We start from the raw sequence: 72089 nt of genomic DNA on the forward strand, positions 1-72089 counted from the left end.
TCAGTATTCGCAGGTTGAAGGAACTGATTGAGAAGGTCAGTATTCGCAGGTAAAAGGAAATGATTGAGAAGGTTTGTATTCGCAGGTTGAAGGAACTGATTGAGAAGGTCAGTATTCGCAGGTTGAAGGAACTGATTGAGAAGGTCAGTATTCGCAGGTAAAAGGAACTGATTGAGAAGGTTAGTATTCGCAGGTTGAAGGAACTGATTGAGAAGGTCAGTATTCGCAGGTTAAAGGAACTGATTGAGAAGGTCAGTATTCGCAGGTAAAAGGAAATGATTGAGAAGGTCAGTATTCGCAGGTTGAAGGAACTGATTGAGAAGGTCAGTATTCGCAGGTAAAAGGAAATGATTGAGAAGGTTTGTATTCGCAGGTAAAAGGAAATGATTGAGAAGGTCAGTATTCGCAGGTTGAAGGAACTGATTGAGAAGGTCAGTATTCGCAGGTAAAAGGAAATGATTGAGAAGGTTTGTATTCGCAGGTAAAAGGAAATGATTGAGAAGGTCAGTATTCGCAGGTTGAAGGAACTGATTGAGAAGGTCAGTATTCGCAGGTAAAAGGAAATGATTGAGAAGGTTTGTATTCGCAGGTTGAAGGAACTGATTGAGAAGGTCAGTATTCGCAGGTTGAAGGAACTGATTGAGAAGGTCAGTATTCGCAGGTAAAAGGAACTGATTGAGAAGGTTAGTATTCGCAGGTTGAAGGAACTGATTGAGAAGGTCAGTATTCGCAGGTAAAAGGAACTGATTGAGAAGGTCAGTATTCGCAGGTAAAAGGAAATGAGTGAGAAGGTCAGTATTCGCAGGGAAAAGAAGCTGATTGAGAAGGTCAGTATTCGCAGGGAAGAGAAGATGATTAAGATTTAGAAATAGGATTCTACGATGATCTTAATAATGGTAACTCTTCAAAACTTAATGGGACGCAATTTCAGGTGCTTCTCCATAATTGCGCAACAATAATCAAATTACATGGTTAATAATGGAGTCATATTTGGAGCACTGCTGTTATTTGTCATGCTTGCATAGAGGGCAGACTATTTCCTTTCACCGTATGCTAGGCATGAGAACAGTTAAGTGTTTCATAGTTTATAAGTAGTTGAAATTCACTTGAGGGTAGGGCAAGTCCTGCATTTTCCACGGAGAAAAGATCGAACTAATTAATACACTAGCTTATTGACCTCGTCTCCAGCTTACCTGTGTTTTATTCTTAAGGTAATACAGAACATCAAACACAGTGGAATCTCTTCATATTTCAGTTAAATGCAGTAATTTTGCACTGTTTTGCTAGTGATTTGTTTTTCAGTTACTTTATCGTATCAATTATATATTATCTACTCATGGACAAATATTAATCCCTTAATTTTATGCATCATTTATAAGGGTATATGTGTGTGTGTCTGTCTGTTTCTGTGTGTTAGATTTTTAACGTAGCTTTAACAATTTTAGTCACATATTGGAGAACTGTATACTTTGTGAGTAAATACGGCATATATTCCTTAAGCCTAGCTAAACACTAATTGTGGTTGGATAATGTATAGTTTAATACGTTTTAGGCTTCAGTGATTTGATTCATGCCAGCTAGCCCTTGTTCTGCCATAAGAGTACTGGAAAATTCTTTTGGAAAAATGCCGCAGGCCCACAAGTGAAGGTCATATGCTTTACATCAGACCTTTTCTATTATCGGCAATCGGATATCGTGATCCATAACATCGAAAATATCTTATAACCTTTTTGGTTACCATCATGTCATGCACAAGATCTACATGACACCAGCATGACACTAAGGCAAATGGAGATGATGGAATGCTACAGTGATTGTATCGGAATAATCTTTCGTAGTGCGGGTCTTGCCGTCCAAATGTCATCTCTGGCTCAGTTGCACCAGCCCAACGTTTATACATTTTTTTTGATCGCACAAAGTATTTGATATATTTCTGTTTTGTGTGCTGACATTAATAGATGATATAATGGTTGTCATATTTACAGACATATTTTCACCTCAGGCAAAAATCGAAACGCAGACCTTTCAATCTGTAATCGCGAGCGATACAGGTAAACCCAGTGGTCCAATTACTAATACTAAGAAAAATTAGTCATATAAGTTTTATGTGAGTACTAAAATGTGATATTCTCTGCGCACTGGTTTAAGTCAAGCAACCACACAACTAATTGTACATTCTGTGCATGTATTATGGCTGATCACTCGCTTTGATAAATCAGGTTTTGATGACTTTCAATTCCACGTTGTAGCATTTCATCATCTCCATCTACTGTAGCAAAAGTTCATATAACATGATAGTAAGTATGTACCAGCAAATATTGGTATTTGTAATACCCCTCGTCTTATTACATCAGCAAATATAGATCTGGGCAAATTAAAATACCCGTGTCTTACAGGCCAGTAAATATAAATTTATATTTTTTTTGTTGTATGCCTATTCCAGTGGGTTGGTGTGTTACGTTTGTGGGCTCGAGTTGTCGGTAAATTGAGAATACCAGTATTTATAGTTCTCTCAGTTTCTAAATGTATTTATTTATTTGCATCTGGGCAAAGCCACGCGAGAAAAGATCACACTATTGTAAATTGCGATATAAACCAGCAAGCTCCTTAAACCTGCTATTTAGGCAATGTCCGTGCATACAGTGCATACATTCTCATAACAAGCTTTGAACATAAATTCATCAGTTAAATTAGACTGGTTCCTGTATGAATGGCCAAATCATAACAGCGCTACAGACTGATTATTTGGTGAATACCTGTGAATTCCAATCGATAACGTGTCTTTTTGCGAGCGCGGTTTAAAATGACACTACAGAATGTTATTACCGGTAAGAAATTATCAAGTCCAACCCAGTGTTTTGATTCCACATTATTGATTAGTTCAACGTCTTACCCCACTGCACTGAAGAAAAAAATACAGAATTAAAAATTTTCTATAAATAAACAGTTGCACACGCTATATATATATATATATATATATATATATATATATATATATATATATATATATATATAGTGTGCAACTGTATATTTTAGTTTCTGCAGTCTGATTAAAATCAGATCTCCACTGTCCTATGCGAAGATTTTGACAGAAACAGCTTAGGGGTCATGTTCTGGTGACCCATATTATTATCATGATTTCGAATGTTATCAGCCAATCCAATGAAGTCTTATATCTTCGCGTTTGGGAGACTTAACATTATAGCTGAAGAACATCAGTGTGTACCTATCCTTTTGATTCACTTTCTAATTTCTGAAAGCTGCATTTCCAATGGCTAACACAAGGGTCACCAGATCATGACCCCTAAGCGGTCGCCGTCAGATCTTCACCCAGGACAGTGGAGATCTGATTTGACTCAGATTGACAGTTTGTGTTTCAAAAGGCACCGAGACTCAGTCGTTGCTAAGCAAGGTAGTTGCATCAGAGCTTATAATCGATTGCAAGAATATTTAAGGTCAATGATTGCCATTCTAAATCATAGTATTCTTGATATTTTTGTATCAGTAGATATTATCGAATCTAATACAGTCAGCATCAATCTTTGAGCCATGCAGTCTTCGCGGAATACTGGTGAAATTACTTATACTGGAAATTTATATAATTTAGCATTATATATTTGACTTTCAAAAATTTATGTTTTTGGAAATTTAGGTTCATCACTCCTTCATCCAGAAAATCTAAGTCACCTCGGTTCTTTGCGATATTATTTGCCATGAAAACTTTATTCATCCCTCTTTTTCTGTACATCCAGATTTAAGGATCGAAGAAAATAATCTCTCCAAAGAAATGAGTTAAATTTATACCATTGTCACGTAGAGATTTTAGAAAGTATAGAAAGGTTTAAAACGAACAAAGAAAACAACGAGCATCACGTCACTTGTATCGGTGTATCATTACAAGCTTAAGTTCATCCAGTAAGCAGGCGGCAAAACTGGTGTTAGATATCAGGCAGGTATGGAGCTAGCGCGGTGCACTAAGAAGTCGAGAAACAACTAAACACCATTTCGTCAAAATCGAGCAAACAATTCGCCAACATAGTTTTCTGTATGGCTACTTTGTGATCTAAAAAAAAAACAGCACAGACACGTACAAGTTGTGCGAGCAAAGAATTCAGTAAACAAACAGTCAGTTCTATAATGCCGACATACACGAGCAAAGAGTATTTTAAGATTTAGGGTTCTTCATATTAGGGTTAAATATCTTTCTTTTATTACCGATTTTTGCATATTAGTTGAATCATCTCATTTCCAGGCATCACACCACCAGACCAGTTTGCTGTTGATTAGTTTTTAACGGCATTTTCAAGATATTAGTAAGCAGAGAAAATATGGAGTTTGTGCTTTTCCCAAGGACTAACAGAGGCAGCCGATCTGGGCTGGCTGGTCTAGGCGAACGTAGAATTCGCTGTATTTGGAGCCTTGGCGTTTTGTTTTACATACAAGAAGAAATTTGACAGATTTAATTCTTCAATTTCGGGAAAGAACATCCTCGGAAAAAAACCCACCGGTTTTTATTATATAAAAAATATTAATTACAGAGCAGGCAACGTAACATTTGTCTAGTTTTTGTCGCGAAATGTTTCTGTTTTCGAATGTATATGTTTAATTGGAAATGGTAATTCGATTCTACCACACCATCTAAATCTGCCACTGATTTAATCAATGAAAATGTCCTGTTAGTGGTGAAATATCGCAAACATATTAGATAAATAAAAAATAAAATAAAATACTTTGCTTTAAAGCAGCACTTTCCGCGACAATTTCTAAACTGTTGCTTCCTCCCTAATACATATTCCTTTCTCATCGGGAGTCGAGGTAACTCAGTTGGTAGAGCCTCAGATCTGTAATCCAAGGGTCGCGGATTGGACATCCGCCCAGGCCAGCCCGGGTCGGATGCTTCAGTTTGCCTTTGAGAAAGGCACCTAGTTCTCAACACTGTGTTGAAAGCGTCGTTGAAACCAACCAATCAACCTTTCTCATCAAGGAAATAGGAGAAAAATCGAGATATTTCACCATACAGACAAAGAAAATTTGAAACAATTTTTAAAAAAATATAAAAGTCGGCTGGAATTTTCCGTAAGCGTGTTATACTTTCGCTATCATCTGGACATAACCTATATGGAATTAATCTTGCCAGAGTTGCATGCAATGACTTTGTGGTATACGGCTTGATCCAGGTCAGTAAATCCCCAGTCTAGAGAAATTTAAACTAAATCAACGGAACTAATCAGATAACTGAAGTAAGCGTTAACTAGACTCTGGGCACTATCAGGGATTTTTTTTTAAAATCAAGGTAGTTATGAACGGTTAATTGTAACGGTAGTTTTGGCATTTCCCTGTCTTTCCATCAAACACGTAATCAGGATAGTCTATCCGTAACATGCTGCTACCACATATCAAGGCATCGGAGATGATTCATTTTTTATATATATAAAGTTTTGCTTTTGTTTAGTGAATTTTAAACGGAACTTAACTTCCGGCAGTATTTCAACCGGGGGAGCCACTTGCTAATGAGTGAAAGATATATCATGGCATAGCTACTACACTCTCATCATTCTGTTTAATTTTCGATTTATATACGGTACAGTTATTTTCGGTTTTTAAATTTACGTATATCTAGTTACCAAGGCAAGAACCAGCTCAATACAGCTCTAAATGCAGACTAATTAAAATTAAGCAAGAACTAGCTTTCTTGGCATCTTCAATTTAATTAATTTATAATTTGACTGAGAAAGAGTTAAATCAATGGAAAACCATCATCGCCAAAATTATAAAATCAAAACAAAAAAATGTACATAAAGTAAGTAGAAGGAAATCAGATTGGGTAGTCAATTTAAATCAGAATTAGTCTGGTAATTCTTGCGCAGGTGTGAGAATTTGCTTTAGAAAGACACGTTATTAATGTCAAGAGGAAGATAGCGTGACCGAACTGTTATGATCAAGCAATCAATGGTAAATATTTTAGACTCACGTGCATGTACAGTGTCGACCGTCATAACATTCGAAATTTCCTCATTTTATACAGCCATGATAGGACCTCACTTTATACAGCCATGGTAAGACATTGCTTTATACAACCATGTTAAGGCCTCATTTTATACTGCCATTGTACTGCCTCGTTTTATACAGCCATGGTAAGACATCACTTTATACAGCCATAGTAAGACCTCGCTTTATGCAACCATGGTAAGGCCTCATTTTATACCGCCGTTACAATGCCTCGTTTTATACAGCCATGGCAAGGCCTAACTTTACACAACCATGGTAAGACATCGCTTTATACAACCATTGTAATGCCTCGTTTTATACAGCCATGATAAGACCTCACTTTATACAGCCATGGTAAGACCTCGCTTTATACAACCATGGTAAGGCCTGATTTTATACTGTCGTTGTAATTCCTCGTTTTATACAGCCAACCATGGTAAGGCCTAACTTTATACAACCATGGTAAGACATCACTTTATACAGTCATGGTAAGTCTCTCTCTCTCTCTCTCTCCAATACAACAAGAAAACAGTTTAAAAGTAAAAATCAACCGAAAATTAGTTATAACCATGCTGGAGGATGCCATTTAGAAGGTATGTTCAGACACCCTCTACACCTGTTACAGTGATATGTGTATTGTTATTATGATGTTCCAACCATATGCTGCCTGAATGTCATACAGTTATTCTGTATTATTATCAACAATGAAACAATCACATTTATCTTTGTTAACATCTGCTGTTATGTCAAACAGCGTAAAATCGATGGAAGCGGCGGGATATTCACTGTTTATACCGTAGTCGTTCTCTTGGCCTTCCAGATATAATAAAATAAATAACATATTCTGGTGATAATGCCAATATGAAGACAGTTCTTCACAAGCTACTGTAAGATTCGGGGTAACAATACAACAGTAATCGCTTATAGCTGTTTATTAAGACTCATGGATATAAACATAAGTGAACTGGCTTGCAATCAAGAGAGTCGAACTTGATTCCTCTAAGTACATTAAAGATCAGCTAATATATATTTTTTAAACCCTGAACTAACTAACAAAAACAACGCAAAACAAGAAAGAGAAAACATAAAGTGACAATAATTTATACCACTAAAACAATATCGACCAAGAGAACTAATTAATGATCTAAATAACAACATTACTTTAGAGGCTTTTACCTCTTGAATCTTTCCTTTGATCAAACCTCTCTCTCTCTCTCTCTGTTGTATACGCACCGTTTGAAATCTCGGTTCTTTTGGCATGTGGCTGACAAGTAATACACACACAAAAAAGAGTGTAATCGAGATATCCGGCAGTACACATACGATACTCTCTTTATGTTATGCTCCAAATGTAATAATATGTATACACTCTGGTTTGTAATTGATATCAGTTACCAGATCTTTTAACATTAATAGGAATGAAAGGCTGTTACACTGAAATAAATTTGCTGTTTAATAAATGTGATGCATAGTTTCACTTACTACGTCATTGAACGATACGAAATAGTTATATGTCGTCAGAAAATAATAAGTTGGGCGGAATCATTAATGTCATGAACGCAATTATCGATGACGTATACTTCTTGACAACGACTAGCGACCTTTGTATTTATACAAACTGGTTAACTGAACACTGAATAACCGGATAACTGGTTAACCGTTAAAACTTTCATCAGATTAACTAGGAGAGATAAATGAGAATAAAGGTGAGACCACAATTATCACTATTGCCTGAAAAATTAAAAGTAGTTCAGATAATGGGCATTTGCTGTATTTACAATGAAAATCTCCGTCCCACATAATGGTCAACATCCGATTTGTCTGGCCCGCTTGTTTCCACTGCACGTTGCATAAATCTTATCGAAATATATTAGCATATTAACATGATCGATAGGAAGATAACGGTGTTTCTTATGAACGATATTTCCACAAAGAAAGATTATCCTTCCCGATAGAACTGAAGTTTCCGGGACAGACGGACATTTTGTTGTAGTTTCTGATAGCTGTTGGATAACTGTCCAATTTGTCGTGGAGGAATTGATTCCGATCGATTGTTCTTATTAGTCTCCTCTTTGCTGCAATTCAGTTGACGACGTTAGATTCTCCGGGAAGCAAATACACCATAGTACAAGAACAAATTGTGGGTGATTTGTCCATAAGGGAGTATGGAGGGGAATAGTTTTACCTTAAAAATATTAGGGATAATTACTTAAAGGCATAACGTTCAGTGAGATGAATGAAAACACAACGGTTAATTGGTTAACAAAGTGTTAAACGTGTCTTTGGTATTTGCAAGTTTTCCTCGTGGTATATTAAAAAAATATATGTGTGGAAATAATGAAGCTTACGGCCGAAACAGTTAATATACCCTTAAACGTGTAATAGAATAAGAACGTTTTCATGAATGTTTTTCAAAACATGTTTATTTGTAAACATTTTATTGTCATGTTATTAAAAAAAAGTAGTGTACACCAGCATACATACATACATACATACATACATACATTGAGAAAGTTTGCCAGTAGCTTCTCGTGGGTCGGTGGTTCTTTCTGGGGTTTTCCCGAGTTCTTCCTCCAATATCAATACTGGCCGCCAGGTATAGATTATCGTGTGCTGAAAAATGGCGTTAAACCCTACAACAACATACACACACACACACACACACACACACACGCACGCATACATACATACATACATACATACACACACACACACACATACATGCATGCATACATACATACATACATACATACATACATACATGCATGCATGCACACATACGTACGTACGTACATACATGCGTTGGGGCCCCGAGTGGCCGAGTGGTCTAAAGAGCTCTTCGTTACGGATCACTGCCATCCCACCTCTGTGTGCGTGGGTTTGAATCTCGGATTCGCTAATGTGGGTATGTGAGAAAGCTTGCCAGTAGCTTCTCGTGGGTCGGTGGTTCTTTCCGGGGTTTTCCAGGGTTCTTCCTCCACCATTAATACTGGCCGCCATGTATAGCATATCGTGTGCTGAAAAATGGCATTAAACCCTACAACAACAACAACATACATGCGTTCATACATACATACATACATACATACATACTTGTTAAGTCCTTACTGTCTGCATATTCAGAATACTTTTTTCTTTACATAATCACAAATCTGATACACTATTTCTCCTTCATCTGTGAATTTTAGTGTTTATTTCTTTTCTGTTGTCATAAATGGTATCTTATGTTACGTAGTTCTATTTAGGAAGTTAGGTATGTAGAAATTTATCATTATTAACACAGACGTACTTAAGGATAGATCTTTATTGCTTCTCCGTTGATCGGACATCCCCACTCCGACTCGCACTGTACAATGTGCAGTGTGTTAGTGTCATTGTGTTGTAGCACCGAACCAGAAAACACTAAAAATGTATTTGCATTTGACCTTGTAGCAATATCTACGATGGCCGATAGCGCTTGGCAGAACTAAATTCCCAACAAAGGTAAAATTTGTACATGTACACATTTTTCTATACATAAATACACAAACAAATAAAATAGAAAAAGGTTTAAGTGCTGTAGAAAGAGCCATGTCAAGTTTTGCAAACACAACTGTTTTTCTGTTTAATTTGTTTGTCTTGTCTATGTTTTGTATTTGCCTTTGAAAAAGATTCATTAAGAGTCGAACGCGCTCAGCTAGTTAGATACAAGCTTTTGCACTGTTCGTTGTCAATTTATTGCACACACACACACACACACACACACACACATATATATATATATATATATATATATATATATATATATATATATATATATATATATTAAAATCAATCAATATAAGTCAAAGTTCTGTGGTGTACAACATAAGTAATATTTGTTTTAGAGGGGGGAGGTGTGCTCACTATTTTGCTTCAAACAGTTCTGATCTTCTATGTTTTGATACAAGAGCCACACATATTTTTTCCCTCTTTCTTTCATAATGTGTTCGTGTAAAACTAAGAGTGTCTTGTTGCTTCAGGCCAAGCCATAAACACTAGATGCTTATCCGTATCAAACAGTGCCAATGTTCTTTCTTATTCATTATTGTGAAAGGGAAGATAATTAGTTTAAACTGCGGCTAATTTAACTATGAACCCAGTAGCAGTCAAAGTAAGAAAAACAACAAACTTAGCTAAAGTGTGTGTGTGTGTGTGTGTGTGTGTGTGTGTGTGTGTGTGCATATTTGTCTTACTTTGTAGTTGTAGACCGTCTCGAACACATCTAACTCTAATTTCGACAGCATACACATAACATATTAACAGAGTAATGCATTTGATTAACGCTAAAAACCACACACACACACACACACACACACACACATACATACATACATACATACATACATGCATAATAATTCCAGATGAAAGGAATTTACAAATATTGAAGTTAAACAGTATACGAAGCCAGTTGATTGTACCCACAGCAAAGGGCACAGGATGTCACAAAAGTAAAGTACAAAGTGTCGTTGATTCTTAAAGGTTTATCTTCATCATACCTTCATCATGTATAGTGTAAAGTGATTCATAGAACCTTATTAATAACGAGAAGCGTCTCAACAAACAATGTCATTTCTTTCCCTGAGTTACAACTGTCGTGCAGCCGCATAACATAACAGCTTGTTATGAACCATAATGTCCATTTATCAACAGCATCGCCAGTAAACCTAAATATGCCATCTCCAACCAATGATTGATTTACATATTAAAGACACGAGTAATAGAAAATAAACATGTATCAGCTAACCAATGACTGATTTGCATATTAAAGACACGTTACAGGGGGAACAAAATAAACATATAATCACCAGCCAACAACTGACATTAAAGGCACGAGTAATGAATAATAAACATGATATCAGCTAATATTAATGACACATATAATCAACAATAAACATAATATCAGCTAATAATTATGACACGTGTAATTAAAATAAACATAATATGAGCTAATGTTATTGACACATGTAATGAAAAACAAACATAATATCAGCTAATATTAATGACACATGTAATGAAAAATAAACATATAATCAGATAATATTAATTTACATATTCGAAACAGGTGTAATTAAAAAAAACACGTCTAATGGGAAAAAAAACATAATATCACTAACATTAATGACACATTTAATGAAAAATAAACATAATATCAGCTAATATTAATGGTAAATGTAATAGAAAAAAAAACATAATCACCAAAAATTAATTTACATATGAAACACTTGTAATAAAAAACCCAAGTGTAATAGAAAATGAACATATAACCTCCAACCAATGATTGACATACAACCTCTAAAAAATGTTTGCTTTTCATAATATAAACAGGTTTTAAAGGCACAAAAACATATCCTCCAACCAATGACTGATTTTCATAATAGAGACAGATTTTAAAGGAACAAAAAAGATACAACCTCCAACCAATGACTTATTTTCATAATAGAGACAGATTTTAAAGGAACAAAAAAATACAAACTTTAACCAATGATTGATTTTCATAATAGAGACAGGTGTTAAAGGAACAAAAAACATACAACCTCTAAAAGATGTTTGATTTTCATAATATAGACAGGTTTTAAAGGCACAAAAACATAACCTCCAACCAATGACTGATTTTCATAATAGAGACAGATTTTAAAGGAACAAAAAAGATACAGCCTCTAACCAATGATTGATTTTCATAATACAAACAGGTTTTAAAGGAACAAAAAACATATAACATCCAACCAATGATTGATTTTCATAATAGAGACAGGTTTTAAACGAACAAAAAACATATAACCTCTAAACAATGATTGCTTTTCATAATAGAGACAGGTTCTAAAGAGAGGAGAAACAAAAACATCCAACCAATGATTGATTTTCATAATAGAGACAGGTTTCAAAGGAACAAAAATGATATGACCTCCAACCAGTGATTGATTTTATAACAGAGACAGGTTTTAAAAAATTATATAACCTGTAACTAATGATTGATTTTCAAAATAGAGACAGGTTTTAAAGAAACAAAATATAACCTCTAATCAATGATTGCTTTTCATAAGAGAGACATGTTTTAAAGGAAGACAAATATACAACTTCCAACAATGATCAATTTACATAATAGAGACATGTTTTAAAGGAAGACAAATATACGACTTCCAACCATGATCAATTTACATAATAGAGACATGTTGCAAAGGAAAACCATATATAACCTCCATCCAACGTTTGATTTCCATAACAGAGATATGTTTTAAAGAACCTCCAACTATTGACTGATTTTCATAATAGAGACAGAATTCAAGGGAGAAAATATGACATCCAACCATTGATTCATTTTCATAATAGAGACAGGTTTTAAGGAGAGAAAAAACAACGTCCAACTAATGATTGATTTTCATAATAGAGACAGGTTTTAAAGGAACAAAAAGCATACAAACTCTAACCAATGCTTGATTTTCATAATAGAGACAGGTTTTAAAGGAACAAAAAACATACAAACTCTAACCAATGCTTGATTTTTCATGATAGAGACAGGTTTTAAAGGAAAAAAAAACATACTACCTCTAACCAATGATTGATTTTCATAATAGAGGCAGGTTTTAAAGGAACAAAAAACATAACCTCCAACCAATGATTGATTTTCATGATAGACACAGTTTGTATAGGCACAAAAAAAATACAAACTCTAACCAATGATTGATTTTCATAGTAGAGACAGGTCTTAAAGAAGAAAATGACATACAATCTCTAACCAATGATTGATTTTCATAATAGCGACAGGATTTTAAGGACAAAGTACATGCAACCTCTAGCCAATGATTGATTTTCATAATAAAGACAGGTTTTAAAGGAACGACACACATACAACCTCTAACAATGAATGATTTTCATAATAGAGACAGGTTTTAATGGAACAAAAAAACATACAACCTCTAACAAACGATTGATGTTCATAATAGAGACAGGTTTGAAAGGAACAAAACACATACAACCTCTAACAATGATTGATTTTCATAATAGAGACAGGTTTTAACGGAACAAAAAACATACAACCTCTAACAAACGATTGATGTCGAAACTAATAATTGATTTTCGTAATAGAGACAGGATTCAAAGGGAAAAAATATGACCTCCAACCATTGATTGATTTTCATAAAAAGACAGGTTTTGAAGAATACAAAAGATATAACCTCCAACCAGTGATTAAGTTTCATAATAGAGACAGGTTTCAAAGGAAAAACATATAACCCCCGAGCAATGATTGATTTTCATAATAGAGACATATTTTAAAGAACAAAAAATATAACAACCAACCAGTTATTGATTTTCATAATATAGACAGGTTTTAAAGAAGAAAAAACCTCCAATCAATGATTGATTTTCATAACAGAGACAGGTTTCAAAGGAAAAAATATGACCTCCAACCATTGATTGATTTTCATAATAGAGACATGCTTTAAAGACAAAAGAAAACACCATATAAACTACATCCAATGATTGATTTTGATAACAGAGACAGGTTTTAAAGAAAAATATCATATAACCACCGACCAGTGATTGCTTTTCATAATAAAAACAGATTTGAAAGAAAAAATATAACATCTAACTAATGATTGATGTTAATAATAGAAACAGTTTTTAAAGGGGAAAAAAGACATATAACCTCCAACCATTGATTGATTTTCATAAAAGAGACAGGTTTCAAAGAGAGAGAAAACAAGCTCCAATCAATGATTGATTTTCATAATACAGACAAGAGAGAAAACAAGCTCCAATCAATGATTAATTTTCATAATACAGACAGTTTTTAAAGGAACAAAAAACATATAACCTCTAACCATTGATTGATTTTTGCATAGAGACAGGTCTTAAAGAAGAAAAAGACATACAACCTCTAAACAATGATTGATTTTCATAATAAAGACAGGTTTAAAAGAAAAAAATAAAACATAAAACCTCGAGCCAATGATTGATTTTCGTAATAGAGATAGGTTTGAAAGGAACAAAAAACATATAAAATATAAAAAATGATTGATTTTCATAATTGAGACACGGTTTAAAGAGACAAATACAACCCCCAACCAATGACTGATGTTCAGAATAGAGACAGGTTTAAAGAAAAATAACATATAGCCTCCGTGGAATGACAGGTTTTAAGGAAAGAAATAAAAAAGAACCTCCAACCAATGATTGATTGTCATAATAGAGACAGGTTTTAAAGGAACAAAAATCATATAGCGTCCAGCCAGTGATTGCCTTTCATAATAGAGACAGGTTTTAAAAGAAAAAATCTATAACCTCTTACCAATGATTGATTTTGATACTAAAGACATGTTCTAAAGGAACAACAAACATATAACCTCCAACAGTGATTTATATTCATAATAGAGACAGATTTTAAAGGAAAAAACATACAATCTCCAACCAATGATTGATTTACATAATAGAGAGAGGTTATAATAAAAAACAATAAAACCTGCAACTAAAGATTGATTTTCATAATAGAGAGAGGTTGTAATAAAAAAACAATAAAACCTCCAACTAAAGACTGATTTTCATAATAGAGACAGGATTCAAAGGAGAAAATATGACCTCGAACCAGTTATTGATTTTCATAATAGAGACAAAAGAAGTAGAAGAAAAAAAAAACATATAACCCCAGACCAGTGATTGATATTCATATGTTTGAAACAGAAAAAATACAACCTCCAACCAATGATTGATTGTCATAATAGAGACAGATTTTAAAGGAACAAAAATCACACAACTTCCAACCACCGCTTCGGTGGCCTAGTGGTTAGAGCATCCGCTTCGGATGCGGGAGGACGTGGGTTCGATCCCCGACCGAGTCAAACCAAAGACCTACAAAAATGGTACTAACAGCTACCTCGCTTTGCGCTCAGCATTAATAGGTTAGTGTTAGGACTGGTTAGTCTGGTGTCAGAACAATGTGACTGGGTGAGACATCATGCTATAAGTCTGCGGCATGATGCCCCAGTGCTAGACATCACTATAAACTGCCACATTGCAGACATTGTAGCGATATGACTGAAAAATTGTTAAAGCTACGTTAAAAATCCAAACATCACATCACAACACATAACCTTCAACCAATGACTGATTCTCAAAATACAGATAGACTTCAAAGAAGAAACAAAGATTATATAACCTCTGACCAATGACTGGTTTTCATAATAGAGACATGTTTTAAAGAGAAAAAATACAACCTTCAACCAATGATTGATTTCCTTAAAAGAGACAGGCTTTAAAGAAAAAAAAATCGTGTAACCTCCAACCAGTGATCGATTTTCATAATAGAGACAGGTTTTAAAGAGAAAAAACATATAACCTCCAACCAATGATTGATTTTCAAAATAGAGACAGGTTACAAAGAAGAAAACAAACAAATCCAATCAGTGATTGATTTTCATAACAGAGACAGGATTCAAAGGAAAGAACATATGACCTCCAACCATTGATTGGTTTTCGTAATAGAGACAGGTTTTAACGAGAGAGAAAAAAAACATATCACCTCCGACCAATGATTGGTTTTCATAATAGAGACATGTTTTAAAGAGAAAAAATACAACCTTCAACCAATGATTGATTTACTTGAAAGAGACAGGTTTTAAAGGAACAAAAGTCATATAACCTCCAACCAATGATTGATTTTCAAAATGGAGACAGGTTACAAAGAAGAAAACAAACAAATCCAATCAGTGATTGATTTTCATAACAGAGACAGGATTCAAAGGAAAGAACATATGACCTCCAACCTTTGATTGATTTTCATAATAGAGACAGATTTTAAAGAGAGAAAAAAAAACATATCACCTCCGACCAATGATTGGTTTTCATAATAGAGACATGTTTTAAAGAGAAAAATACAACCTTCAACCAATGATTGATTTCCTTGAAAGAGACAGGTTTTAAAGAAACAAAAATCATATAACCTCCAACCAGTGATAGCGTTTCATAAAAGAGACAGGTTTTAAAGGAAAAAAAATCATATAACCTCCAATCAGTGATAGCGTTTCATAAAAGAGACAGGTTTTAAAGGAACAAAAATTATACAATCTCCAACCAATGATTGATTTACATGACAGAGACAGGTTTCAAAGGAGAACAAAAAGCATACAGCCTCCATCCAATGATTAGTTTTCATAATAAAGACAGGCTTTAAAGGAAGAAAAAGCATACAACCTCCAACTAATGATTGTTTTTCATAATAGAGACAGGTTTCAAAGGAAAAAAAAATCATATAACCTCTGACCAATGATTGATTTTCATAATAAAGACAGGTTTTAAGAATCAAATCATACAACTTCCATCCAATGATTGGTTTTCATAATAAAGACAGGCTTTAAAGGAACAAAAAACATATAACCTCCAACTAATGATTGATTTTCATAATAGAGACAGGTTTCAAAAAAAAACATATGACCTCTGACCAATGATTGATTTCCATATTAGAGACAGTTTTCAAAGGAATGAAAAAAGCATATAATCTCCAACCAATGATTGATGTTTTATGATAGGGACAGGTTTTAAAGAAAAGAAACATGTAAAAGAACAAATAAAAATTAATGTTAGGATTAATTATTTTTGTAAAGATTTTTGCTATAGCACTCAAATGTCTACAGCGTATTGTTTTTATAAATTCACTAAACATGGACTCCTTATTGGATGAGAGAAAATTATATTATGACAGAGCTGTTCCCGCATTAGTTCGGAAATTATTTACTAATATTGACGTACTTAATTACTTAATTGGGAAATTAGTTCTTATATTGACGTATTTAATTGGGAAATTAGTTACTAATATCCACGAACTTGATGATGTATCTTTCTTTACTGCTTCACAGTTTAAATGCTATCCCGCTCCGACTTTTCACACTGTAACTAACTATATATTTTATTTTGCCTTGTAGCAAACTATCTTTCTTTCTAGCCATCTTATGCACGATACGGATTCGATACGTATGTTACTGACTCCACCCGCACGACATCAGAAATGAAACCACCATGCTCATTTACAGAGTGTCTGTTTTAATATCAGAATAACCGACCGTAAAACTACATGGATAACGTTTTCTTTTTCTGGAGTCTGCGATTACGATAAAAGGTACTGGTTAAAATAACAAACTCGTGGCATTTGTTCAGTCTCTTAGTCACGAGAACGAAAGCAAGTCTTACTGTTGGAAGACCCTATGTAGTTAAAGAAAACACAATAAAACACATAAATTGCCAATCAGATATTGGCCAAAGAGCACACACTCCCTCCGTGTTTTTCGTAGCCTTCAAGGTCTTTTGAAACATTCCATCGCGTGGTATTAGCTCTAGTTTGTTAGGAGAATCAAGTGATGAATAAATCACAGAGTTTGCGACTATTAATTGCGACTATTAATTTCACTGCGAGCTGAAGCGGCAGATTAAGTTTTCTCTTCATAAAAATGAAAGCGGTACATAAAGATTTCTTGTGAAAAGATGCGATGCTAGTGATAAGCGTTCCTTTCGAGCAGTCATTCTTAAACTGGGGCTTTTCTGTAAACTAGTGCACTCACAAATATACCTATATTGTGTACAGTCGATAATTTTACCATCACGTCATCGCTTTTAAGTCAATCAAGAATGTATTGGATTCAGTTTCTCATTTGAAGAGTTGATTAACTCGATAATATTAACTTGATACTTTGGTTTTCGTGATTTAATGATCCTTCAGTAATGCCATTATTCTTTCAGAATTAAAAATTGATTCAAATAGGATTCTAACATATTATTTCAAACATTTTATTTCATAGGATTCTAACATATTATTTCAAGGAATTTGCGTGAATAAGTATGAGATTCTACGAGTTAAGATTTGAAAATTCAAATAAAGGATGGACAATAAAATCGGAGGAAACTGAATTCTTTTATCTGCCCCAAAACAAGGCTCTAATCTTTTTATTGAACTGGTAGATACGATTTTGATTTGTACCGCCTTAGCGTCTTTAGTGAAGATATATACACACACACACACACACACACACATATATATATATATATATATATATATATATATATATATATATATATATATATATATATATATATATATATATATATATATATATATATATATATGCATACCAACACTATGTGTAAACGACAGAAAGAGCTTGAGATTGAACATGTAAAGTCAGGGAGACAAATATAAAAAGAACCACAATGCCTAAATGATAATAAAGCAAGGAAGAAAGGGATTGCTGGATGGATTTCGCACAAAACAGGTAGTATTTAGAGTCAAGAGGAACAGGGAATTTTTGATTACTCTCACATTTTAAAGCACTACTGTTCGCAATTTAGCTTCTTACTCGAGATTGACACCCCGCTTCCCCCCCTCCCCCCCCCCCCCAACAACTGGCGAATGACTATTATTTATTCCTTCGATGTTATTCATCAGACCGATTTAACTGGTTTGATATAACAGTCGCAAAGAATTATCTTGCAAAACTGCAGCACTCCTAGTTAATTTCAGTCTACGGACCAGGGGCCTAAGGCGCTCGCCTTAACAAATCGTCCACATCTCACGTCTGTCCACGTGGGTTCGAGTCTTGGCTCGGCCAACGCATTTATAAGAAAGCTGGCAGTTGCTTCCTATGGGCCAGTGGTTCTTCATAGGGTCTTCCTCCACCAACTATACTGGACGCGTTAAACGCACAAAACCAAATCAAAACTCAATCTGTGTGACAATGTACAGGTAAATACAGTAACGTACATGTAACTGATACATTTATATGCTAACTTCGATAGACTAACGCTCTCATAGACTGATAATTAATTAAAGGTGCGCCCACAGTTTACAAGCAGTGTTTCTGTCGATGTTATCAACATAACAATTCCTTGTAGAGAACTACTTTTCAACAATACATCATGGGTTATATTTTCAACGTCAGGCCGGTTATACTTGATATGTAGGCCTACTCATTAGTACCGACTTAAAAAAATTAACAATATAAATAAGATGCGTATACCTGGCATTTCTCTTATCAAAATCAAATTTATATTGAAAGGAGAGGGATGATAATGGTTACCTATCAGGTAAGAAGAAATAACGAGTGCCTTTTGCTGCCTGTATTTAAATCGTGGTTAAAATTGAGTTCGAGATTTATGCCAGTACTTTGACCTGGTATAAATTTCATGAATTTATATATGTTTATGCCAAGACGCCTGTTTTCGTATTTTGAATTTGGCAGTCTAGGGTGCGTCTCGAGATCATTACACGAAACACGTGCTGAAGTAGGATAGAAAGTATACTTATTCAACCATGCATTAAAATAGAGATTCAACCGAACAAAGCTTTAGAATCGTGACACCAGTTTACCTTGACAGGTCTTGTAAATGACGTGCGTAGATAATTAATTTAAATACAACAGAGATAAATGGTATGTCTTATCGGAGATGCATTAGGCGGTAAAATTCCCTTACGTACCTTACAAAATTACAGATTGTTCAGATTATAGTGAAGCTTAACAACCTGTAATGGGCAAAGGCAGTATGATACACATAGGTTAAAATGCATATGACAGTTATTGCCTCAGAAACATTTTACAAAAAAAACTAATTGGTTGACAACAAATGTCGTTAATACAAGCACCAAAATAAATGATGCAATCCTTGTGGACAAGTGACCAGCTAATCCAATTTACATAAATGCCAAGAAAGCTTTGCTACATCTGTCTCCGATTATATAGCTGAGTAAGTTACAAAAAGCAGAAAGATGTATGCAGTAAATTACAATTTATCGTTTATATTTTGTTCTGTAAGTCAATATGGTCTAAAAACCGTGGAAAATTGCACAGCAGTGCCTTGTTAACAATCAACGGTTGTACAGAAGGCATTTCAAATAAGAACAAGATCAGTGAATTCATGAAAATCAGAAAGATAAAGAAGGTTTAAACATATTTTATTGTCACAGTATGATACAATGGGGTTGGTCACAAGTTCCAACAACTTCAATTAGCCCTGTCTCTACCTAATACAAGTACTACAACATATTCAAACAGACAATGGTGACTATTAATGAAAAATGATTGGAGGGGGAGGCACGATGACAGTAATCACAATTTGAGCAAAATTTATTGAATAGTCCGGTATCGGTTATATATTTGCATACATGTTGTAGAATTCTAGTTTTCATTTGCATCGATCTTTCCCAAAGCAGCAAATTTAACTAACAGTTGCATATGATATCGAAAGTAATTTTCTCATCAACTCAAGTCGTTGTCTGCTGTACTTGGGACAGAACGGGAATAAAAGCATGGTGGTTTAGATCTAACCTCAGGAATAAAAAGGGGTGTCAGCAAGAGGAACAAGGTAAAGAACATCTTTAATGAACTTAAATGATGTCGTAATCTAGGATGGATAATATCTAGGGTTCGATTAACAAAACATAACATTTTACTATACACGATATTTGGACAAATACGCCTTTTCAAAGCACTGTAAGGCATGCTACATTCAGTCTCATGTTCTAAATTGTTCCACAAGGCTCATATTGAGGGTATTAAAGATGGTTTGGTAGAATTTAGCCTCAAATTGCAAATGACCATATTATTTGAACGTCGGAGGCTTATAATCTGTTTGTTTGGACAGAGGGAGGAAATAGTACTACAGTGAGATAGTCTGGAGTATGGCGTGCTTTAATGATGTAGAGTGTTGATACATTTTGTCTCTTTCTTCTAGACATGCTGACTTTAGTATCCTGTTTTAGAATAAATTGCCTACTAGTGTACGTTGAAAGTCCTGTAACTATTCTTGCCGCTTCAAGCTGTAGTTGTTCCAATTCTTCTGAATCCAACATCGAACATCCATCCCAGACTACACTGGCATGTTCCAAGATGGGCCTGATATCAGTTGTATATAGTTTTGATGAGATTTGCCTGCTAAGTTTATATTTTTGTTTTCGGCGATTGGTTATTCGACATGATTATAAAATGCTATCATTGTGACAAATCCATTTTGATATTTGCTGAAAGTAGTAAACTTAGATGGCGATGAGAATCCACATACATAAGATCGATATTTTCAAAAAGAAGTTCATGAATATTTTCTACGTTTTTTTCGTGAAAAATACCACTGTTCTTCTCGATTAAACTTGAAAAGCCTTTGCTTGGACCAATTATTCATTTTTATTAGACCATTATTTACGACAAGATCTATTTCAGCATTGGTTGTCTTCATCTATATTAAATTTACAATCTCTCTACTGAGAGTTTGCATTAGTAAATTATAACGAAATCGTTTGTAACAAAAAATCTTGACACACTCCTTCGCGAACCTCACAGCAAAGTTTCACGCGAAATATCAGAATCTGCAGAGTTTCATCGGTTATTGTACTGCCACCACAGCTTACTGAAGGAGCTGTAACAGCGGTTTACACATGCACTTCTTTAGTTTAAACATATTTTATTTCATAAATCTGTTGATGGAGATTACAAGAGGCACAATATAGAACGTGCAAGTTTAGAACAATGGTTTATGCTGTTCATCTCCATTGACGCTACAAGATATTGCGGTTGATAATACATTTTCATTACAAAATAATAAATTATTGAATAAAAACGTGAGGAGTCTCTTAGTTAAACATTATCATTTGGCCAAGGTATTTAAAGCAGGAGGATTACTATGGAGTAGATGAAAGACGAAAGAAAACAAAAAGTTAATTGGAGAAATTGTCAATTAAAAGGCGCCAAACATTATGTGGAAAGCTTAGAAAAGAAAGGGATAGACAGAAATAATTAAATAAATAAATAAATTTGTTAAAAATGCGAGATCAAAAGTGAATAGTGCTTCCTTCTAGACCGATTCGTTGCGGAGGCGATAGCGAACCATTTGGAAAAAGAGGTGACATTGCTGTTTCCAGTTCTTCATGAGTCGCGGAAGTGCATACGTGATAGTAACATGTGCGCTTAAATAAATCTTTCAAGTTTTCAATAAATTTATGAACGGCATCGAAGCTACAGGTAAACCACCAATTTTCCGGCATCCTTGGTTCCAAAGTCCTGCCGGATTAACAGTTTTGCCAGACCAACCATGGTCACGCATCGCTAATATAATGCAGTTTTATCTGCATTATACACCTGCTCAGGACTGAAGCGTTCATCAACTACAAGCTTCTGAAATTTGTCCACATACTCGGCAGCTCCTTCGTTGTCTGCAGACCGTTTTTCTCCACACACTTTACGTATGGAAATTCTATGACGCTTCTTAAACCTTTGAAGCCATCCTCCACTATAGTCACACTGATGTTCTACCTTAAGTTCCTCATGAAACAATTGAGCCTGGTTCATTACCATCCTGCCCTACAAGTCCACTCCGTCACTCCGACGTTGTCGAAACCATTCCATCACCAATTGGTCATGATCAGTACTCTTACAATCTTTCATAGTTTTTTCTAATGTTTATTCGCTTCTTGGAATCACTGTCTGATTAGAATTTCAATATCTTGTCCCTCTGCTTCTTGATATCGCAAACAGTTTATGTACCATTACCATACGTGTCACACAGCTTTCGCACGGAAACACCACTGTCCAGTTTTTTCAACAGTTCTACTTTATCTTGTATCGATACTGACTGGTGTTTACGCTTGACGCCACCACTGACACTTGCATCTTTCTTAGAAGCCATAGTTATGGTTAACTGTAAGTAAAATAAGATAAGAATCGCACAAAATACAAGTATCACTACCAACAACTGCAACGTAAACAATCCAAGTGAGTGCAGGACACACGGTACTAATGGTATGGAAAAATGGGAACCAGCCTGGAAATGGGTGAACATAAAATAGAGTATATATGGGTTTAGCTGTCCAGGATTGGTTAATAATGTAAGTTATATGTTAGGAAAAAGAATCTTTTGAGACCTTATGCTAGTTGTAAGTGCAAATACATAGAGACATTGTTTTATTGATGGAATTTCAGTCCTTTAACAGTCTTGAGTTTTTAACACTCATTACAAAAATCAGCACCTGACTCTTTGTTGCGGAATTGAAAGCACATGTTTCAAACACACGCAGGTCCAGAAAATGCCGCAGCTTTTATCCTTCCCTCTACACAGAAACTGACATCCATGTTTCGTCTATATTGATAAATATAGGTTTGATCATGAGCAGTCAAAATTTTTAAGTTATTGAATTTTTAATATCATGGTGTTTGCATAGCTTTACGATGGGAACTGAATTAGTACCGTGAGTCCCATATACAGCCACAGCAATACAGTGACTCTTCATATGCAAGTGCAATTAACTTTACTATAAATGCAATCATATGGTTCTATGTGTGAATAACAAGCAAAATTAATACATTTTGTAAACCACAGAGTGTCTTTAGGTAGAATATTAAATGCATATTCAGATATATCAACTATGCATATTCAGATATATCAACTGTTGCCAAGAAGGAAGGAGGGGGAACAGTGTGTAGATTTGAATATGTTAGGTGGAGTATTTTTCACTTTGGTTTATATCTAAGCAATACATATATAAAATTTATACAATTTACCATTTATAGAGTAATTACAGTAAGCAATATGATATTTCCTAGTTGTGTTTTGGAACAATGATTCAGATATGACCACTGAGCTCTTTTCCACCATGCTTAATGGTGAAGACCTCTCATGACTTTGCATTCCTCTAATACTTTCAGTGAAAGTTTTGAAAGTTCATATTTTGCATTTTAATGGACGTATGTCTACTTTACTTTAGTTTTAAATGATATGCCTTCTGGGGGTAATTTTAGGTAACTTTTGTCATTTAAATCTCTTTTCCTGTAATAATACATGTACATATAGATGGTCACCTTGACCTTTACTCATTAATTACATAATATGACAAGGCTGGTAATATATTTCAGTATTAAATTAAAGAGCGATAAATGGTGATATTAAAAATGATGATTCTTATAAGAAACCTTTATTTTAATATTTTTTCGTACTTTCTTAAATAAAGCTCAAATATTTAAATGTTGTCTGAAATGCACCATTGGTCTTTACGTGAAGATGAACTTGCAGTATAATGTAATATTCACTAATGTAATCTTTGACAAGCAGGACTATGCACATTGCTTACTTGTGTACTGAACTACTATTCATAGGGCTGTCAAGAAAATCAGGGGTGAATATAGGACACACGGTACTAATGGTATGGAAAAATGGGAACCAGCCTGGAAATGGGTGAACATAAAATAGAGTAGGCCTATATATGGCTTAGGCTGACCAGGATTGGTTAATAATGTGAGTTATGTGTTAGGAGAAAGAATCTTTTGAGAGTTTATCCTAGTTGTAAGTGAAAAAATAGATACATTGTTTTATTGATGGAATTTCAGTCCTTTAACAGTCTTTAGTTTAGAACACTCATTACAAAAATTAGAGGGGCCCCGAGTGGCCGCGTGGTCTAAAGCGCTCTCCGTTACGGATCACTGCCATCTCACCTCTGTCTGCGCCGGTTCGAGTCTAGGATTCAGCCAATGTGGGTATGTGAGAAAGCTTGCCAGTAGCTTCTCGTGGGTCGGTGGTTCTTTCCGGGGTTTTCCCGGGTTCTTCCTCTATCATTAATACTGGCCGCCATGTATAGCCCTATCGTGTGCAGAAAAATGGCGTTAAACCCCACAACAACAACAACAACAACAATTAGCACCTGACTCTTTGGTGCAGAATTGAAAGCACGTGTTTCAAACTCATGCAGGTCCAGAAAATGCCGCGACTCATATCCTTTCCTCTACACAGAAGCTGACATACAGGTTTCATCTACACTGATAAATCTAAGTTTGATTATGAGCGCTCAAAAATATTTAAGTTATTGAATTTTTTATATCATGGTGTTTGCATAGGTTTACTATGGGAACTGAATTAATACCGTGAGTCCTGCACGCCCAATAAACTAATTTTAGTGGTGTTGGGAATTTCAAGTGCCCTTTTGTAATTTTGTCCGGATTTAAAGAGGTGCCGGACCATCCGTTGCCGGAAAACCGGTGGTTTACCTGTACGAATGTTTGCTTCATACGGAAGAGTTGTATCGCCATCCAAGAAGATATTTAATATGGAATCCTGTCTGGGCCAAATCGATACCTCGCACCGTTGTGTACTTATCCACGGTGCGATGAAACGATGCGATGGTGCGATGTGATGAAGCGATAGTAATACAAAGATAAACAGTTTCAAAGTGCGCATGCGTACACTGTAGAGTTACGCAAGAGTTGTTGTTACTGAATTGCAAGTTTTAACAAAAATGGCTCTAACGTGTGCTGTGAAGCTTTAAATGTAGGAAGTCAAGTCATATTTGATTAGGCAAATATAATAAAAGAAATAATAAAATAATGTTTCCAGTTGGCTTAATGTTCCTGTTCCTCACTGCCGACCCTCGACTTTTCCCAAAGGCATAACATTTTTGTTTTATAAAAAAAAAATCACATTGCCGAAATTGATTTGTGTATCTATAGTCTGACTATACATCCACCGTTTGTTTGAATCCTCTACCGATTTCAATAACGAAAATGTTTAATGTGATAAAAAGTGTACAGAATCAAGACTACTAAATCACTGATTTATAATTTCTAACCTGACTGACCAGAATGGCACTAATACTGGCAACATCTGCACCTTTCATATAAAAAAAAAATAAATTAAACGCCTCACCTAATTTTAAAATCAGTTAAATAGGAAACACACATCACAGACTTTTTCAGTCAAAAACAATATATTTCAGATGCCATTTTTAAATACTAATTTGTGTCTAAATATCTTTTCTTACAAATATTTTAAATCGAATTAAAAATTACTTTCATACATCATGAAGTTGTTTTCATTTAGAACTAACTGCAAGATCACAAGTTAACTTGTTGTTTACTGTCATTTTATATTGAGCCTGGAAAGGCTACTCGTACATCCGGGCTCTACTAAGCAATTTGCGGCGCTGATGAAACTGTTTATCAGGGTATTTCATCGTGTTATCTCATCGCTTCATCGCTCCATCGCCCTGTCAAATACCACACGATGGAACGATGCGATGGTGCTATGAAGCGATGCAATGGAGCGATGAAGCAATGCGATGGAGCGATGGTAATTTCATAGCTCCATCGCATCATCGCATTTTGCACACGGGATGTGAATAAACTACAAATCACGTGACTTTTAACAAATTTACAAAATGGCGTCCCTTGATGAATGGATAAGAAGCTACTTCAAGAGTAACTATTTTCACACGGAGATAATTCTGCTTTTAAAGCTGGAAATACGTGTTGGTATGAGGTAAATATACTTTTCAATCTTTTTATAAACTAATTAGTGTTTGGTAACGAGTTAAAATTTTACATACATGTACGTTGAATAAGCTTCCATGTGATTTTTTATCTTGTGGAGGATATTAACTAATAAGGACTGTTGATTATCAGAAGAAATTTTTGCAACATAAGTGACTCCTGTCATGTCGAGTGCCCCCTCCACCTCCCGGCCCGGTTGACTTTCGACTCTTGTGCCCAAGTATATAAAAATGTCAACCCGATTCTGTGTTACTTAACGTGGAACCTACCCAGCAAGTTTCATGACTGTACATTACTTAAAACTCAATTCATCCTGCGAAAACAGAATTGTGGATGGTCGCACAGACACCAGACGCCAAACGGGTCGCATTTATGTGAGCTGAACAATATGTTGGTGAATTAAGAGCCCAATTATATTTTGCAAAATAGATGCTTGCCCTATCATCTTGAAAAGTTGCCTCCTCCCCCACCCCCTCCGCTCCTTCTTTTGCTTAGGAATATACCCCCCCCCCCGACAATGTAAGCTAATAATACGTTTAATATACCAATATTGTAAGTTCCGTTTATGGTCACGAAGAGAAATTTGACTGATAATTAAGAGAAGTGTAAGATATAATACTCCCCCACATAAATGTTACAATGTCGAAAGAAAAAACATGTGCCAGCATCTTCAACTTTCAAGTAAGCCTTGAATCACTATCAAAAGTTTATTAATTCTATTAATTCATAAAAGGTTAAAAAGGTATATTTACGTCGAAACGATATTTCTTTCCAGCTTTACATGTAGTGTTTTCTGCCTGTATGAAAAGCTGTTCTTGATGAAGCTTCGTATCCAGGGTCGCCTTTTTGTAAATTAGTTAAAAGTCGCGTGATATTTGGTGTCTAGATTAACTGGAATAAAGGTATTTGCCAGAATAAATACAGGAAGAAAAGTAATTACGGGAATAATTCTGTAATACCAAAATCAAACAAAGATTTAAGAGTTAAATGTTATGCATTTTTAAGATAAATTGGGTTGGGGGGTGTTTTAACTCAAACAGTTGCAGTAAATGGTGACATAGATATTTAACGTAAATTGCATATTGAGTACAGCAGGTAAAGTATAACGACTTGATTTTACAAAAACTAAAATTTAGTTCGTTTTATGTAAAAGATGAATTCTGAAGGAAAATCGCATGCTGCGATTAAAAAGAAAATATGAAATTTAAAAATGAACTAGAAGTGTTGACAAAACAAAATTGTTTCATTGCATTAATATAAGTAAGCCAAGATCTGTTTGAAAAGAGATGAAATCTTCGTTTTATTGTGACTCTTTATAAATTCCGGTAATTACTTTTATTCCTGTATTTATTCCGGTAAATTTGGAGTTTATTCTCGTCCCGTGATGAGGCAAGGAAGTGATGGAGAGATGCGATAGAGCGATGAAGTTACCATCCCTCCATCGGATAGCTCCATCAACCCATCGCATCGCTCCATAACTCAATTGTCCGGTCAAATACTACACAATGGAGCGATGGAACGATGAAATTACCATCCCTCCATCGCATCGCTTCATAACTCAATTGCGCTGTCAAATACTACACAATAGAGCGATGGAGAGATGCGATGGAGATATGAAATTACCATCCCTCCATCTCATAGCTCCATCGCATGGCTTCATAATTGCCCGGTCAAATACTACATAATGGAGCGAAAGAGAGATGCGATGGAGCGATGAAATTACCATCCCTCCATCGCATCGCTCCATCGCGTCGCTTCATAACTCAATTGTCCGGTCAAATACTACACAATGGAGCGATGGAGCGAATGACCCTAAACAGGATTACATAATTTAAAGTTAAATTCCCATATGGTGCTAGGGACTGAAACAGTTCGATGAGTTGTTCATGGTAATTAACGCAAGAAAAAACAACGAAATGTTGGGTAGTTTCTATAGATCCATAACTACAAAGAAGCAATCCGAGTATATTTTTGGTAAAATTATGAAAGTTGTTGTTAATCAATCTATATCCCAAAATTTGACTATAGACTGTGTGGACTACATATCTATTTTGTACAGGTGAAAACATGTGGTTTCCAAGCGTATTGTTCCTTATCAATCTTGAATTTCTTAAAGTAACTATATAAAATCCGCCTCGGATGCGCGAGGTCATGGGTTTGAACCCGGCCGAGTCATACCAAAGACATAAAAATGGTACTAGCAGCTGCCTCGCTTGACGCTCAACATTAAGAGGTTGGTGTCTGGTTTCTGTCTGGTTCATCTCAATATCTACTCCAGAAACTTCAAAAAGTTCAAAACACACCTGCTCGGTTCATACTTAGAGTACCACGATCAGAGCACACCTCCCCGCTGCTCTGTACCCTACACTGGCTATCCATTCGATCCAGAATCAAACACAGAATTTGTTCTCTGTGCTACGTTTCACTGTCGGACGCTAGTCCAACATACCTATCCGACCTCACTCATGTGCACACACCAGCAAGATACTTACGCTCCTCTTATGACAATCGTATACTCATTATTCCCACTATGAAACGAAGTCATATGGACAACGTTCTTTTGCATACCAGGGCCCAGCAACGTGGAATGAATTGCCCACTGAACTTAGACACAAAGACACAGTGATCCCATTCAAGAGTACTCTTAAAACTCACTTATTACGACTGCAAGAACAAACTTATAGATCTAATAATGTTTCCTACCTTAAATATTTTCAGCATGTTTTTTCTGTTTTCTAATTTCATGTGTTTGTTTTTTGTAATCGTATCGTTATATATTTTTTTTATGTTATAGGTGTTGTCTAATAATGTAAAGCGCTTAGAGCTTCTAAAGATTAGGCGCTATACAAAGTCCTCATTATTATTATTACTATTATAGGGACTGGTCGGCGTGATGCCAGGATAATGACTGGGTGGGACATGATATCACTATAAACTGCCACACTGCAGACATCGGAGCGATATGACGGAAAAACTGTTAGAGCTAAGTTAAAAATCCAAATATCACACACACACACACACACACACACACACACACACACAATACATATGTAGCCCTAAAACAAATACATCAGTGTAGAATTATTTTAGTCGCTATCAAAGTCAAGTTCCTAATGGGATATACACATAATTTATGGCCTCTTGAGTGAGTCTAATTGTTCTTTCTGGCTTGCTGGTGATGCGCAAGAGTAAAATTATAGACGGAATGGCTTGTTGAATAATTTTGTTTCAGTCCAAACTGCTGAATGCATGTCACGTCGATTGTTTAGCAACAAATATACCAGTAATAAGACAGCATCAAGAGGTATAAATTCCATGTCTAGTTTGGTCGTGGAGTCAGAAAAGCAAACGTTTGTTACAATAGTGGGATAATTAGCGTAAATGCGTGTTATACGGCTGGAAAACCATCTTGTTTTGACCTAATTGTCGGCTGAAGACAAAGGATGGAAACCATGCGTAGCGAAAAACAAGCAGAAATTACAACATCCACTAACATTAATAAGCCGGTAATGTTATGCGTATAGATGGCAATCAAGGAAATGTGTCACGAGATTGCTGTAGGTTTATATCGAGAGAAAAAATACTGCTACTACTACTACTACTACTACTAATAGTAATAATAAAAATAATGATGATGATGATGATGATGATGATGATGACTTTGCTTTCATATAGATAGTAAAGGAGTATTTATTTGGGTAATAAGTATCACCAAGAACTGTGCACGTGACATTAAGTGAGCCCTAAATGTTGGGAAAGTTAAATGTTTTTACTTGAACACAATTTCATCACGATTTTCTCAATTTGCAGGACCAAATACATTTCCTTAACGTGTACGTTCAATGTTGGTCCAGGTTCGACTCTGTCGGTAACAACTCGAAGGACCCTGCATAACGTTCAGTTGAGTTGTGCTAATTGGGGAGTTTCGCATTGATTTTATTACGACTGTGACTCTTATGGTTTATTAATTAGTTTTCTGTAGTATCCGTTCTTTCGTTTCCTGTAGTATCCGTTCTTTTGTTTTCTGTAGTATCCGTTCTTCTGTAGTTTTTTTTTATTGGCTTTCATTAGTCATTTTTCATTCGTTTTCTGAAATCATCAGTTTTTCCAACATATAGGACGACGACATAGTTAAGTTTCAAGATATTTTTTATTAGTCAAAAGTTTTGGAAATCGCACATTCTGTTCAATAAAAACACAATTTGGAAAGCAATTGCATCAGGCAAATAGTGGAAGAAAAATTATAATCTAGTGAAAACCCTTTCCATATAACCATAGCCTAAAATGTAAAATTCCAAACTGGGCATGCATAAAGCTGACGCATTTGTTTCTTACAACAAAGGGATTTTTTATCTATATCCACTCACGTTAAACTAGAGATGGAAGCCAATATCCACACCTTCTATATGTTGAACCCCACCCCATCCGCACCCAGAGGCAGCATTCACAATTCAAATCTGTCACAAGACAATGGTTGAGGAGTATAAAATGACTGGTTTCAAGCGCGAAAACGATGCCAATGTTAAAGAGTGCATGTTGACAATCGAGTTAGAAATTATAAATCATTGAATTAAATGAATTAAATGAGTAAGTTTTGTGCATATTTTATATCACCGATGCTTATTTTTTAAAATCAGTTGGGCGTACGAGCTGCCATTTGGGTAGGCGGAAACTATAGGAGCCAAATGTGTCATGGGAGTGATTTGCAAGCGTTAGATTCACTTTGACAACATTTACAGCTTATTGATATTCACTAAATCAAATGCAATACGGGAGGGTTTCAATGAAATAAATTGACACATTACAGTTTTTATTGCCATTGATGCTTTTGGCTATGGCTAGCGCAAACATTGTTTCGAAACACAAGCCAGATTGAATCACCCTCCTTCAATCGGTGCAGACGGAGCTAAGGCTACATGTAAGAGTCTATATAACTTATGAAAATTTGGTCTTTGACTCACACCACCTCCCACGGGCACAGCATCTGTGATCTAAAACCTTAGTTGTCATCTATTTATCCCCAGTGGACATCGTATTTGACCAAACAAAAGGTTACGATTAGAGGGAGAAATGATGGGCGAATATGCACACAGACACACAGAATGATGGAAGGTTATGACCACCTATCACGCTACATATTTACAAAAAAATACACACAAAAACCGAGATCTTAAAACGAAAAGAAAAAGTTTACGCTGCCAGTAGCATTTGGATTTTTTAATATCTGAAGAGCGCATAACATTCGTCAGGCAGATAAAATAGGGGTGTCACTTGGATTTAATTAGTGTTTGGTTTGTTTTACTTTACTTGTGCTACGTATTTAATTAATATGCTATGTGGTATTAACACGCAATTTCGGACATGTTTTAAGTTACTGTTTTATAAATGTGACCAAATAAATTTCTAGTATCACATTCCATAAGGTGTGCTATTTATTATTTTGTATAACTGCATTGAATAAAAATAAATGGTTCAATTTCTAAAAACTTTAAGCGTCGGAGTAGGGCTTTGATGTATATGTTTGCAATAACTACAACAACAGCTGGTCAGATGGTCGTCGAATGAACATGTATATGGTAAAAAATGATAAAAAGATTACTGAGTCAAAGATTTACGGGAAAATAGTATGTACAAATAGGTCTGGATTAAGGTTACGACGGCCTTAATGCAAATACCATCGCTGAGTTGTTAATTCAATATGGGTTGGAAGGCCTAAAATAGGGCCTACAAAAAATGAGGACCTAAGGCCATATATGTGTCTATCTGTTATTTGTTCATAATAACTTCATTTTGATGCAGATAAAATGGAATAACTTACAGTGCTCAAATTATGTCTGTGTAGCTACCCACTGCCTTGCGGAATACTACTACACGTTGTATTATACAAGTTTGTAACACACATTTATGAACTTCTATTTGGCTTCTCGCAACAAAATGTGTAATAAAACCAGCTTTAAGTTTTACAGCAGTGCATTATGCTCTGCGTGGCATTAATATACTCAGAAGTGAGAGAATTATTCATGCTCCGATTGGCGTGTTAGAATTTAGGCGGTTAGCGAAAGTTACGTTAATCCTGACTGGTTTAAGCGAAACGGGGGGTGGGGTATTTCAAGGTTTCAAGTAATCTCCCTCTTGAAATTAGTCAGTCAAAGTTTCTGAGAGAGGCCATAATTTTGCTTCGAAAAATAACTATTATTTCTCGTTAAGTTGTCTAAGGGACAAGTCGAGGACACGAGAAACAGAGATTCGGTTGCATAGAAAGCGCGAGTCTCGAAAAGGCATAAACGCATTGTCTCAATTGCATACAATATGTTCATTGATGTAAGTTTGTAATTAATTACTTAATTTATTCGTTTAAAATTCATACTTCAATTTTCATTCAGTTCAAATGTTAATCGTGCATTAATGGTCTAAAATGTTATATGATTCATGCAATTTTCATTGATAATGTGTTCGGATTTAGTTTGTTATATGTAATAAACATCGTACATTGTATGAATTTCATGCATAAGTCTGATACAAATTGTGAGAATTAATGTATCTGTCTTAAATGGTAAATATCCTGTTTGCTAAGAATTGATTTTACTATGTCTATGTCAATGAATCGCTATTTTAAGACGTAATGTAGTTAAGTCAAGACGTGAATTCCATTAATTAATTTTTGTAATTAAGTTGTGAATTCTCCTAACTGATAAAAATCGGCGCATGTCGACCGACATCGTTCAGTTTGCAAATTAAAGCCCACAGTGGGACGTAATAGTTTATCTAAAAGTTCTAGTTATGTCATGGTTCCACTTAGGAATACGAGTTAACTCTTAAGAGACATCAATTTGATGATAATAGTGTGTGTGTGTGTGTGTGTGTGCGTCAGGTTGCGAACTGACAACATTAGCTTAGTTCCGTTGAATTACGATAAGACGATATCTGACGCAAAAGTAGTGGGGATATTGTTCGATCCCAGGAGAAGAAAACCTGACAAATATTTAGGTTGCGTATTATATTTATTTGAAGAGGAAAGAAATAGCTCGGTACCAGCGTTACACAGTGGGAAGGATTACAGACAACAGGCAAGTTACAGTTGATGTCCCAAATATGAGAGAGAGAGAGAGAGAGAGAGAGAGAGAAGAAGAAGAAGAAGAAGAAGAAGAAGAAATACCTAAATACCGCAACTCTGAAAGTCACCAACAGTGATTTGGAAAGGATCGGAACTTCCGGAAGGTACCAAGATATGCTGACATGCTAGCAATTTGAATTCGATCAGTTACTTGATGATATGATGAAATTTGTTTTATCGGGTATATAACAGAACGGTTAGTTGCACTGTCATGTTCAATTTATTTTATTTATGTAATTGATTAAATTGTTATATTTTATATACGGGGGCTCGTATCATACTATTTTATATCTTTGCTCAGATATTTGTTATTCCATCCATTAATTTCATATTTTATGTTATTAATTACTCGATACGGACAATAACACCCTGGTCGATCATCTCCTAAATAACGATATCCCAAGCACCCTAACTGGTGGGCGATCATATAGCACGCCCACCCCCATCTGGAACTATATGTTTTAATGATTTTTAATTGTTTTACTTTCCTCGTTTATTTTATATACCCTTTACAGAATTTTAACATCTTTACCTTTTCTATTCATAAGGTATTGCCATATTTATGAATGATACTTGTTTGTATCTTTAATGGGATGTTAAAATACTCCAACCATTATGAGGTGAAGCTAAGATTCTACAACAATATACGTGTTTATTTTATGCCCTGTTGCTGAGCTGTTTTTGGCAGTGTGTGCGTGTGTATGTGTAATGTACTAGTTATTACCAAATCATCTAGAATCCTTCAGCAAAGAAATTTACCTATCTCATTATAATTCGATCGATGCGTGTATTTACACGACGTAAATATCCGGGTTAATTGTTCATTTTAGAGGTACTTTTCAGCACTTGACATTTGATCAAGCATATTGCTCTCACGTTGTATCATTTTAGTCAGTTATTTACACGAAAAGTATCATTGATAGAAATACCTACATAGGTACAGAAATTCTCAGCGCGCATGAATGCATAATACACACATATCTCTGCACTCATATCGGTTTTACTCTTTTATGCAGCTTTAATATTCAGAATACTTAAGCATTTATTTATAATTAAATGATTTTATGGATTTTTTTTTAGTCTTGTTTCTATGATTTTTATGTTGAACTTTCATTCCTGTTACCGTAAACAGGATCTAAAAAGATAAAAAGATAAACGCCTTGTTTTAAAAAATAATCGTCAGTATGCATTTTACAATCTAGAATCTAGATTATTGCGATGAAAAGCGCAAGATTATTACCACTGGGCGTGTGTGCCATTTCAGTCCTGATTGAAGTGAAAATGATAACACGTGACCCCCTCCTTTTCATTTAGCTTGCACCGTCACTATTACTCATGCTATGGTGATAAACGACCCCAATTAGTACCAAAAATAAAATGATAAATGAATAAATAATTTAGTGTAGATCTTGCATTTTCACTGCAGATTCCTTTCATACGGGACGAACTTGAAGAGTGAAAAGCAACACATGGCTTTCTTGTACGAAGATGATTTGTCGATTATGAGTAATCCGTTCATAAAGTAAATAAATCTCGGACTCAAGCTACAAGTGTAGGCTCTATCCATAACTTTACTTTCACGCAGTCTCTGGAATTAACTCGGTCCAAAACTATTTAAATTCTAATGACTGCTGAAAGAGGTCATAAGTTTGGTTTCTGTCCTTTCTGATACGCGCCATGGATAAGGTTCTTCTAAAATTCCATATTTGGTTAAGGATTAAATATTTATAGTTAAAATTTATTTTCAAACGTTTTGCAATCTTTTAATATTCAGACATTTACGTTTATAGCGTTTGATAGTTAAAGAAAGGATAGACGATACGATTGGAGGAACGCGAGTGTTTTTATCCGCCTAAATCATAGCTCTAGGCCTAATGTTAAGAAAATAGACACGACTTCGATTTATAATGTGGTAGCTTTTGTACGAAAGTGTTTAACTGTGCCACTGTGCTTCTTCTGCTGTCATATCTTGTCACTTTATTTACCCTTGGGTGACTGAGCTTACATATAATAGCAATAGATATGTCATTATTTTGTTTTTGCATGCATTGGTGGGATATACAACCATGGAGGAAAAGATCATGCACAAAAGGGCGTGGCTAGATTCGTGTTGACTTTTCTTGCAGTGGTTAGGTTGAATCAGCATTATTCCCTTGCCCAACCACACTGGTATTTGAAATGATAACACGAATGGACGTTATGTAACTTCACAGATCTATGATGACCCCATGTTACGTGTCTCGCTGTGTAAGAATACTTAAGAAAATCATAAGTATACAAAGTTAGAAGACAAATGATTGAACCATTGGCTTTTTAGTCCGTCTGAAAGGAATCTTCAGTGAGGTACCTGTGGGTCGCGTACCGTGGACAAAAAGCATATAAAATATTATTTAGTAGGAACCACTTTTAGTAGATCGTTCCTCAGAAAGCGGCACGTGTGAATTTTAATGACAAACACTGTCTAATACAGAAACACCTTTCTGAGATGACGTCAACAACATTAATGAGCTTCATCAATCAAACTTGAGATGTAGCAAAAACAAAATTATCATCTTACTTCGTGAAAGAACCGTGCCTTTCAAAATGTTGGTGAAACTACTGACCCTACTGCTGGACGGACACATGGACATATCAAAGAATAATAATAAGAGGAAACGAAGTTGAGCAATACGTATTTGGCGTGAGCAACTGGTTGAAAACTCCCCCAAAACATACCACAATAAAGACAATTGGATGAAACCAAAAACGCTGTATATTTTTCGTAATTTTAGAGATGTACCAAATGAAAACAAAGAAGAAACATACTTACCAGAAAAAACAATGACCTATAGATCTGCTAATGGGGTCAAATAAAAATTTAGAAACACATTTGACAGTTTACACCTTATATGGTAAACTTGCTAGGTTTGCATATTGGATCATGAATGTTGGCAAACTGGTTCCTTCGCTGGCACGAATTTAATGTACAATCATATTTATGGATCTTCAAAAAGAAGGTTGGACTGGCTGACAATAAAGTGAAACAAATATAACCGCTAGATTGAAACAAGAAAGTACTGCTATTATGTGAAATTTATCCTGAAATTTGCTTAGACGCAAAGCGTGTGTATTCAGTAAGTGTGGTGCATGAAGAAAAGATCACTTTCTGGTCCAAAACCTATGTTCTATTAGAGAAGTAAGGAAAATTCCACTTGCTTATGACTGCAGTTTCAATTAATTCATATATCCCATACAACATTTTTGAAACAGTCAAAGCTTAAGAGTAAATCACAGTCTCAGCAATAGAGACAGATGGATGACACTACTGTACAGTATTCATCTAGGCCGAGACCAGGTTATATATGTCACATGGGGATTTTCAGAGGTTGCACAATATCTTTCGTAAAATGCCAAATGGCAAATTCATATTAACAAAAATTGAACAGAATGTGTGACTCAAATTTGGATATGCAATAAATACAAGAACACAAAAGTGTATATTTTCGAGATGGGGAACGAACACTTTTGATACGGCGTAGTAAAATATGCCTTACAGCCTTTACATATTCCTACACCGCATCAGACTCACTCTTTCTGCCCACTCGGAAAACAACACATAAGTAGTATTGTCTTTATATTTATGATCTGTTAATCACATGATTGATAAGTGTCATGTACGACAAACGCGGTGGTCAGGTGGAATGTTATGAAACATATTCGAATCAAATCCATCTTTCCCAAAATATTTGGATTAAAAAATACAAAAACCCCCACATGTCATGTTTTAGGTATTTACTAACGTATGTGAATGTATTAAGTACATGTATTACTTTGTAAGGCTGCGAATCGTCATTCGATTTTCAGGGGGGCTCTTATTTCCTGTTGGAACATTACTTAATTTTATCAAGACCCCTAAATATTTTCTCGAGTGTTTAATAAGTGCATGTTATGTTTACTGTTTTCTGCCAATATAATATCAGTGTAAATAGTGAATTGTTGACTTCAGTAACAACACTTTCGATTTGTATCAACATTTTCTCGATTACCGTGTACGATGTCCTTGAAAGTATCAGCAATAGTGTAATCGTAATCATCCTACTTTAGTTACAGCTTTTAGACTGTACCGTATACAACAGTTAAAAGACACAAAGCATATTCATCTACAATAAGGTGTTGGCCATTTAAGTTTCGGGGTGGGGGTGAGACCGTGGTTTTCTTTTGAGCGGAAATGTTTTTTTTTTCTTTCATCTCAAGATGATTGATTTTTTCCCTCCAAATAATGTCATGGATATAATATAGTGTTGTTTTGCTATAACTCAGGAAAATATTTGTCCGAGTATTGCAGACAGAAATAAAAAAAAATAGTGTCAGGCCCCTGCCACAGATTATTGAATTGGTTACTCCCTCATATAACTGCGGTATACTTTTGTACATATCGCGGTACGTTCAGAATTTTTGTACGTGTAATTTATTTGTACAAGAATTAATGTTCAGCGCGCATGGATGTGAAGAAATATCTGGTTAATTGGTTATCCTAAAGTTTAAGTGTTTGAGTCTTTTCCAGTATAATTTCATCTGTTCATTTATCCAGTAAGTGCGTTAATAATGCCACCCTAGGCAAGTCAGAGCAAACGTATCTGACAAAAGATGTAACTGATAAAAGGCCAGCTTCCCTGTATAATCGACTAAATATTTATGTTCTGTAATACGGTATTGTGGTAATGTAAATTGAAGAACAGTGAATTTATCCGATAAGTACTGAAGATACAATGGGTACATATAAATCTACATCAGGCCAAACACAGTGTACAACCGACAACATTGATCATATCATCTTTTACGATGTTATTTCAATACAAAGGGTAATAAATTAGATTGTCCAATGTATGCATGATAGATACCTGGAATTAAAGCGTACTACCCTTAACAATTTTTGTAATAAGTAGAAATATACAAGGTGTTCAATGATCAGGACAACCAACCTGTAAAACTGATACGTTTTCAGGTATAAAGACATTCAAGTCGTTATACAAAATACAAATTAAAGAATATTTTGCAATTTTCAGTCCTTACCAAAAACTGAAATATTCACTAACATATGGTAGCATTATTTTCTGATAATTTTCGTTTGCACTTCTCTGTAGTTTCAACAAACGATATCTGACAATCGGAAAACGAGTTTTCACACTTCTATTTCTCAATATCGTTTTACTTTTAAGCATCGTTGTCAGGCCATGTGGCTGTCACGGAAAGCCTATAACTAATCCTCCAAATATTTGTAACAAATAAAAAGGTTAATGACTCATTACACCGCGTTTCTCACATAAAACAGTTGGAAATAAAGATAGTGAACAGAATGTGACCGGCATGAAACGCGACGGTTTGACGCTCTTAAAACCATGAATATTCTAGTCAGGATTGTAACATTTCGTGAAATTTAAAAAGCAGTTTTGTTCAAAGAATAACATAAATTTTAAATCAAATACAATATAATTCAATATAATGACACAAAATTGTAAAAAACCAGAATGTTAAAGAGCACAAAATAATGTCGTTCGCATGACGGATCTGAACCGTTGGGTAAATTCATTGCATAGTTTTTGCTTTCCTCAATGTCAAACACAAAGTTTTACCATCATTCGCTCTTCGTGAAAGTGTTAAATATTGGTGATGTATTCGTCCAGTCATACTGGAAGGATGATACTGATTATACTTTTTCTTGGGGATGACCCTGACGAAGACGCGAAGCCTCCTAATTTTAGGCTTCTTGAAAATGTATAGCGACTAACATTACGAGATAAAAGTGATGCAACTCACTTGTCACATATACGATCAATGCCAGAGCTTCATCAGCAGACCGTCTGTCACGAAAATTAAAAAGCGTTAACTGAACCACATGATCAGTATAGAGCATTCCGGTAAAGCCCCTGTTTATGTTGGAGCTGGAATCCGCGAAACCGTATTTGTGATTCCGCGGATAATGTGAATAGTGGTTCCCTCTTTAACTCGTGTCCAGATATCGAATTTTATGAAGGACTTCGACTTTGAATTTCTTACTAAATGGAATGTTTAATAAAAATAACGTTAATGAAAGCCGTGGAAAAACATCAACTTCATGAAGTAAAGACACCGACTTTGACGACATAGAATTTGGAGTGTCTGATAGATCTCTGCCGGAAATTGAGGTCATTACTGACGATTCTCTAGTCTGGGTCCACATTCAAAGGCAGACGGCAAGCAGAAATCAAGCAAACGATACTCAACAAAACAAAAATTGGGCGGAAAAAATTCACGTGTGGGAAATGATGTCAATGGACTAAAATGGTGCCCGACTTGTTGAAAATGAGCGTACGTGAGCTAAATCACGTTTTATGTTGTCTTTTGATTGAATGTAGACGAACGAGGTTGGTACATTAAATACATTATATCATATGTCAAATGTGTACTGGACAGGAGAGAAAATGTAGTTATTACCGTGAATCTGATGGAAAACGACGATGAAAGATTTGAGTTTCCGCAAAACACTTGAAGCAAGAATGAAGTACATGTCATCTAAAGATATGTGTAATTTTTTTAAAGCAAGCCAATTTAGTTCCTTCAGAAGACGAAAACACTTTGTGAGTTCCTTGGCAACAGAAATTAACAATCCCTATTTAGCATTGCATTTTTTTCCTGGTAAACTCTAGATTAGATTGTTCGTACTTTTGGGGATGGAAAAGCACGGCGCGCGAGCGTGTGAGCAGTTCCTACTGGGTGCAGATTAACTGGGAACATTTAAATAATTTCAAGGAAGAACCAGTAAAAAGCTGTTCTAGTGATTAAATCAGAGACAAATCGAATATTAGTGCTTCAAGCATCACTAGGATTCTGGGCATGAGCGATACTTGTATGACCTATATAAAACTGTATATTGAACTGAACTGAATTGAATTATGTACCATGCTACAGACTCCAGGCCCCACACCTGTGTACACACACACACACACACACACACACACACACTTAGACTAAATGGTCGGTGACAACAATTTGTCGTTAGTGATTAAAATAATGTGTTTCTACTGCAGGTAACAAGGGAAATTACTCTAACATTCGGGAAAGGGAACCTGCGATACGTCAGTTTACTAAAGGGGCATCGATGATCACTTAACAACGGAAAATACTGGTCATCGAAGTGATTCAGTCAGCCGTCTGCTAGCACCTCCAGCTGAAACACGAACCTATCCATATCTCTAAATGTGAGGCAAAAGGAAGTTAACGGGTAGGGGTGGGGTATGGGTCGGGAGAACCATTTCAACACGTCGAAAGAATTTTGAGCGAAAATCATCAGCTGACGAAAACTTGATAAATGTTATAAAGACAGACAAAGAATCAGTAAAGACTTAGCCCGATTAAGGTCTATGGGCGGGGGGGGGGGGCTCCTGTATTTATGTGCAGGGCCCCTTGTGAGCACGGAATTTGGAAATAAACTTTTAAAAAACGTTTTTAATGATGTTGAATTTACAATTGTCTTCTATCGCTTTAAAATTACTTTCTCTCAGATTATTTATTTTAAAATTGTTAACGCACGGGGCCCCTGTGAGCGAGAGGGATGATTGGGAAAATCGGTCAAATCGGCCTAGGGCCTTCTCTGAAAGTAATTTACTTAAACAACTGTGATATTACTTTTAATTGTTAATAATTGTTTGAATAAATGACGAAATTCTTCACCTGGTCATGTTTAATGATTTCTGTTCTTTCTATAGAGAATGTCTGACTTGTTTCAGAATATTAGACCTAGGTTACTTCAGTACGTCGTCATTTTAAACATATTTTGTTGGCATTTCCCTTCATACGATTGCATGTAATTGATATTACGTGGAGAATGCTTCCTTTTCGCCACTTTAAAAAAAAAAGACAATTTGAGAGGTTAGCAACACTTAAATCAAAATGGAACATTAAATAATAAATGAGCATTAAAAAAAAACAACATTGTTACATCTTTATTTCATTGTTTTTAACTCTCTCTTTCTCCCTCCCTCTATCTTTCATTCTCTGCACTATCAGAATATGTCAAGTGGCACATGACGCATTAAGGGGTTTAATGTCGCATATGAATTAACCATCTCCATAAGATATACCAAAAAAGCATAGATCAGAAGAAAAGCGGCAAATCCATGTAACAATCGTACTTAATAAAGGAATAAATTAATTGTAATGGCTCGTTCGGCCAATTCAAGTCCATTTCAAGACGGTCTAATAAGCATAGCCTTCAAGCTTTCTGAAATGCATCAGCAAATTCAAACGACACAACTAGAAATCTTAACAGCACCAACTCTTGGCTATTTTCAGATGGTAAAAAGGAAAACCAGTTTCAGAAGTATAATTCTAGCAGACGAAGGTACAAGTCGAATATGTTTGCAAGTCATTGTTTGTAAGTTTCTTGTTTGTAAGTTTCTGCGAGGCATTGTGGGTAAGATTTTTGCAAGGCAGTGTGGATAACTTTCTGCAAGGCATTGTGGGTAAAACTAATACATTGCTATACTGATAATAGTTTACCGTACATAGCAATTAAAATTTTCAGAAATTTATTAACAGTTTCACTGTACATAATACAATTTATGGCGACGCCACACGTCTACAAAAGTGCAAAGGATTATTAGGCCTTTTACCTACAAAGTGCCTATGCGGTTTTTTGTTTTGTCTCTTTTATGCAATTGTAGTATGAAACCAATTAAATCGTTTCATAAACGAATTCACCTACTTCTTTATAATCGTATGTACGTGTGCTTTGACACGATTTGTTGGACAGTGTCAGATGTACTTTTCTGCACAAATTGGCGGTTGATCAAGTTTTCCTTGCACATCTTTTCGGGGATTAAATGACTAATACATCCGTGTACTTACGTTAAGGATCGTACGGCATATCAGCACAGTACTGGTTACATTGTGCCCAGTGTAAGGCTATAAATATAAATGCTATAAATATATAATGGGTAAACAATTCATAAATCTTAAGATAGATAACACCTTCCAATAAAAAAATAAGCCAAGTATTTCTATAAGAGAAGAGACATGATAGAAAGTAAAGATGTTACGATCCTTAAACAGTGTGTAAATTTAATGTGAAAGTTTACTTCTTTCTCAGAAGATGGAAGTTTGTACACTCGACAAGTGTTCGGTTGTACGTGATGCATACATACATACATACATACATACATACATACACAAAAATACACACATAGACACATATATAGATACTTGCATACGTATCGGTACTATTCCAAGCTGAACAATATCAGTTCTGATATCTATATATTTCTGCATGGTTGAACTTAATCATATGCACTATCTGATGCCCCATTTTTAATCCAATGTTTTGTTTTGTGGCCAAATCATGTATAATCGCGACTCTGTTAAACCTGACTCTTTTTAAGAGGAAGTAAGTTCACTAGGTCAGTTCGTCTGTCAGTCATTGATCGCTCCGGTGGCCTAGTGTAGTGGTTAGAGCCAGGAACGTCATGGGTGGGGGAGCATTTGCCCCCCCCCCCGAATTTGCATGTGCTGTAAAATTGCTATAGCCTATATACGAAAATTAACAAGACTGTCAAGTTTTGCTCCCCCCCCCCCCGAAAAAAGTTGAAATGACGTCCCTGGTTAGAGCGTCCGCCTCGGATGCGGGAGGTCGTGGGTTCGATCCCCGACAGAGTCATACCAAAGACTTACAAAAATGGTACTAACAGTTGCCTCGCTTGGCGTTCAGCATTAAGAGGTTAGAGTTAGGACTGGTCGGCCTGGTGTCAGGATAATGTGAGTGGGTGGGACATCATGCGACATGTCTTCGACATGATACCCCAGTGCTAGGCATCACAATAAACTGCCACACTGCAGACATCGTAGCGATATGAATGAAAAACTGTTAAAGCTACGTTGAAAATTCAACACACACACACACACACACACACACACACACACACACACACACACTATCAGTCATACGTGCATATCAGTACGCTAGTATGTTAGTCATACGTGCTATCGATACACTCTTTACCTATTATGTTTTTCTGCATATTCAGAACACGTTACGAGTTAATTTAGACGTTTTCTTCGGTGAGTAAGTGTTATGCGTTCCGTATTCTGGAATCTGAGATACGCGATGAAACATATCGGGAAATTCCTCCTCGAGGTTTGTTGAGTCACTATTTAATGGAGAACGAAAACATGATTCACTGTAGGTAATCTTCAGAACTAAAATATAAAAAAAAAAATGAAGCATGTTGCCTTTCAGTAATTGACCCAAGGTCACTTGCTTCCATCCTTTATTTGTAGCTAAGTCTTCTTAAACATTCCATTATGAGAGATTGGTCCCACTCTGAACAGAGTGATAAATAAATAACTGAGTTTGAGACATATTTTTAGTGATAGTAAATTTACAAATGAAATTTCTTTTCATGCTAACATAACTTAGACGTGAAAGCGGAACATTTGGGTTTCTTGTGTGAAGGTTATGGGAAGTTTAAGGGGATTTCACTGTCACCTCACAGTCATCCAGGCACATTTGAGTGGTCATCAATTGTTATGGAAATGTATGTAACATGATCATATTTGAAGTGTTTGGTTTCTTTTAGAAATCATCTCAAGAAACCAGTTTCGAAAAACTGAATAAATTCTTATTTGTAACAGTTTCATATCACATGTATCACATCTACGAGGTGTTTCGTTATATCTTTATTATTTTAACTGGGCCTAGCCTGAAATTAAAAGCATCCACAATGCAGATCAGTCAACTGAAAGGCTGATTGGAGGTTCATAATTTAAAAGTTTTTTTTTCTCTCACCCGAATTTAATTCAATTTTATGTATTTTATCTAAAAATCAACATTCTAAGTCGTATTTATTTATTTTGACTGTTTTCAGGATGTTTAAATACCGACTTCAGTTCGTCAAAAGAATGCCTGTCATCATGCAAAGTAAGATATAGTTAACCAAATACGAATACTAACGCAATATTGCCAAAATATTGATTCAAGTGATACTTTATATACCAAAGTCAAGATCGATTCAAAGAATTGGCCAAATTTATGTGCGATTATTTTACAACCCATTTCAATCTATATATTGATAACACTTCCAGAAAATGTTCTGCTTCATATAAAATTTGAGGAGAGACAATGAATAACTTTCTTCAAATGTTCCCTCTTGCCAGCGCATCGATGACGATGAGTAATTTTGAGTCTAGACTATTATCATTCGTTCTAATTGATGTATGGTCTAAGAAACGTAATAATAGCTGATATAGACAATGAAAGTCGATAATTTTTAAGTAAAGTGTGGGTTTGTATGTTGAACGCCGTTTTAGAGCACAAGATAGACTGCACATGGCGGCCAGTAGATTTGGCAGAGGAAGAACCGGGAAAACCACTAACCCACGAGAACCTACTGGCAAGCTTTCTCACATCCCCGTATTAGCCGAGATGAGACTTGAAGTCATGCGGGAAGAGATGAGATGCGAGTGATCTGTAAAGGCAAACGCCTTAGACCACTCGTACGTCAGGGGCTCCAATCATTTAAAGACGAATAACAAAAAATAATTCCAGCCAAGACGATTTTTCAGCCAGACCTGTTGCCTTCTATTTACAGCGTATACTCCAACTCCCGGTGGCGACGCGATTGGGGTTGGAAAGGGGGGGGGGGTTGCCCTCGGTCGTCAGGTGAAGGGAAGCGCATTTGGGGGCTTTTCTAGCAGGTGAAACGTTCACAGTATTTCACCTTTACGTTAGTGTAAGGGGGACGATTCTTCACAAAAGTTTTGTTTAGGAGGGGCGGGGTGAAATGGAGGAGGGAGATTGGCAAATGATATAAAAACCGTTTTATGTTGCAAAGTAGGGGAGCCACTAAGCATTGCCCCAGGGCGCCTCTAATCTTCGCGCTACTACTGCAAACGCCAGAAGATCACACCTGACCCTCTCGCCAGAGCTGAAGTATTTATTACAGAAACTTTCATAAAGCAAGAACATACTGGTAGTAGCTAATTTTTAGGATTTGGTGAAAGCGTCTTACACCAAATGGAAGAATGGCAAAACGAATGGCCTATTTATTGTAAGTCTAGTAATTGCCTACCTATCACTATATTCAATGTTTTTGAAAGATATACATTTTAGAGTTACGGTATATATCACCCCTTCTGAAAGCTATCATCAAATCGTGAGTGTACCTCACGGCTATATATTGTCAGTTCCCGTTTCAACATCAAATTGTGTGTGTACCTCACGGCTATATATTGTCAGTTCCCGTTTCAAATTTAACAACATACAGATATGTCTTAATCCAGAAAATTACTGCTCATCATATGTCGACAACGTTTTGATCTGGCATGCTACAGAAGGCCAACAACAGATATGCTTAAATATACTTCAGATATGGGCAGTAAAAAGGAGGACTATACTAAGATCTAAACTTGGGTACGGATCGACTGCAGGGCCGGAATAAAGCTTGGCGCACCTCTTGGCACTTAAGATGGGTGGGTCTTTATAGACATACAAATAAATCCTGACAACAATCTTTAAACTGTCCTTTGCATATGTATACTTACTATAGCTATTTTACGCTCAGTAGTAGACAGTAGTCTTGATAGTATATCATGCCTGGTCTATATTGTTGCTAAGAGTTTTCGGTATCATCCTCAATGTCTGTGAGAGTATCAAACGCTGAGTAGCTGATGCTAGTAACTATACGTATGTAATTATAGCATGCACGAAATCATCTTCTTCGACTCAAAGCATGTGACTAAGGCCAGGCATGGTTACCGGATTGCCATTTCGTGATATTTGCTCCAACAGGCAGATTCGAAACAAATCTGCTGATGAACATGCTGCTCAACAAAGTACTCAACTACTGCTCATTTACCGTGTACACGCTTAATACAGGACGAGACAAGTACCGAACGATGTCTGATTTTAACGAGACTCTAGGCGGGGATGTCATTACTGCAACAGACCCTGAGGACATTTTTTCTGTGAAAAGCTGGAAGGTGATCATGACAGTGTAGTTGACGATATCAAGATCGACAGGCAGAACATGAACAAGACCAGCGAGCCCAGAAATAAAATGTGTAATTTACCTCGCTTAATCTTATCATGGCGTGCCTAAGTAGATCAGGCGCAATACATATTCTTTCGTATTGCTTTCTGAGCTAAGAAATTTTTCTAGTATTTCATCGCGACGCTGAGGAAATCCCGGAGATGTACCGGAATGGATTTGGTGGAGTTCACGCTCCAGTTTCATGTTGCGTTTTTTTTCTACAAAGCCGTTTCTTAAAGCCGCTTCATTTCATGATAAAGAAGAGCTGATGACGAAGTTTATTGAGCAGCGACAAGAACTAAAAATCCTGCAATTGACAAACAACTACTGAGAGCAAGAGTTTCAAGGTGATGTTATTGTTCCAACATTTAATTCACTCATATCTACAACTTAAGCACGAACTAAAAATAATAGTGTCAGCACATTGTAGAAAACAGGACATGGGCATTCATTCAATAAAACCAGAATAATTAAAACATTATGATCTTCTTAACAATATTGTAAAACAAAAAGCAAAAAGTAACAAAATGAAAAAACTACTGCTGCTAACTTAACACCTTTGGTTGACGAAATTGATGATAAAAAATTGCAATATGTGTTTTCAAAAGTTTGGATGACCAAGAAGTTACCTTGTGGGATATAGTTAGCGAAGGGTACCCAGGAGGGAGAGTCGTACCAAGAGGAAGATGGAGCTGATGATGAACTAGAACACCAACAGGAAGAAACTGTTGATGAGGAACAAGACAAAGGCGAAGTTGGAGGGCAAAAAGAAACATCACACGATGAAAATGTGAAAAATCTCAGGCGTTTTGTGGATAATTATGTTTGATAGATACATGAAATATCAGGCCAAAAAGATAAAAACAAAATTACGATTATCTGGTAAACTTGTGTTATGATTTAATACAAAAAAGTAAAACCGTTCTCTCCAGAAGCGAGTTATCCAGAGACGAAAGCGTTTTTCGATGAAAGAAAAAATGCGCAGAGGTATTAATAATTCAATAACAATATGAATAAAAGTACCAGCTATGGCGGATTCGGAAAAATGCATGAAATCGGAAAGAGAAATAAAAATACTACAAAAATCAAGTAAGACTTCTTCAGCGATTACAGCCACCAGCTAGTCTGATGAAAATACCGGAGCTGAGGTCGATCATGAAAGAGTTGTTATCCTTGATCTTTTGACAGCGTCAGGCACCTTGTCTGCAGTTGATCACCAAGGGCTTTACAGCGATCTGGTACAGTAACTCTGTTTTGTAAAATTATATAATATAAAATCATTTCATTGACCAGCGTTATTTTGTGGTTCGAGTCACATGGCACCAGCGATCGACTTACTGTCAGATATTCAAATGCGATAACACTAGATGAACGGTCCGGATATGACGTTATATTGATATCATCTGAGATCATAAACTCTATTGATAATGTGACTGAGCGAAACAATATATTCACGTACAGAATAGACATTGAAACAGTTTTAACAATAACACTCACTCATGTGTTATATGATATTACGCATATGGCCAAATACATTTCCTGACAAATAACAGCAAATAGACAAACATATGGTATAATTAAAATTGGGCCAAACTAATCTACGATAAACACAATAATTTCTCTAGCTTGTGGGTATTTTAGTTTTTTTAATAGAATCACGCAAATTTTTCCATTTAAGTAGTTTTATCTGGTTGATCAAAAAGCCGAGAGATTCTCTTTAACTGCTCTAACGCTGAAGGGTCAAACGATTCTTGTGGTTTCTCTAGTCACAATAATGACAGCTTTTCGTCAAGCACCTTGACGGAAATAACACACTAATCATTGATGTTATTCATGTAAACTGCCCGAGAAGTATCAATGAAATAATGTGGTTAACTGATCAGTCAAGACAAACTGTAGACTTTAACGACGAGCAGTTTCATTCTACTTTCACATAAGAAAGCTTCAATCGTAGTTGCAGACAGAGACCAAACACATATAACGTCAGATTGTAGTAGTGAGATCACGAAGGATTCAACGACAAAAATAATTGGAGGATTTTTGCCAACACTATTTTCTACAAAACATATGCACTGTCAGAAATAGCTAGTAAAGCAAGTCCAATAGCATTTGAATAAAAGCAGTTGACGTTGGAGCAGCTGATGCCATTGACAAGTCGCAGTAAAAATAAAGGCAGCTGGGAACAACAATAGCAGCTGTTCCTATTACGGCAGAGATTATGTAAGCGATCAAATAATTTGATCCACCAATCGATGCAGGTGAAGCAATGACAAGTACAGCAAAACGATTTTTTCTTAGCATGCTCAGGAAATACTTAAGAATTAGTCCACACTAGATATCGATCCGCGTAGTGCGTTTGCTCTCATGCAGTTCGGCACAGGACTGAAACGTTAGATTTTTTTAGTAACCCTGATAATAAAACCATCCAGTAACGACGTAATACAGGTACGTACAGTATTTAGAGCGCTCTCTTGGCACAATGAATTGAAAAGGGATAAGAGTCATTGAGAGTATCGATGAAGATTTTTACTTATTGCCGCACAAAGAATTTGTAGACGTGCCAGGTATTGTGGACAGAACTAATCTCGAGCAATCTCGTTATGATGGTAACAGTATCAGCATTAGGAAACAATGGTTGGATTCCGTTTAAAAACAATTACGAACTAGCTAAAAGAAAAAAAAACAGAAGAGGATATTTCAATGGATCTAGGAGTAGCTTGCACGGTAAAGAACTTCTTGGTGTTCAGCGATGGTTGTAGTCGCAGCACAGCCGCCACAAATATGTAGTGGTCTAATGATACAAACCTAGGGTTTGCAGAGTATAGACCATTTTCAACAGGCGCAGAAATGACAACACTTGCTGCTTTTGCAAACCCCAGTGCTCTTATTGCTCTTGAAATTCAAGCTGTTCTTAATGTCTGACGCATGCAACGTATGACCACCATATGAGTACAAAGAAGGATTTTCTGTTTGGGTACAAAGTAGGATGATCTTCTATGAGAGAATTAACAAGATACCTAAATGTATTTGCAGGTTTCTCCCATTGAGCTCAGTATTTGGATTTTGTTATAGCATACGAACAGTGTTTCAAGGAGTAAACCACAATGGAGCTAGAACGTAATGATTCACTTCGAAATATGCATCACTACCTAGCTGTTGCTGAAGGAAGATATGACTGCGTTTCTCAGGTGATGCCAAAGACCACACCATCATTGCAGCACGCACTAGAACTTGACAATATTCTTGATCATTTTAGCAAAATAATATATTTTGAACAGTTCCAAATATACTCAAACAGATATGCCCTTGCCCTGGAAACTATCAACCCCATGCTGTGTAAAGGTCGACACGTTTTCGACTCTTGACGCGATTTCAGGCAAAATGAGAATGATTGGATCGTTTAGTGCATCATAAATAATACTTATGCCATATTTTTCGGCTCATCTAATAGAAGCTGAAGCATAATAACGTGCGATAGTCCTTGCAGGACATAAATACGCAAGAGTCACTCTTGTACTCAGTGCATCACAAGTATCCAAAGAAGGTCCACAGAAGATTATTTTGACAAGCAAACAAGCGACATATGCTTTCACAGCAGCTGGTACAGGACTAACAATGTCACAATCACAAGTAGCTAATCGTAGAGCATTAGGACCAAATGCTTCCTTGCAGCAACAAGTACTTCCTGTCATTGGATCATTAAGACAGCTGCAAGAATTGGATCAATCTCCTAAAATACTCTACTCGAGTTTAAACATTGCCCTACACTGGACTGTAACAAACTCTTGTTTGTAGAGAATTGTGTGTCCATATAAATTTCATATTGATTTTAATCTGTTGAACAGATTAGGAGCCTCAACATAGGTGTTATGAAATCTTGTACCACCATAAATACTTCAAAAGAGACGGAATTCTTTGTTCTTACATTAGTCAATGCACGAAGCGTAGTAAGGGTTTGTATACATCGTCTTGGGAACCATTGACACGCTGACAGTAAGGATGCGGCAAAATAATCAGATTGAGTAGACTAGAAGGCTAACAAAAAATGAGGTGCAAACTCTGAATTGAAGAAGGAAACTTGAGCATTCATTTCAGCAGTACAGTAGAGAATTCAAAAAGAGATAGACGTGTTAGCGACAAGGAAACGGAGTGGATGGAAATGGATTCAAAGGAAAAGTCACTCCGAGTAATCCATGTATTGGACTGATCCGTTAAAGAACCTGAAATTAGGAATTCGAGATCTTCGAAACGTAAAAGGTAGGATGATATCCTAGCCAAATTTTATAGTTAACGGAGTTAATTAAGTATATTATGTTGCATGCAGTTACACGTAATTATCTTTGCATTGAATTATGATGTGTATTTGCATTTAGTTGAATGTAATGAGAGTAGATTTATTGTTGTACAAACATAGACTCTGACTAAGTTAGATAAGTCTTCATTCATTCCTTTTATGCAAGCATTCAGGTATAGTTACTGCGTTATGTCGTAGATTTCTGCCGGGGAAAACATTAAGATCGTGTGTTACCATCTTTGTAGAAGTAGTCGTTATTCTTACGTAGTGACGTAAAACTATGTAAGTTATGTAATGAAATTCGTAGTTGTATATTAGACCTTGTAAGGTTGGTTTCCTACTAATTTGACGGAATATCTGTGAGAGAAGTAGGTATATTACCTGAAGTTAGGGTAGGGTTGTAAGAGATTATAACCCTTGTCTATTCCTACAGGAAGCTCTCAGGGTGCCATCAGAAGAGCGGTTGGAAGAAAGTACGATATAGATGAGAAAGATCGACACTTTAAAAATAAATCGTAGACTTTCGTATCATGAACTTAAATGTTAAATCGAGTTTTACCGACCAGGTCAAATACTATGAAATATTAATGAGTAGAGACTGAGAACTTGTTTTACTAAATAATCTCTTTACGTTTATCTGTCTATAAAATGTTATATCTACTGAGTCTTGTTTATTATATTTTCTAGAGCGTCAACTTAAACTTGTTGTGGGCTCGAAAATCTTATTGCACACATGTCTGCTGTATTATTCAGCCGGGTCGTGACATTGTCAATGACGACATAGTTGCGGCTAAGCTTCTGGATCTTTTTTGTGTAAACAGCAGTGCACAGTGTCATCTTCGTATTGCGTATGCTGTAAAACAAGACTGCCAATGTTGAGGAGAACGTGGTTCAAGCAGAAAAGGCAGGACAAAGATCAAATCAATTTGCAACGTTTGTGGCAGCATGAAGTCGATGTTCGTAAAGAAAACAGGCGGATGTGTCAATACTATGCATAAACTACCAGAGTTGTTAGTGGTGGATGACTATGTGATGATTTGTCTCCGCAAAGAAAATAAAGTATATGTAGCAGCGATACGTGACTTACCCTGCAATGTAATAGACTACTGTTGGTTTGTACCAGATGCCCCAAACGAAAAATCATAGGAGGCGCGATGAATATTCACAGCGTTACTGGTAAACTACTCAAACCAGGTTGCGATTGGACATTACCAGGCCACAAATACACTGGACAGTATAATCCATGAGATACAAAGCTTGATAAAAATGACCAGCCGTTGCCAGGGCAAGGACCTTACAACCAAGTGGATGCTAAAGCGATGCGACATGATATCTGCTACAGGGGTCATGCTGATGATAAATCAAGATGTGATACAATAATTCTGGATGGGATCAATGCGATTAAACCACAAGGAATGCGTGAACGAGTCGATAAGGCGCTTGTTAAAGGAATAATTGGCGCTAAGTACAAACTCTGAATTGGCGTACAGTCAGGTGATAATACCCTTGCAGACGAGTTACAAGCATTCGCCAGAAAAACTTTCCACGTCTTAGAGTAATAGCAAATGTAGTTGTTGATGTCCACGCAGTTGATCTTTTGACTTCAGAGTATGCAAAAACCAACAATGGATACAATTTCTCCTAAATGTTATTGATGCGTACAGCAAATTCGCATAAGACATTATTCTCAAGGGTAAAACTTTTGGGTCAATCGGGGTTACGTCTAGCAAGCGTTCGGTGGATAATGGAGGAGAATTCTACCCTCGAGGACTGGTTAGTAAAACACGGAGTACACAAGTACTCTACGCACAGTATTTCTGCTGATAATGACGGTAGGCTTCGCGGTATTAAAATGACTCAAACACGTGCGAGGGTTGAAAACAAAGCAGACGCGCTTCACTACAGACACAGTTATAACGTTGGCGATCATGTAAAAATTTCCTAGGTGAAACGCGTATTCGAAAACTAACTAGACAAAATAAATATTTATCATCACCATGATCTTTAAAAGTGTTCCAAAACCTTACCAAAACATAGATCTATGAAGGGAACCTTTCATGGTTTCATTGTATGAAAAAGAACGGCAAAAGACAGCGCATAACGTTTATAGGAAGAATGATGATAAGAAAACGCGGCAATAAGTCAATTGTCAAAAACAGAGTTGGTATTCTAATTCATGGGTTCCTACTACAAGTATTCAACCTTACCTTCGCAGTATAAATATTCTTTCATACCCGATAACACGTGCTTTGACGCGATTGGCTTGCACAACGGGGCTTTATCCTGCAGACCCATCATTCCAAACATTTGTATTGAATAGAAAGTCAAACTCGATGAACTTTTTTCTGATAGGAATATTACTTCCGTAGAATATCCTAAACAGCTCGTCAAATCTGATTCTCTGCTCATATGTCAGATTAAATCTGGCAAGCTTGTTCTATTATAATACTTGAGAGTTTACCGTTACGAGGTCTTGTAATGCGAATTTGATGCTCATTACCTTCATCTACTCCAATTCCATCCGGTTCGTGTTCTTCAGACTCCTGCTCAATAAGCACACCATCATCGTCGAATATAATTTTGCAAGCTGTTTTGCAAAACCTGTTTTTATTTAATCCGATAGTATAAAATTACAACATAAGGGCATGTGTACATCTGCAGATGCCACGTAGAAAATTATGACGAGATCGAAGACAGAATTGTGTATGCACATCTGTTGTTTCCTATCAGCAATATCTCAGTCACGGTTAGAATCGGCTGATCGGGAAAACTTAAAATGCCCTAGACAGTACAACACCGTAGACACCTGGACGACGTTGAAATTCAAAAGACTACTCTGAAGAACTGTTGAATTACCAGAAGCTGATTGAACGAGTACAACTGCATCAAAGCAGAGTTCCACTGAGTCAAGAATAATGACTGAGAGTAGAGTAATCAATGATAATTACTTCGAAATAACAACATGACTAACCAAGTATGTGGCAATAAAACTGGCTATTACACAAATAAAGATAAATATTCAGTATGACTACAATTCGTTATACCAAGCGTGAAGAGGCCATTTCTGGACACGACAGGGGTTATTAAGCTCGGTTTAACGATGTGATAATGTTAGATCAGCTAGCAGCACTTTCTGAACAAGGTATCAGGAAGATCGGTGACGATCGTCTGAGAACGCACATGGAAATCAAGTACAGAATAGCGATCACTGTGCGTTTTACCAAACTGGATGAAGTAGAAATAACACCTGCATTTACATGTACAGCAAAGAAAATCACGAAGAGTCAAAAGCATTCTGTGTACACGAACCAATCATTGAAAATTATACAGAGAAGGATCTGGAGGGTGGGTGGTTTTACTGACGCTGTTATCAACGAATATGTTTAATCCGTAAGCAACAATTCGAATCTGGAAACGTCGAAAACAATAACAAGTGTTTCGTGTGGGCAGTTTTATCAGCGCTGTATCCTGCTAAGCAAAAAAAAATTTTTTAAAAATCAATCGTGTCAGTATCTACGCACAATATTCCAATACCTGATGACTACCTGACTCCTTGGTGCGGGACTGAAAGCACATGTTTCCACAACCTTTAGGTCCAGAAAATGCCGCGACTCATATCCTTTTCTCTACACAGAAGCTGATCTCCAGATTTCGTCTATACTGATAAAAATAGTTTTGATCATGAGCACTGAGAAATTTAAAGTTATTGAATTTTTAATATCATTGTGTTTGCATAGGTTTACTGTCGGAATTGAATAAGCACCGTGAGTCCTATACAGTGGCGTCACTCGGGTTGGTGTCACCCAGTGCGGTAGCTCATGGTGTCACCCCCATGGTCCTCCTTCCGTAACAGACCATACAGAATCCTTAGTAATGTCATTTTGGTGTCACCCCCTCTGATGGTGTCATCCGGTGCAGTCCGCACCCCCCGCATCCCCCTAGCGACGCCACTGCTGTGCCTGCTAGTCATGTATTTAACTATGATCGGTTATCCGCTTATGAAATCCGACTAGACCGAGCAGTGTGTGCTCTGTAAAATTTGCAATTTTTCATTTTGGTGTCACCCCTCTGAGATGGTGTCACCCGGTGCGGTCCGCACCCCACTAGCGACGCCACTGGTCCTATAGATAACTACAGCTATACAGTGACTACACATATTCAGGTGCAATTAACTTTACTGTAAATGCAAACATATGGTTATGTTTGTGGATAACAAGCTAAATTAATACCTTCTGTAAACCACAGAGTGCCTTTCCGTGGGATATTAAACATATTCAGATATATATGTTGCCAAAGAGGGAGGGAGGAGTGCAGTCTGTAGATTTGACCATGTAAAGTGGAGTGTGTTGCACGCTGGTTTATATCTATATAATCGCACATATAAAGGTTATACAATGTACCATTTATATCGTAATTATAGTAAGCAATAAGATATTTCCTAGTTTTTCGTTTGAAAAAAATGTTTCAGAAATGATCACTTAGGTCTCTTCCACCATGCTTAATGGTGATCATCCCACGCGACTTTGCATCACACTAATTTCATTCAGTGAATGTTTTGAAACTTCATATTTTGCATTTTAATGGATTTATGCCTACCTTACTTTAGTTTTAATTTTTTTAATGGGGTATTTTAGGTCATTTCTGTCTTTAAATCTCTTTTTCTGTAATAATACATGTACATATAGATGGTCACCTTGACCTTTTACTCATTAATTACATAATATGACAAGGCTGGTAATATATTTCAGTATTAAATTGAAGAGAGGTAAATGGTGATTTTAAAAAGTGTACACTTATTAGACAGCTTTATTATATTTTTTTCTGATTTTTTTAATAAAGTTCAAATACTTATATGTTGCCTGAAATGCAAAATTGATGTATAGGTGAACATGAACTTGAAATATAATTTAATATTCACTGATGTTATCTTTGACAAGCAGAACTATGCACATTGCTTACTTATGCATTGAACTACTAGGTCTGTTAAGAAAATCAAGGATGGATATAGGACACACGGTACTAATTGTATGGAAAAATGGGAACCAACCTGGAAATTGGTAAATATAAAATAGAGTGTTTTTATGGGTTTGGCTGACCAGGAGTGGTTAATAATGTAAGTTTTGTTTTAGAAAAAAAGTATCTTTTGAGAGCTTATCCTAGTTGTAACTGAAAAAATAGAGACATTGTTTCCTTGATGGAATTTCAGTCCTTTAACAGTCTTGAGCTTGGAACACCCATTACTGAAATTTTTACCTGACTCTTTGATGCGGAATTGAAAGCACATGTTTCAAACACATGTAAGTCCAGAAAATGCCGCGGCTCACATCCTTTTCTCTACAGAGAAGCTGGCATATACTGATCAATATAGGTTTGATCATGATCACTGAGAAATTTAAAGTTATTGAATTTTGAATATCATGGTGTTTGCAGAGATTTACTATGGAAACTGAATTAGTACCGGGAGTCCTATATACACTTGTAGAGTTTGGGGACATTGTTGATCATGTTACTCGCAAAGGCCACTCTGTGTGTAAGATATCAATTCCTGATGACTAATATTTTAATCCAACAAATGATATTGTAAATATAAAATAGATTACCGTTATCTGCAAACAACTTCAATGCCTGTTCATGTCATGATTGGAGATATATAAATGTGAGGAATTGAACTGTTATTAATGAACATATAACTTATCATACAATAAAGAGCTAATGACTGACGTTGAAATAGTTAGACAGGATAGAGATGAAGCAGCCAAATTGGAATAAAGAATGACTGATACGCTACAGTCTTGAACATTGTAACTTTCAAATAAAATCAGGGGAAAAAATTACTGTGGACGTTTCCGACATAATAGTAATGGGCTAACAGAAGAATGGGTATCTAGATTAAATCAAAGTACATGTATTAGATCGTACGCAGTGTGTATTTTAGTTGTTCAAGCCATCAACCTAACAAAGTTAGCATTTTGTGATAGACTAATGACTATATGAATGATCGTGGAAGAATACAATTCTATAATAGGAACCTTTATAGAAGACGAAATCATGTTTGAAGCGCTCTTTTATTGAGAAGATAAAATGTTTATGGAAAATACTTTTGAAGAAAATATCGTTATATATGAAGCCAAGTTTTTCAATACAAGTAAAAAGACTAAAAGACAGACGGACAGAGAGACAAAAATAGGTCGACAAAGACTGTTTTAATATTCCAGTTTGACATACTAATGAGTATCCCTAGTTAGGGGTATGAAGCTCCAGCGGAAACAAAGAAGAAAGCAATATCGTGTTTTTTAAACAAAAGGTTAGTATTAAGACCTTTTAATTCAACATTTATTATTATGATATCATCAGACATTCAAAAGCCCAGTAAATGGCGCACAGAGGGATTAAATTTTCGTGGGATATGGTATCATAAGAGCATGGCAGACAGATTCAATTATGTATTTGGCGCCGAGTTTTGCCTCCCTTCCAAAATCAGTATGTTTACAATCTCAAAAAGTCATTATTCTTGTAATTGGTTTTAGCTCTTGAGTCTCAGATTAGCTTCATATATGATAATATTAAAACGAAGGTCAATATGCCAATCCCTGTGCATATTTAGCAGAGTTAGATAAAACAATATTTATAAACAACTAATGCGATGATTACAGTGATATCGAATGTGAAGATTACTGACCAGAGAAACCCTATAGATACAATGTTTTATGACCAAAAAATATTTAAAAAAGAAATCATGTGTCCATTTTTGAAGTGTAACATTGCCGGAATTCGATACTGCAGCTGGACCAACATGCTAACACCTTGTATAATACAAAAACACAGCAAAATATTATTGAAAATATGTACATGGAGCTAGCGACTGGTAGAAAATAGAACAGAGGTGGGCAAACTTTTCAGTGCAAGTGCCGCATACACAAATTTACACCTTGTCGCGGGCCGCATAGTTCATTAAGTAAAATAATTAATATTTGAAATAGCAAAAACAAAAGATTTTTCTAAATAACATCATAATTAATTTTCAGTTGTTAATATGTTGTTAATATTTGAAAACTTTAAACTTACACTTCAAAAGAAGCACATTTATTAGATAAACAGAGTAACATAAACAGAGTCAGTGCGAACGATGACTTGTTCCTAGGCCGCATGAAAGCCGTTGGCGGACCACATGCGGCCTGCGGGCCGTAGTTTGCCAACCCCTGCTATAGAAGAATACTACCACAAACAGAATCCAGCGTGACGAAAAACGTCACAACCACAAAGACTATACTTCCCCACTATTTGAACTTAACGCGTGGGGAAGAAAGACAATACTTGCCGTATATGTGGGAATCGACGATGCCATATGGAGGGGAAATGAACGATACCGTATATGGGTGAATGACGAATGTCGTATATGGGGGAGTAAACGATGCCGTACTTGGGGGTGGGGGAATCAACGATGTAAGTGTGGGAATGAACGATGCCGCTTATGGGATAATGAACGATATTGTATATAAGGAATGAACTTTACCGTGTATGGGTGAATGAACGATATCGCATATGGGGGAGTGAACGATGTCGTGTATGGGGGAGGGGATGAACGATACCGTATGTGGGGGATGAACGATGCCGTTGATGGGGGAGATAAAGGTTTTCATCTAATGGGAAATGAACGATGTCGTATATGGGGGAAATAAAGTTTTCGTACATGGGGAGGAGAACAATGCTGTATATGGGGGATTTGACGTTTTGTCAGAAATTTCGTAATTGTCAACGATTACGAGTCTATGCTCTGAAAATAAGTGTATCAGTGTGATTTGGATTTTTAACGTAGCTTTAACAATTTTTCAGTCATATCGCTACGATGTCTGCAGTGTAACATTTTATAGTGATGTCTAGCACTGGGCATCATGCCGCAGACATGTAGCATGATGTCCCACCTAGTAACAATATCCTGACACCAGCATGACCAGTCCTAACACGAACCTCTTAATGCTGAGCGCCAAGCGAGGCAGCTGTTAGTGTCATTTTTGTAAGTCTTTGGTATGACTAGGTAGAGGATCGAACCCACGACCTCCCGCATCCGAGGCGGACCCTCTAATCACTAGACAACCGGAGCAGTCTGTAACAAAAAAGAGTGAAAGACAACAAGCTTTGTAAAATTTAACAACTAATTTATCTCCCAAAATAACAAAGTGAAAATGAGATGATAGAACTTACAGTATTGCGAAGTAAATCCCAAAATAATCCAAGAATTACAGACACAAGTCCTAGTAATTTAAAGTCCTGAATAAAATTCAGTAAAGTCAAGAAAAACATCACAACACTGAAGTCGATGACGTGTCAGTGGTAACAATTAAAGTGTTGATGTGTCAACAGTCTCTTGTTGAATGACAGAAATATAATTCCAGGTTTGAATATGGTATAAATTCCCACGAATGTCTCTATATGAGAACTTTATCAGGGCACTTTTGTATTTCCAGAGAAAATAATCACTTGAATTCAATAATTTGAACAACAAAAAAAAAAAGGTTCTAGCCCAGAACTACTGGTCTCAAAATATAATAGACAACTTGAAAGTGCTAGATATTATATCACGAATGACAGGGTCTTCACAATTACAAGATATAGTTCTTTACTTGATCTCAGGTCACACTTTGCATTTTCTAGTAAAAACATTACCTAATGGAAAATAACCTTCTAGAAACATCCAAATGTTTGCAAAACAAGAACGTGGATTATGTATAATTCACATAGGAAACTCCAAAACGACGACCCAAGTAAACATGTTTACTTCTATTAATAATGATCCTGATATCAAGCCCATACACATAGAGAATAATTTAGCTATGCATTAGTTGTTTACATTAAATGAAATAATTAAAAAAAGTCAATCATATCAAGCAGAAATGAACTCAGGTTTGGACAAGGTCAAGTCCAGCATACAATGTTACATCACCAAAGTATGGTTTTGAAGCAAAATATGTTTAAAAACTTTGAAACAAACAATTTATTAAGTATACATTGTCGTGAATATTTTGATTTTATTTATATTTGATTTAATTTAATTGGTTGCCAGTTTTTAAAATCTTTTTATTTTAGTTTCATGACTTGTCAAAGTAATATAATTTTGTTTACTAGGAATTTGATATTTTCCAGAAATTAGTTTGACCTGACTGTTTAGTTGAAAACACCTAAAAATAGAACTTTGTATCTTTTTGCTGACCTAGTTCCTGGTCTTGATTGAGAGTCAAGTAAACGACTTCTTTTATTTGTTTATTTTTATTGTGGAATACATAAAGTGGGAGGCTGTATTGGAATACGTGACTTTAGACATGTAAATAGCTTCTAAACTGTTCTGGAAGATGATCACGTGACCCTTATCCGGGCATCTGTTTTGCGCATTATTCAGATTTTATACCGATGTCTATAAAGAATTTAGTTAGTTGGGCTACGCTCCATGCCAAAGACAAACTCACATCAATTTTTTATATAAGGAAAAGTGTTCCATATTAGTCAATCTATCTATATAAAGGACATGATTTATTTCAGTCATCAATTACTATTCAACCAAATAATAAATCAAGTCATCAGTTTTTCAAGTAGTCAATCAGTCAAACATAACACATACATTACCGATTAAGAAAATAAACAACCATCGTGTTATAACTCTGATAAATGTATGACCTCCTTTCACGATGTGTCAACTGCACTCAATGTAAAAGGTAACATCGGCATTGTTAACATTTCTTTTAGTAAATAAACAACAATATATATATATATATATATATATATATATATATATATATATATATATATATATATATATATATATATATATATATATATATATATATATATATATATATATATATATATATATATATATATATATGTATGTATATATATATATATATATATATATATATATATATATATATATGTATATGTATATATATGTATATGTATATATATGTGTGTATATATATATATATATATATATATATATATATATATATATATATATATATATATATATATATATATATATATATATATACACACACCCTATTGTGTGTGTGTGATTTGGATTTTTAACTTAGCTTTAACAATTTTTCACTCATATCGCTAATATATCTGCAGTGTGGATGTGTGTAGTGTATGCGTGATTATAATGATGTCTAGAACTAGGCCATCATGCCACAGACATGTAGCATCATGTCCCACCCAGGCATATTATCCTGATGCCAGGCTGACCAGTCCTAACACTAACCTCTTAATGCTGAGTGCCTAGCGAGGCAGCCGCTAGTACCATTTTTATAAGTCTTTGGTATGACTTGGCCGTGGTAGGAGCCCGCGACCTCCTGCATCCGAGGCGGACACCCAGACCACTTAGATCATGGAACGATCCAAGTAAATACCTTACAGTGAGAGGAATATTTTGCAAAAATTAACTTTCGCGATTTCGCGATCTATTCAAACATACGCGTATATTTAAATTCGAGAAATACCTGAATTTAATTTACAGAATTAAGACTCACAAAATGAAAAGGTCGTTTCGGAATATTCACAAATTAATCTAATCTACCAAACCATTCATTGTGTTACATACGATTATTGTGTCAGTTTAAACGGTATTTCATTTGATCTGTCTGATAATGGATAAATAAATTCTTACTCCTATGGTAAATGGTTAGAAAATAAAAGATGTTTGTTTCATCCATTGCACGAAATTAGGCAATTACATTCTGAGAACAAAATACCAATCAGCAGCAGATTAAACGGCCAACAACTCGTAATATTCTTTTAAAAAAAAGATTAATTTGCATTTCTTTTAATTTCCATGAAAAAGCAGAGGAAAATAGGAAAACTGACTATTTACACCGATTTCTACATTGTTTCTCTTTAAAACATGAGTATCAGGCTCTGTAGCTGTCGAAGCAAACCCTAGATGAATCGCCTATTATATGTTACAAACAAATAATTCATTTGTAGGCGTGAAAGGTCATTGACTGGTTCTGAAATATGTAGATGTAACAATGTTTTATTGTATTTTCTGTATTTCATATTACCAACCTGCAATAGTTTCCAATACCAGCGACAGTTTGAAACGAGAACTAAGCGACAGATTTATCTGTTCGAAGGAAATGGCAAACGTATTTATACATTTTAATTTCAACCATGAAAAATTAAGCACTTTTTAGGCATCTGTTTATATATCTGCAACAATGACGAAAACTCTATAAATAACACTGGTCAACAGTGAAATCATTACTGACTTGAAAAGGCCCTAATCTGTAGTATTTTGGTGTGCCGAACACGAATATAACCGTGAAAAATTTGTATTGGCTCTCGTTTTGAAGATATTCATATACCTCATTTTCTATGTTTCACTGTGTAAATTTCTCCAGTAGGACTGCAGCAACATCCGGAATAATGATGTAACATTGCATAATACCATCATGCTCACATCATCCACAGTTGATTGCATCATTTTCTGATGCAATGCAATACTAATGCCATGCGGCTGCTGAAGTAAGTTGACGTCAGCAGTGTACTATACATGTGTAGGCCTATTATACTAATGCCAGGCGGCTGCTGAAGCTGACGTAAGCAGTGTACTATATAAAGCCCAATCAGATAGGTTCAGCATTTAAAATATTTTAGACGTTGTGCGAGACAGTTCAAGCTACTGTTACATAAAACTTATTATTTTATCCATTTACGTACAATAAAGAACAGTAATGCCTCGAAAGTGTGTTAATACCGCGGACAATTTTTGCTATATTTGTGGGGAAGTGACATTTGCCAACCAGAAGAAAAGTATCAATTCTCAAGTGAAGAAGGCATATCATCTTTACTTCGGATGCAAGGTTGGTGACCAAGACAAGCCTTGGGCTCCGCATATATGCTGTGCTACATGTACAACACAGCTTTCACAGTGGTTGAATTGCAAAAGGTCATCAATGCCGTTTGCAGTCCCAATGGTGTGGAGAGAGCCAAGCAACCACCTAAATGACTGTTACTTCTGCTTGGTTCCTCCTCTTTCCGGCGGAATAACGAAGCGAAAGAAGTCGAGAATAGTCTACCCAAACATTCCGTCTGCATTGAGACCAGTTCCACATGGTGAGGGACTTCCTATTCCAGAACCTCCAGCAGAATATTCTCTTGATTCATCTGACGAAGACAAAGGTGAGTCGACCTGTTCTTCTCCTGGTCCATCAGCATGCAGTGATCCAGATTTTCACTGTGGTGCATCATCAACCCCACACAGAATAACACAGGAAGAACTAAATGACCTGATTCGTGATTTGGACTTATCAAAGAACAAGGCAGAATTGCTAGGATCAAGACTCCAACAATGGAATCTTCTAGAAGAAGATGTCACAATTACTGCATATCGAAAGCGCCACCAGCAATTGGAGCCTTTCTTCAGAAAGGAAAGTAATCTGATATTCTGTTCCGATATTGAGGGCCTCATGAATGCTTTAAAAATCACTCATGACCCACAAGAATGGAGACTATTTGTGGACTCTTCGAAACTGAGTCTCAAGGCTGTGCTTTTGCACAATGGAAACATTCTTCCATCTATTCCAGTAGCGTATGCTGTCCACATGAAAGAGACATACGATAACTTAAGGCAGCTACTGAATTCCATTGAGTATAACAAGTACAGCTGGCACCTCTGTGGTGATTTGAAGGTAGTTGCCCTTTTAATGGGACTGCAGCAAGGATATACAAAATACATGTGTTTCTTATGCGAGTGGGATAGCCGAGCAAGGGAAATGCACTACATGAGGAAGGAATGGACTCACAGGCAGAATGTAGCCATTGGAGAGAAGAATATCCAACACCCAGCTCTGGTTGAGGCTCAGAAAATCTTGCTACCACCCCTTCCCATCAAACTAGGTTTGATGAAGAACTTCGTGAAAGCCATTGACCGGACTTTGCCAGCATTCCGATACCTGCATGAAAAATTCCCTCGACTCAGCGAAGCAAAGATTAAAGAGGGAGTTTTTGTGGGTCCTCAGATTCGAGAGCTTTTCAAAGATGACCGGTTCAACAACTTGCTGGAAGGTGACGCGAAACAAGCATGGAATGCTTTTCGCCTAGTTTCTACAAACTTCCTCGGAAATGTTAGGGCAGAAAACTATAAGGAACTAGTAGAAGACATGTTGATGAAGTATAAGAAACTTGGCTGCAATATGTCTCTAAAGATTCACTTCCTTCATTCCCATTTGGATTTCTTTCCTAGCAACTGTGGTATTGTTAGTGATGAACACGGCGAACGTTTTCATCAAGATATCGCAACAATGGAACAAAGATAGCAGGGAAAATGGTCCACTACAATGCTGGCTGACTACTGCTGGACACTCCTCAGAGATGCTCCCGAACAGCTGTACAAGAGACAGGCGAAGAAATCTAAGACGTAGTCAATGACTTGATTTTTTATAGGTAGGCTATTACAGTTGACCTTTTACTATTGGAATGCATTTCGTTATGTAAACATTAATTTCTTGCAGATTACAAAAAAACTAGAGCCAATTTTGCAATTTGACTGTCATATTCGTGTTCAGCACATAAAAATTGATAAGAATTGACTAATTTTATTTCAGTAACATGACTTTTGTAAAAATTTGTTGTCCAGTGTAATGACGAAAACTCTATAAATAATGACGAAAACTCTATAAATAATGAAGAAAACTATAAGTAATGCAAAACAATGGCGTACGTGTATTCAGCCTGGTACTTCCAAAAGCGATATTGTGAAACAAAGGCAGTATACTTATGAAAACACAAGAATTTAAAAGCGAGCCTCGTCTTTTGATGCAACTGATAATAGTACGTGTGGATGGCATCTACAGACGTCCCCCATCTCTCGCGTGATTTACTATAGTGCAAAATTATCACATGAAAAAAGAAAGTCTATATACGATGTGCATACAACCTGCATATTTTAGGGTTGAATAAAACTCACTCTAAAAAAAGAATGGATAAATACATCAATGGAATCGATAAATCAGATAGAATAGAATGACTTTCAGGTGGGGTTATTGTAGTTTCTTCTTCTACGGCACAGTGATATATTTTAAGGATATATCGTGCCGAGAAAAGTTAAGCGCAGCATGTTGCTGTCGACAAACATACTATTAAAATGAAAGGACAAACGCATAAAAAATGACACGATGAACTAAATGGATGATCATTTCAAGTTTAATGTATTCAGTATTCTAAAATAACGTATAACACGTGACTAACTACTGCGTTATACTTGTGTCTGGCACTGACTGTAAGCAGCGCTGACAGTTTCTTATAGTGTATTAGATTTTTAATGATAAAGAATTTTCCCGACTTTCCTCACCGGTCATACTGGCAATTTAAAAAAGACATCGTATGTCTTAGGTAGGTCGTGTTAAAAGAACTTTTAATTCCCTTTATTTTGGTGTTTGATTAATTAATGTAATATGGATTATAGAATATACAGCTCGGCCTTGCTTCAGATGTGCGTCTAAAAGAAAAACTGCTATCTCTTCTTGGTCATTATCGCTTCCAGGACTTCAGGGGTAAACTGTAAAAAAGAGCCGATAACTTTCTTTAATAACTGCTAAAGATATTGTACTTTAGAACAATTCATGCTGATTGTTGAACACATGGGACTAGACATTTTCGTTAGCTATGTGCTTAGATCATGCTCAGTTTCCACAAGTACAATGTCCGAAGAAATTTCAGCCATAGTACATGAAAGTAACATAGAGTATGCCAACATTCTCTCCATTGTGCATGTTGCAAATCGAAACAACTTCACCTTATACCTGTCACTCTCTCCGAAGTTCATACTTTATGTTGAGCTCCTCTTTCTTTAGCCTCGTTTTCGACAGCCTTTACACATTTAGCTTCGTTCTCGACACGCTGTCAGCAAGTGAAACAACTCTTACACAGGATGGTGAAAGGGGATCTTCTATTGGAGAAAAATATTTACTAACATTTTCCCTTGGGGTGCTAAACAATGACACAATTACTACTGAACACTTTGGATTCGAAACAAATAATTACACAACCAAGATTTCTTGTGCTTTTGTCGATTTAAAAAAGGCACTAAATTAATTAAGGTGAAAAAGCCTTTGGTATTAGGTAGTCAAAAAATGTGACAAAGGTAACATACTTCCAATAAATATGTAAATTTCCATTGCGCAGTGTAGTCATGCGTAACATATTTTAAACTGTGGTCAGGTTTCTTGACCTATGCACTTTGGCTATGACAATGAAGAGTTCTTTCTCTTTATACATATAATATTCAGAAACAACTTTTCTCTCAAACATATATATGGTATAACTTTAGTACAACTGTCCGTATGTCCTTGTGTCTGCTGTTTTTTTAAAAATACTGTTTTTTGTTATTTTGGTAGTTGTTTGTTTTGCTGATGATGCCCTTATACTTTCAGACCGTGCTGAGGACCGCATTCTTCCACAGGCAAGTTACGTGGTTATTTCAAATGATGGAATATATTTATAAATGCTGACACAAATAAATTCAACTCTTACATTAAGACAGTTAGTGTGTCAGATGCTTTTCTTTTAAATATCAGCTTTTAGAAATTTTTTGATAATTGTAATTTTAATCTGTTTAGGATAAGTTTAAATTGCGGCTGATAATGCTACTAATACTATTGCAGTAAAAGTGTCAAAATCGATGACTGCATTATAATATCACATGGATAATTTTCAATGTCCGGATGTAATATAAATAATTTACAATGTCCGGATATATTATAAATAATTGTCAACATCCGGTATAATATAAATTATTTACACTGCCAGGATATAGTAAAACTAATTTACACTGTCCGGAAATACTATAATTAATTTACAATGCCCAGATTTAAACTAAATAATTAGCAATTTCCGGTAAAATTTCCAGTATAATATTAAAAACTTTCATTGTCCAGATATACTATAAACATATTACAATTTCCGTATCCAGTATAAATAATGTACAATTTCTGCTAAAAATATGGCGAATTGGGACGATTCCGTATTGTATGTTAATATGCACGTGCCTATAATAAAGGCAGAGATTCACGTTCGACTGGTAACCCCCAAAAATACTGATGGATGGACTTAATTTTCCTTAAGCATGACTGGCGTTGACAGGTGTTAATTCGTTATCATACGAATAAAATAAGGTGTGAAAAGCCTATTGTTAGTAACTTCGCAGTCGCCTCAGGACGACATTTAAGAAGAAAAAAATCCATATGCATACAAAAAATATATAATACATTAAGAATTTATACAGCGGCGTAATACAAAAATAATTTGTGTAATTACATTTCTTGCTTTCATAAGCAGAAAGAGTTTAGTATAGTTATTAATAAACCTGTATAATTGTTTAAAGTGTATCCCAGTAATAGGTGGAAGATAAGAGTATTATTTAAAACACGATTTTCATTCCGCAAGGAAGGTAACATTCAAATAAAAAAAAGGAATTTGTCTCCATTACTGTACCTACACTTTCAATTGTTTCTTGGTAACGACTCAGCCGCCCCGTCGCGCCGCCCAGTATTATCGATTATATATGCACGTGTTTGTGATTTATGTATTGTGATTATATGGAATTGTGAGTCGCACCATAGCGATTCTCATACCTGTAACTTTCTCAACGTTGTTATTTCTCAAGGAAGTAATATAAAGATGAATAAATAAAATCAATAATTTACATGTAGAGGAATAATTACGCAGCCAGATGTAAGTGAGTCTTATAATGGATTTTTGTATAACAAATCCAATATCTTTGGTATGAGAGACGGTCAAATATTGAGCCAGTATTAACCTATAATCTGAAGAAGATAATTTGCATGTTTCTTCTTTTAACAATGAGATGGCTATGATCCAACTCGCTACGGATTACGTTTAATCACATGAATTGGCACTGATCTTAGAAATTCAATGTGCATATTTTTTTTATAACCGAGTTTTCAAAGGGTCTTTTTTTAGCACCCATTTGCTATTCTTCCTCACGATATTGTTTAGTCAGAGTTTTTCTACTGAAAAGGGAGGATGGTTCTAAAATCAGTAAATAGAAGTATTCTTTTCGTTAAATAAATCGACCAAGGGGCATGGGGTCTGGCAATTTGAGAGACCCCAAACCAGAGAAGAGACAGAGGGAATACTCTTATGATAAGCGATCTAGGTCCCGAGAAGGCTAAAAGGTATTGTTTTAGTTGTATACAATATGTTCGTTGATATAAGTCTATAATTATTTGCTGAATGTATTCCTTTTAAATTCATACTAAGATTTTTCCTTGAATTAAAAATATAATCGTGCATTCGTAGTCTATAATGTTATATGATTCATGTATTGTAAAAATGTCATACAATATTTAGTCGGCTTGAATGTGTTCGGATTTAGTGCTTTTGTGTGCAATAGAAATAATGTTTCGTACGAATTTCATGCTTTTCTTCTGATACAAATTGTGAGAAGTCAATTATCTGTCTTAAATGGTTTGTATCATGTTTGCTGAGAACTGGTTTTCCTATGTCTGCAAATGTGCATCAGTAATCGCTAATTAGCGAAGTAACGTAGTTTTCATAAATCCTAAAAAACAAACATCCACGTAAGAAAAACATAACTTACGAGATGTAATGGTAACCGTCATAATTATTGAATTATCGAGATCGGTAGGTACTCTATACCAAGCTTGCCCAGTGTGACATCACTACTGATATTGTATCGCCCACAACATTGCTAAACAACCTATGGTTTGCATTCTCATTTCCATGTCATGGATGCCGAATGTAGTATCTTTTTTTTATTTTTTATGGGGGGTGGGTGGGGTGTCTCTCTCCTTTTTGATCTTTCCAGACCAGTTAGGGAGGCCCTCCTGCCCTGCATGTTTTGGATTGTAGTATCGTGCGTGATGTCTGATTGCTGTTACTCTTGAGCGACGATTGTACTGGAATGCCCAACGTTGTCCAGCACTAGCTAATTGACCTTACTACAACACCGCCCATAGACCAATAAAACTGATCATTCCCGCGCGCTTTTGCCTTATTAAGGCAGGGATACACATCGAAATGGCTATGGCATAAGGGTCTGCGTGGGTTCGAGTCTCGGATTCAGCCAATGTGGGTATGTGAGAAAGCTTGCCAGTAGCTTCTCGTGGGTTGGTGGTTCTTTCCGGGGTTTTCCCGGGTTCTTCCTCCACCATTAATACTGGTCGCATTGTATAGCCTATCATGTGCTGAAAAATGGCGTTAAACTCTACAACAACAACAACATGGCATAAGGAATATTATTATATACTCCTTAAATAGTCCATCTTTTCCCTTATATTCAAAATATGCAATATCATGCGATACTGAACACTTACACTGTCATACACATTCATTATTAAATACTTTCCTGATTAAGAAATACTTTTCACATAATAATTGGTTTGGTTTTGTGTGGTTTAATGCCATTTTTCAGTCCAAGCGCAAACCACTATAGGAACTATTGGAATTACAATAAAATGTACTCTCCATTCAGTATATGACCCAAGACCTTCAAGTAGGAAAATAAAAGGACTGAGCAGAATCCGTTGTGGAACAACACATTTCATGAATGCCGAAGCAAGACAATGAGCGCCCGCCATCTTGCTTATCACAAGAAGCCAACAATCTCAGCGTATGTTCTGGTTGTTTAAAATATTCCAGCTATTAAGCTCAGTGTTACATCAGTTAAATAGGCTTCCTATATAAATAATGTGACAATGAACTCAGCTACAGATGAATATTAGTGACTTGTTTCTAGTTCTATGTTTCTCATAGTTTCCGTTTCTAAGACAACACGGTCGAATTCATCACATCGGTCCATGTCTGTGTTCCTATCTTAAAGATGCTGTAGTTAGTGCTCTTTTGAGACGAGGACAGGGTTTATCTATTTTATATCAATGTTTTTCAATATGCTAACAATTGTTGGCTTGACTTCGCTTGCGAAGATTAGGAAAGGGTATGTGCATGTCTATTGCACGCGCGCTGGTGGCTGACAAACCCTATATGTGACAGGCATGTCCGTCCACAGAGGCTGAAGGGGAATGTCTGGGTTGTGGTGGGTGCTGGCGATGGTTCCCGGTTTTTTCTTCGCCATCCTTTTTCCTCTGCTTGTTCAAAAGTGTCAGCGGCCTGGTGAATTGTACGTCGCCATTTTTCACGGTCAGCAGCTTGTGATACCCATTTGCAGTGATCGATGCCACAGGAGGTGAGGGTCTTTTTCAAGGTGTCTTTATATCTCTTTCGAGGTTCCCCTCTAAACGGTGGTCAGTTTATAGAGTCTGCCGAAGGCTCTGTTTGCCTTGGCCAGTCTGTTTTCTATTTCTTTGTCGATCTTGGCATCAGAGGATATCACACAGCCCATGTAGGTGAACTAGTGGACTACGTTCAGCTCTGTCTGATCAATCAAAATGCTTGGTGGTCAATACTCTTCCTTGGGAGCAGGCTGGTGAAGTACCTCAGTTTTCGTTAGGTTGACCTCAAGACCAAAGAGCTGGCAAGCTTGTGCAAAACAGGATGTTACACGCTGTAAGGCAGCTTGCATGTGGGCAGCAAGGGCGGTGTCGTCTGCGAAGAGAAGCTCTCTAATCAGATTTTCCAAGGTCTTGGTGTGGGCATGAAGTCGCCTTAACTTGAAGAGGTTGCCATCAGTCCGAAATCGGATATAGATGCCATCTTCGTCATCAAGGTGTTGTGTTGTTTTTTGGAACATCATGCTGAAGAAGATTTAAAACGCAGCCCTGTTTCACGCCATTTGCAATTGGGAAGGTCTATGACAGGTCGTTATTATTTCTGACCTGACCAAGCTGGTCTTCATGTAGTTGGATGACCATGGTAAGGAATTTAGGAGGACAGTCGAGCTTTTCAAGGATTTTCCACAGTCCAGTTCTGCTCACCGTTTCCAATGCCTTCGTCAGGTCCACAAATGTGATGTACAGTCCTTTGTTTTGTTATCGGCATTTTTCCTGGATCTGTCTCAGGACGAACACCATGTCAGTTGTGCCCCTATTGGCTCTGAAGCCACATTGACTCTCAGGAGCATGTTCTTCTGCAATGGTGGGCACCAGTCTGTTTAGCAACACTCTAGTAAGGATTTTGCCTGCAATGGAGAGCAGAGTTATCCCACGGTAGTTTGAGCAGTCAGACTTTTCCCCCTTGTTTTTGTACAAGGTGATGATGACTGTATCTCAGAGGTCTTGTGGAAGTTTCCCTTGCTCCCAGCAGCAAACGAAGAACTCGTGTAGTTTGGTGTGCAATGATAGGCCTCCTCTCTTCCATATCTCTGGTGGGATATAATCTTTTCCTGCAGCCTTTCCGGTCTTCATTTGTTCAAGGGTTTTTACAGTCTATTGCAGTATGGGTGCCTCATCAAGTTCCATCTTAGGTGGTTGTTGTGGGATGCGATCAATAGCTACCTCCTGGACTGTATGGCTAGTGCCGAAGAGGGTGTGGAAGTGCTCTGACCAGCGGTTCAGGATAGATTCCATGTCAGGAAGTAGCACTTGGCAATCTGCACTCCGTACTGGGCTCTGTATTTGGAAGGAAGGACCATACACTGATATCAGCGCTTCATAGAACCACCTGTAGTCACCAGTGTCAGCGTACAGCTGGGTTCTTTCTGCAAGTTTTGTCCAAAATTCATTTTGTATGTCTCGGAGACTGCACTGGAGGGAGCTGCAGATAAGGCGGAAGGCTGCTTTCTTCTGTGGACAGGATGGTTGTGCGAGATGGGCTTGGTACGCTGATCTCTTTTTGGCAAGCAGTTATTGGATTTCTTGGTTGTTTTCGTCAAGCCACTGTTTGTTTTTCTTAGTGGTGAAAGGATTTCTTCTGAGGTTTGCAGAATGGCGGCCTTGATGTGATTTTACATCTCTTCCGGAGGTAGATCTGGCGGACAGTTAAGTTCTTCAAGTCTAGACTGCAGGCTCTCTTAAAAATCTGCCTTGACGTCTTCAGACAACAGGTTTTTGAACTGGTTCTCCTTTTCGGGGTACCCCCTTGTTTTTTGGGCCTGGGCTTGAAGTGGAAGTCGAGCTTGCATCGGACAAGACGATGGTCTATGTGGCACGCTGCACTGGGCATCACTCTGGTAGGAAGGACATCTTTTAAGTCCCTCTGGCGTACTATGATATAATCGATTAGGTGCCAGTGTTTTGATCTAGGATGCATCCAGGCGGTTTTCAGGCTGTCTTTCTGCTGAAATACGGTGTTTGTGATGGTGAGCTGTAATTCTTCGCAAAATTCAAGAAGCAGGCGCCCATTGTCATTGCAGCCACAGACGTCATTTTTCTCAAGGACGGCTTTCCAGGCTTCTGAGTCTCGGCCCACTCTGTCATTGAAAT

Source organism: Sinohyriopsis cumingii, chromosome 2 (assembly GCF_028554795.1).
Source record: "Sinohyriopsis cumingii isolate HCF-2022 chromosome 2, ASM2855479v2, whole genome shotgun sequence".
In the NCBI taxonomy this organism is placed as follows: Eukaryota; Metazoa; Mollusca; class Bivalvia; order Unionida; family Unionidae; genus Sinohyriopsis; species Sinohyriopsis cumingii.